The 60948-nt window shown below is 41.0% G+C and overlaps 3 protein-coding genes and 1 long non-coding RNA gene across 4 annotated transcripts; 2 read left to right on the plus strand and 2 right to left on the minus strand.

Moving 5' to 3' along the window:
- The first annotated feature begins 22801 nt into the window (after positions 1-22801).
- Positions 22802-33451, plus strand: LOC144713430 (alpha/beta-Hydrolases superfamily protein). Its single transcript, XM_078587980.1, has 11 exons — positions 22802-23605; positions 24508-25641; positions 29403-30485; positions 30640-30681; positions 30890-30966; positions 31882-31966; positions 32042-32125; positions 32239-32340; positions 32453-32551; positions 32857-32970; positions 33041-33451. The coding sequence occupies exons 1-10, from the start codon at positions 22922-22924 to the stop codon at positions 32965-32967; spliced, it is 3501 nt and encodes a 1166-aa protein (XP_078444106.1). The 5' UTR covers positions 22802-22921; the 3' UTR covers positions 32968-32970; positions 33041-33451.
- A 235-nt stretch (positions 33452-33686) lies between these two features.
- Positions 33687-35647, minus strand: LOC144713431 (putative inactive heme oxygenase 2, chloroplastic). The gene is made up of 5 exons (XM_078587981.1): positions 35155-35647; positions 34861-35084; positions 34330-34437; positions 34058-34237; positions 33687-33908 (listed from the first exon to the last, which is right to left on the minus strand). The coding sequence occupies exons 1-4, from the start codon at positions 35645-35647 to the stop codon at positions 34145-34147; spliced, it is 918 nt and encodes a 305-aa protein (XP_078444107.1). The 3' UTR covers positions 33687-33908; positions 34058-34144.
- On the plus strand, positions 35644-36989 carry LOC144713432 (uncharacterized). Its single transcript, XR_013584053.1, has 2 exons — positions 35644-35698; positions 36735-36989. It is a non-coding gene; the product is annotated as an uncharacterized LOC144713432 (long non-coding RNA).
- A 22307-nt stretch (positions 36990-59296) lies between these two features.
- Positions 59297-59960, minus strand: LOC144713502 (uncharacterized). The gene is made up of 2 exons (XM_078588096.1): positions 59527-59960; positions 59297-59466 (listed from the first exon to the last, which is right to left on the minus strand). The coding sequence occupies exons 1-2, from the start codon at positions 59936-59938 to the stop codon at positions 59297-59299; spliced, it is 582 nt and encodes a 193-aa protein (XP_078444222.1). The 5' UTR covers positions 59939-59960.
- Between the last annotated feature and the right edge of the window lie 988 nt (positions 59961-60948).

Raw genomic sequence — 60948 nt, forward strand, 5'->3', positions numbered from 1 at the left:
TAAGATGTTTATGATTTTTTTGGTATTTTACAGATTTTTCCATCATCATATCCTCAAAATAATATTTTTTTAGACAGATCATTTTCTAATTTTTCTGACATTGGATTCATTGACATATTTTAATATGTTGACTTATATTTTTCCCCTATTATATTTTTAATAGCATTTCCATCTTTTGCCCACTGCCATGTGTCCCCATAGAAGTTACTCTAATGATGACCAATCAGCATTTTTTTGCCAATCTATAGCCAAGAAAATCATTAGGAGAACGTGCCATTAGGACATTGCGTATCAAGAATGTGGTAATAGCCCATACTTTTCTAGCAACTTTTTCCATTCATAATAAACAAGAATAAATTAATTAGGTATATTATATCATATTACATATATTTATAAAATAAAACATTAATATTAATATAATATATATAAATAAATAAGGTAACATATATAAATATATGAAACGAAAACTCTATTTCTGTAGAATATTAGAGGTTTGTATAAAGGAATTGGATTTTATAGTTAAGGAGTAAATCATCAATTAATCCAATCAACCCTTTCATATAAACCAATCAATATTTTTGCAGGTGTTTCCCCAGATTGGAACGGGGGATCAAATTGATAATAAGAACAGGAGTTGAATTAGTGTGTTCATAAGTCAACAAGCAAAGATATTATTTATATGAATAATAAATCATCACAATCTATTTCAATAACAACAGTTAGTTGCTATTGCTATAGAACAAGGTTGTATTTTTATTTTTTTAATCCCTGGCTTTTATGAAAATTTTCCCCACTTGCATCACACGTCATGGGCCCTCACGTCCCATACTTCTTAGTCTCATGAAAATTTGTGACATTTTCTCTCTCTCCTTGTCTCTTTCAGAGTCTCTATCCCTCTTCTCTCTCTCACCCAGTTCTCTCTCTCAGTCTCTCTCTACCTCACTTTCTGCCTCTCTCATCTCTCTTTCTCTCGGTGTTTCTTTATCTCTCTATTGGCCTCTCTTTCTCTTTCTCGCTCCTTCATGTATTTATCTCTCTCAGTCTCTCTTTCTCTCACTCCCTCTTCTGTATCTCTCTCTCTCTTCTCTCTCTGACCCTCTTCTATCTCTATCTAAGTCTCTCTCGCTGCCTCTATGCCTCTCGGTGTCTCTTTCTTCCTCGCTCTTGGTCTCTCTTTCTCTGTTTCTCTCTGTCTCTCCTTCGTGTCTCTCTCTCTCCCTCTTCTCTCTCTCTTGGTCTCTCTATCTCTCCCTCTGCCTCTCTCTTCTCGCTCTTACCCTCTTCTCTCTCTTGGTCTCTCTATCTCTCTCTGCCTCTCTCTTCTCTCTCTTACCCTCTTCTCTCTCTATTGGTCTCTCTATCTCTCTCTGCCTCTTTCTTCTCTCTCTTACCCTCTTCTCTCTCTCCTGGTCTCTCTATCTCTCTCTGCCTCTCTCTTCTCTCTCTTACCCTCTTCTCTCTCTATTGGTCTCTCTATCTCTCTCTGCCTCTTTCTTCTCTCTCTTACCCTCTTCTCTCTCTCCTGGTCTCTCTATCTCTCTCTCTGCCTCTCTTCTCTCTTTCTCTCGGAGTCTCTTCTGTCTCTCTTGGTCTCTCTTCTGCTCTCTCTCTCTTAGTCTCTCTCTCGGTCGTTCTCTCTTTTTTCTCTCCATCTTCTTACTCTCCCTTTCATCAATTAAAATCCATCCCACTATTATCCGTGTGGCCATCCTGTTACATTGCCCATTTGAGACCTTGTGTCCCCCTCACATTATCCGTTACTAGAATTTTATCATGTCATTGGCCATCATCAGACCCTTATAAAATGTAATCCATCACCATCACATCACCCATCACCCATCACCTTGACTAATGACATGACAGATGATTTTTGCCATTCCCTTACTCTGATGGTCCTAAGTGATGATTTACTTTCAGTTGATGCTAGTTTTCAATGAAGCACATGCTTACTAGGGGTGGTGCCAACATGGGGTAGAAAGACCATGTACGTAGTACCACAACTTCTTGATATTTCACATAGGAAGATAGATCTTGAGGGACACATGGAGCACATTTGTACCTAAGAGCAGTAGGTGCATGGTGAGCCATGGCAGGATCAACCATGGTAATGTAGGCACTATGAGCAGAGAGCAGCATAGTTGATTGATTATCTTAAATGATCAATTTTGTGGTGGAATGGACAAATCAGATCAGAAATTAAGTATGATTCAAAGTGAGATCATATCACCTTCTATGGAATATATTATATTGTCAGTTTGTTCCTTCAAAGAGTATCTTTACGCCAATCATGTATCCAACATTTAAATGTATCAATGGGACCACTTGAATGACGGATCTCCATCTGGATCTCTTTAACTATTTTTGAAGATATGGTTGACCTTCTCACCATCCAGTCACTCTAGAAGAAGATATAATTTGGTGAGGTGTAGAACAAAGGGCAATACCTTATCTAGTGTGGGTACCTGAAATGGGTATGCCCTGTTTATACTCCTTTTGAATATTTTAATAAAAGTATTTAACTTTAGTATATCCACCAACATTTATATATCTTATTTGTCTGACCCTCAAGGCCCATGTACCATTCTAGTAATTTTACTGGCTTGATAACAGTTATTAACTAATATTATTTATTAACCATATTGACGTATTGATTAATAAATTAATTAAGGATCAATTTAACCCAATTGATAAGTTTGCTTGCCCATCCATGGGTGGCCAAACTACACCTTGTGCTATGGAAGATAAAATTGAGTTTATTAACTTGATTGTGGAACCTTTACCATCGCTACTCACCAAGTCTTTAAATCATTCTTTTACACAAAACTCCACATAACTTAGGGCATAGATAGTTATGAAACCCAAAAATGTCATTATAGTTAGTACTGATGTGTAACAAAGATCATTGGAGAACCTCTACTCCAATATCTCCACTTCCCTTTATAGGGAATTAAATGCATCTTTGTCCTCTGATACAAAGGGAAAATTATCCCATGGTTACCCCCCCTTTCTGGACTTCCTTTTGTATCCAAGCTGAGACTCATTTGAATCTTCTGATTACGTATTTTTAAGTTATAATCAAAATATAGCCGCCTAAGATGCCTTTTAAGTCTCATGCCTTGACATGCCTTAGGACACCTTACACAACCATGACATGAGCCAACTAGATACTCATACAGATCAATTCTGTCAACGCTTTTCAAAATAGAGGTACTTAGAATTAATGTTTAAAGACTACTGATCTTTATTTGATGATCATCATAATCCACTTAGTCCTTGGATATATTCCAGGAAATCATTATAATCAACACACTAGTAAAAGAATGAACACAAATATGAAACAGAAGAGTGATTGGCTTCATGGCCACATAATATTTATCAATTTGAACCTTTTGAGTTTAGCCATTGATGAAGAAAAGTCAGGTGCATTAATATGTGATTGTTATTAATTTCACTTCAGTCAAATAATATGTATTAATTTTCAATCTTACTCAAAGATATGGAGCAGAGAGCAAAGCCATCTCCTCATGGATTGGCACTTAGACATTGAACTAATTGAGGAGCTGGACGAAAGAAATAAGACATATTAGGGAATTTTACTATTATTTTTCTTTAAATACTAGATAATTAAACTGCAAGAAGATATATCTGATGATCAATAGGTAGAAGATAAAGAGGTAGTTAGTGGGAGAAAGAATAATTGGGAAGTAGAGAAAAGAAAGTGAAATTGAAGGCAATTGAGACGGCGTTCCTGGAAATGCATAAATGAGAGATAAGGCCTTCATTTAAATTTTTTTAATGGAATCTGATTCTTTATATTTTATTATAAGGCAAAAAATTGGTATACCGAGATGATCCCTATACTAGAGAATGTAGGTAATTTTTATAGATATTTTATAGAACCATAAAATATGGGAAAAAATGAAGAACAATAGCTTGTAAAAAAGATGAACAGAACATGTTTGATGAAAAGCATGAACCAGAAGTTTGTAAATTTTGTTGCAAAATTCTTACTTCGATTCTATGTGTTTATCATGTACAACATACATTGACTTACTGGAATTTTTTGTCATTTATTTTCTCTAATGCCATTATCCCATCGTTCTTTCTTCAGGTCAAGGCATGTCACCACACTAGACCAAAAGACTCAAAGAGATGTGAAAATATAGAAGAGGAGCTTCATCCCTTCATTGATTAAAATGGCTTCCAATTACGGTTTGAAAGATGAAGTTCCCGGAAATTAAACTCGGGTTTTATAGGATGAAAGTGCTCTAGTGTCATCCATGGCCAATATGGGACCACTCCTTAGTGTTTTCCTGTACCAACTAAGTGGATATCTGCCTTTACATCGCCATAAACGGCTAGCTGACGATGGAGGTGACGGCTAGGGGAAGCAACAAAAAGTCTAGTCCCTGGTTGTTGGATTTCTTATGAAAGGTTCAACCAATCCAATTAAATCACAATCATTAACCCATCTTAGATCCCATGGGCCTTGTTTGCCTCGTCAGAATAACCCCGACAGCTGCTTTTGCCATATGTTAACTTTTCATTCATCTATGTGGCACTCACCATCGTTGATTAGCCATCTGAAAGAGAATAAATAATATTATAAGAGGTGGTAACAAATCTTCACCATTTGATCTTCTTTAAAAGTATTGACAGTCAAGATTAACTTGTTTAACATTAAAGAAATCCCATTCTCATAGGTTGGGTTATCTCGAAGCCTGAAGTTAGGTTCTCTCTCTGTTTTCTTCATCAGGTCACCCATGGGCCTCGGTTAACCTCTTTTATGCACCTTGGCTCGACACACATTGTAGGTGAAAAATCCATGTCTGTGAATTCCATATTGAAATATTTTAAAACAGTCAACAGTACCTAAATTTCAATATCATGCAAATATCTGAATTTAAATGATAATTTGCCATGTCGACAACCAATCAGATGCCGTAACCTTTTGGTCTTTAGATTTTGTAATTATCCTAAATAAATAAAAGAAGGGGTGTTGATATAAATGAGTCATAGAGACCTTTTTGTATCTATTTGTGCACATGTCATGACACTTTCAAGCCTCTCGTGTAGTATTGGGGTGTGCCTGTTGGTGTTCCCGTAACTCTTGTGGCTGCGGCTGCAGGCTGCGGTCCTACCTTAGCATTTGTTATTGCAACTGCGACATATAGTGCTCCCTGACCACGCCTACAAGGCCTTAAACATTTTTTTACAAATCATATTTTTCACTTATCTTATTTTTGTTACATTTATTGTCTTAACTATACTAAAATCATGAAAAATAGAAAATTATATAATATTTGAACTAATGCTTGGAATGGGATTTATTCATTAATTAGGCGGAAAACATGTGCATCATAATGTATCATTTTATAATACATATCCACATTAAAATCATAAAATGCCTGGCATGAATTTGGATATGTCAGCGATGGGACAATTTGGTATGAGAGGTAAATCCAAAAAAAAACAGATATTTCTGATTACTAGTTGTTTCAAAATTGAGATGGTGGACTTGAGAGAAGACCTATGAAGCAAAGTTTGAATTTTTTTGCAAGAGGGAAAAGATTGAGGTGTTTCACGACAAATATGACTTATATAGTTCACAGTTGGGTGAAATATGAAAAATATGACTTGTTAACTAAAGAGGAAATCCCTAAACATAGATCCATTATTGAAGAACTATACAAGTGGGACACAACACACTAGGAGGAAAATGCATAATTGTGGGAGGTAGTGATGGACCTCCGCATAGAGGTGGAGAGTACTTCAACTGACAATGAATGCTATAGCTGATCCTTTACAATGGTGCATGGAAGGAAGAAAAGGTTAGTAACTTCATTTATGACATCAGAAGGTACATTAAGGTTTGGGATCCCATAAGAGGAGAGGGAAGAAGAGGAAAGCTACCACTTCTCTATTGACAATACGCTTAGGTGTCATGTGCACCAAAAATGAACACCCTCCTATTTATAGTTATAAAAGGATTTTCATAAAAGTCCTTATGAATAAATTACATCCATCAATGTCCTTTTGTCTTATGCATGTGATCTTCTAGCCCCATGTAAAATTTAGTGAGCAACTTTAATGGCCCAATAATATTGATGGACCAATCTTATGATTTAACTATTTGGCACATAGGTCAATTAAGCAATGACCAATTTAACCTAATCAATAGGTTAATTTTCCAGCCATGGAGGTTCCAAGCTACACCTCATGCTCGAGAAGATACGAAGTATTCTTTGAACTCTTTCATTGAACTTTTATCATGATCAATTACCAAACTTAGGGTTTGGTTAGTCATCAAACCCAGATGCGGAACGACAGGTCCAGATCAAACAACTGTTTTGGCATCAATTAGGTAGGAGAAAATGCAGCTGGAATAACGATGCCAATGCACGTGGAAAGTCAACGAGAAGCACAAACAAGACGTTGTATGACACCGATGACTACTGAATCATGTTAAGAGGGACCAGGGAATGCCACAATGCTCCCAATGACCTAGACATTGGCTACTGCCGCTAGTGCGTGCACCCTTGACTAGTCCAACCAAGGACATACCAATTGAAACCCTATCCTTTAGAGCAATAGCCTTATCTACTGTTATCCTAGCCTCGGCAGTGGAGACGTGCACGGAAGGTACTAACGAAAATAAAACAATGCACAAAGAGATAACTACAAGCCCACCAGCGGGCAAAAACCCAGTTTGTCATGACAATAATAACGGGAGTTCCGCATGCACTACGTCGTTGTCAACGGCGTTGGCGGATGGTGGTGTAATGGCAGTGATCGGGGTGTTGGGATCAGTGAATCCCAATTGTTGGGGATGTGAGCCATGCTTGGGAAGCTGTGGTATCGGTCAACATGCGAGATAATCACAGTCAATCCGATGGTGGTGTCCACGCGAGGCATGAGAAAATTAACGGGCCCGAGGGCGGGCATGTGGGGACATGATTCAGGGCGCTTCCTCGGCTTCCATGGGAACGTAGGTCCAGTGATTGATGACGACAGAAGTCAGCGGTGCACAGCTGGTGTCTAATAGTGGTGGCGTGGCAGTGGTCTTCTCTGGGCATCGGTGAGGGCAGTGCAAATGGGGGGGGCATAATCGGCGACGTGGATGGTGTGCAAATGGCAGTGGTGGTAGCACAACGCCTTAAGTAGTGGCATGTGACGGCGGGGGTGGCAATGCGCCACCAGCGTGAATGGCAGCGGTAGTTGTGGCACAAGGGGCCACGGCGGCACAAACAGCAATGGCACACGAATGGCAACGGTGGAGGTCCCGCAATTGGGCATCAATGGCGGGCTTTCTGGAAGGGCAGCCGTCCTCACGACCGCGCGGGCAGCGGTGAGGGTGGCGTAGGACAAGCGGCACCGTGGCGTGCAGCAACGACGGGATGGCATGGACCAAGCGGGCAAGTAGCGTGCAGGTGTCGAGCGAGCGGTGCTCAGCAATGGCCCGGGTGACACGTGACGAGCAGGAGGGGTGGTGCGTGCAAAGCGACGTTCAACGGCGTTGCCGACAGTAGTGGCAACACCGACACCAGCGGCGACAGTACTGGCAGGAACGGCAGTGGCGACAATGACGGCAGCAACAGCGCTAGGGTTTCCAATAAAGGGGAGTAAACAAAGAAAAGGGCAAAATGGGATAAATAGGGGAAAATGCTCCTGCTCATAAATTCGCACCTCGCGCCCGCTTGTAAACTTGCACCTTGAGAATGCTTTATGTGAAAAATAACATAACCTTGAAGAACGTTGTTCTTGCATTCATTCTTCTTTATCTTCGACTTCTTATCCACGCTCTTAAGCGCCATCAAACCTTCATCCCTCCACTCCCGCTCGTAAAAAAAACTGTTAAAATAAAACAAAGAACTCTTATGGTTTTTTTTTCTTTTCAATTCTTCCTTATTTTATAAAAAGAGAGCACCCCTACATAAGGGGTAATATGCCCCCCCAGGAAAATAGGGAGATAGGCCCACATAAAGGGTTCTATGTGCCTCTAAAGGAGAGGCCCACACACAAGGCCATACATAGGCCCAAACACATGTGAACAAACACAAACATTCAAATGGATTGGCCCGCAGAGTGAGGCCTACAATGAAAAGAAATCATAAAAAATTGAACGAAGATAACATCAACCTTCGGGGGGCCATTGACTAGGTCGAATACTTGAAGGCTGGGTCTTTCACCTCTGCCTTGGCTCCTCAAGCTGGTTGAGACCAGATCTTTGGAGCTAGATGGTCCCTGTCAAACCCTAATCTATCATTAAGTGAGTACAAGTGCTACATAGGGATCATTGAAGAATGCCCTCTCTAGTATCCCCACTATTGGAAATATATGTGGCCTACGAGCTAGTTGCACATTCCATGTCTCTTTCCATATTCATAGATATAATATATACTTCTCATAAAGCATGTGTGATGATTATAATTGAAGTACATATTCATGCAATGACCAAGTGAGTTATTATGATATCATATCATAGTAATAACTAAGTTTTAAATATGTATTATGACTATTTGTATTCCAAGGATACCCAAAAAGGAGATCAAAATATCTATAGATAGAATAGTAATGTCTAGTCCCACTCATATGATGAGTGTGACGGATCCATAGCCATTAGTATAGAGACATTAAGGACATAGTGGGTGTTCTTTAGCGGAAAGAGTTCATTGAATTGATTTGTATGAAAACTTGAATGGTGTTATAGCAAACTTTAAATTATGTTGATTTATGCCATGGTTGTGTAAGTAGTCCTTTGATTAGGGACACTAAAGATGTCATGCTGACAAACGATTATACCTTGACTAGGACCTACATGTTTTTATTCGTAGAATTTCAAACCGTCTTAGCTGGGTGCAGTAAGAATTTCAAAAAGATAATTGAGTGATCAAGATGGGACTGTCTTCCCTCATTATAAGAGGCGATAACTCAAGCAAGACAATGATAAAAAGGTTGACCATACCCTAAGTCATCCTAAGAGTATCAAACAAATGAGAACTATACATACATGGTAACTAATGAGAAACTCAATACACTCCTTTGTAACTCCAATATCATGAGGTGTAGCTTGGCACCCCACATGGCTAAAAAATCAACCTATGGATTCAGTTAAATTCATCTGTCATTCAATAATCTATATGATGATATATATACCTATTTGGAAGGGCAATGGACCATTGGAGTCATTAACTAGACTGACACATGGCCCTAGAGTTTCACACCAATGGTTTTTTGGATATAAAAATAGATACTTAAAGTTTGACACATGGCCCTAGAGTTTCACACCAATGGTTTTTTGGATATAAAAATAGATACTTAAAGTTTAGGGGTTTTATTAAAAATTCTAACAAAATAAATAGAGGAAGGCCTTGAACAAAATTCACCCAAGCCAGAATTATTCAAGACCCTACCCTTCTTATCCCTTCTCCCCTTTGCTTCTCTCCATTCTCGATTAAGTTAGGATGGTGTAATGATGATAATGCATCCAGATTCAACGTGATGAGGTCGTATGGATATGTATAGAGGTTGCACACTTGTGTCACTCAACCCTTCTTGCTACAAGAACTGAGAAATCATGGGTTCAATCTATGAAGACGTGATTTCATCATCTTCTTGAAAGTCTTGTTATGATTCTTTTCATAGTCTTCCGTTGAGTGAGTTGATTTAGTTTCATCCAAATTAAGGACATAGAACCCAACACCTGGGGTTTAATGTCACTACCTTCATAGGGGTAACTTTGTGGTCAAGACTAACAATGTCGCCATGGGTTACTTCAAGTCCCAAAAGAGCCCAACTCTAAAACAAGCAAGATGGCAAGATTTCCTACCAAAGTTACCTTTCACTAAATGAAACTTCAATCTCCTACCACACCCTCAGCCACAATGAATCGAAAGTACTTGTGGCAACCCTATAAGCAGGCTAGGGAACCACTCTAGAGGAGATTCGATCTACAATGCAGGATGGTTCGAAGGTCGTATGTATCAGTGTGTGTGCCACAATGGGTGAGACAAGACAATTTTGGGTGGAGGATGGCATCACAGTAGCGGATTATGGTGTAAGATCCTATTTGAGGCACACAACACACCCCATGTTGCGCACCCTAGGCAGTTTCACATCTTGGCACTTTTGTATGGTAGCCACCACTAGCAGGGTATGTATCAGGACATTGAGGTGTAATTTTAATTTCTAATGTGGCATGGTGACAATGCAAAGTGAGCAAAGGTGGAGAGGACGTCGGAGCCACACAAAGGGATGTCTTACGACGCAATCTTGAATGGTAAGTGACCCATCACTGAGATTTGATCAATATAGTGAGAAAACTCGACACCATTCAACAACTCTACCCAAATTTCTTAATGAGCGAGTTATAGTGCCTTAGATACTCCAAGAGCATCCCATTCATTCACTATGTCTGCCCATCTTTTTGGGAATGGAACTTATGGATAACTTGAGCTTCGAGCCCATGTACTTGAATAAGATATTTTCCAATTGGTATGTAAACTTCAGATTGTGTTGTTAAGGGATACCCCAATACTTCACCACATGTGTCATGAAGAATGAAGCTACCCTTCTATCCTAACATCTGAATGCATTGAAATGCAGACTGCAAACTTAAAAAAAAAAGGATCTTCACTTCAACAAAATTTACTCACAGATAAATTTTTGAGGTGACAATCCTTCTTATCACTTCATTTCTTGGATTTCCTTGCCAATTTGATACGTTCGACACATCAAAATGGTGATGGTGGTCAAATGATAGGCATCATTGAGATGAAGGAGGTGATCCAATGTGTCCAGGAACTCTTGGATACTTCTCGAAACTGCATAGTTGAGAAGCTCAACAGGTCTTTGATGGAGTGCACCCAAATGATGTCGACAAAATGTCATCAGAGCCGTCATCGTCGTCATCACCATCACCGCCAGTCCGTGTCCAGCCCGAACGGTATGCCAAAGCAACCATGAAGATGCCCGGGTTTAAATACCCCGGTAGAGCATGATTGTGCACGCCTTTGCATTTTAATTACCTGTTGTATTCATCCAATTTCATGTTCGTGCTTGTCATGACGAGTTCACCGTACTTGTCATGACACGTCCGTATCATCGCATTTCACGCGTCGTTTTATTTTGAGTCATTTTTAATATTTCTCCATGATTTTTTTCATTTTCAATGTTGTAAAAGGGGTCCCTTATTGGGCCCCTTATGCATGTTCAATGTCAGATCTAGAAGTTTTCTTTGTGTAGTTACTCCCCGTATTCAGATCTCACCCAGAGAAGAGAGGAAAGGAGAAAGAGAGGAAGGAGGAAGAAGGTGGAAGAACAAGGAGGAAACAGATAGAAAGGATGCGATGCTCACTTCTGCCAGTGATCTCCATCAGCCGCTTGGTTCACGTCAACATTTCACCAATCATCCTCAACAGTAGAGTGATTTTGCTGCGTCATCAACACGCCCTAGAGGGTCGACTACCGATCCATATCAACAGTGTCCTGGTGCGTTGACTGAGTGTTTGCCTGCGCCATCCATCGTGATACAGCCTTGTCGTTTGACCTGCAACATACCGGTTGCTCTCTCCCCCGCCTCGACTTGGTCCCATCAAACTACATGTCACACACCCTCGCGCTGTATGCTCACCGGACGACGTTAACGAGTGCTGTGATAACCGTCGTATGTTGGCGTCGATCTGCAAATCAGATTGCCTGGCTGTCTGGGTGACCAGCCTCTGCATTCGATGATGCGTTGTCAAGACTCCACGATCGTAAACACACTGTTGGTCACCTCTTTGAACGCCGACATCACATGTGGGAGGTTCACACTCTAGGAACACCTACAATGCCCACTGTTCGGCCAAAGGTGTCTCTCGATTGTTTGACTGCACCACTTGGTTGCTAAGGCCGCTCGACACCATTCACCTGACTCAGCAAGGTCCAGGAGAGAAAGTCGTCGCACTCCGCAACTGGAACGAACCAGTGGAGCTGAGTCAGCCATTCAGACGAGGCCACCATTGATCGTGAATTGTTGCATTGGGTGGGGTTGCTCCATCAATGTTACACCCACGTAGACTACTCCATCACGCCACGTTGACCTGTTGTTGCTGTCTTTTATGGCACCCGCATCGTGAACGGACTCGTCATGTCACCTCCGCCCACTTGTCTTCATTCACCTTCACGATTCAACCAAAGGGTTGATTCTGGGCATTTCTTGGGCAAGAACGATCAAGACTTCTGGTTTCTTGATTCGTAGATCTTCCAAGAAAAGACAGGGTGTGGAAGAGGCGGGTCGACAGTGATGCAATCCACGGAGTGTTCTCGGCGTGGAGTGAGGCAACGACGAAGGCTCACGATCTTCACTCTCTAGAAACCTAACTGCTATCTACTCTCTCTAAGACAATATGAAAGAAACTTTTCAACTTTCAATTTTCAAAATCCTACCTCACTTGGTCATGACATCTCCTTATATAGGGAGGATGAATGCCAGGCGGATGAACCTAGGGGGAGAAACCATGTCAAGACGAAGTCCCCCCTAAGCAAGCAGTACAACGGAAAACAAAGATAAACGGACGAGGCCCAACAACAATGGCCCAATCTGATTGTTCACAAAAGGAAAGAAATACAATCCGATTGTTCACAAAACAATGTAGAAAACTTACGAGCAATTGTTTTACGCCGAATACTTGAAGTTGGGGTCGCGAGCATTGGCGCGAGCGGCTCAGTGAGGCTGGATCCACCCCGTCCCGGTGTTGACTTGTTGGTCCCCATCAGAATTACTTCGAGTGAGCGTTTCCCTAGACACGGACCGAGTTCGTCCGTTACGTGCTAATCCCTATGGATTTATTCTGTTCACCACCGTAGTCGCCGTCGTCGCTCCGACGAGGGTCAGAAGGTCATTGTCATCATCATTGGTTGACCGCCCCGGAGCTCGGAGTTTGACAAAGTCCCCCAAGTAGGACCTGCACGTATACTCATCTAGGGTTTTATCGCATCATGTAGTTACATTCACCTTAGTTAATTACCCGTCGGACGAAGTCGTTGACGAAGTCCGACATCAGTCTTGTTTGAGGACTTGAGAAATTGTGGATCCAATCTTTGCTAATGTGATTTGATCATTGGGTTTTAAGGTCTATTACAATTCTGTTATTATTCTTCTGCTATGTGAATTGACATAGGTTCATGACAGAAAGTTTGAAGTTAAGAAATGCATAGGATGCATAGCCTAATATTTGAACCTCCTCCAAAGACTAGTGGTAGATCAGCCATTTCATGTATTCCTCAATTTTATTGAAGTTTTTGGTATTTTAACTTGTTTTGGAAGAATAGAGGGCTTTTTCATAATTTTTCAGGTGAAATAAGAGTGGAGGGGAATATATCCAAATATTTCTTAGACTGGTGTCCAAATAAAATTTTGCAAAAGCAGAGGGGTTTTTTTGCAAATTTTTCGGAGAGAGAGCGAAGGCCAAAAGGATCAAATGCATTAGATTGCTCTAGATTCAAACCATGATATTAGAAGATCCAACTGTCGTATTGAGCTCAAATTTTGATGGCTAGTTCTTTATTGATCCTCTTTCCATCTGTATAGATGGATCGATGGGAAAAGCCCCAAAACTAAAGAAAATTAAGGAAAATATAGAGGCCAAAGTGGAATTGTCTCACCCCTCAACCCTAGGTAGGATTTCGAAAATTGAAAGTTGAAAAGTTTTCTGTCTCTTTTTCATTCTTGGATGCTTGACCACACTCTGAACTCAGAGGGGAGCTCTCCTTGGATCAACTTTTGTCCTGGTATTTTATTTGATTTTAGTTTCCTTCTTCATTGATCTTTATTTGTGTTCTCCTAAATCGCATTGGCTACGGCAAAATGTACAAGCCCTTGTCTTGATGCAAGAAGCAAGTTAACTAATTATCAAATTCTTTATCAGACAAAAGAATACTCTAAAAATTGTATGGATTATCTATTCCAAGCTTTCCTCTAAATCCCCACATTCTTCACCAATCATTATTGTTTATCAACTTTATATTAAGTACTCTCCTTATCTCATTACACTTCTGATTTTGGATCTTCTTTTGAGGATCAGGTTGAATGAATTGAGGACCTATATTCTATTCATATATTCTCATCTCTCCTACCTCCCTCTTCTCACTTCTTTTCCCTTATGATCTCTAAGGATCAACCGTTTTCTTTTGAAAGGAAATCAATAGAGATCATCCATATTTAATCTTGGAAACCTGATCTTCCCTAAAGATCATATCTAATCAAGATTAAATCTATTAAAACTCCATTGTAATTAGCTTGAATTAAATCCTAGAACTCTACTTCCCTGTGGGTGACCCCTCTACTCATCATTTACATCTTACTCTAGAGGGTTCATTATAAATATTATTGTATAAGTTGATTACAAACAACGATAGTAATTAACCTAGTTAATTACAGTAAAAATGAGCTTATCATAGGCACTGTCCAATGTTAGGGGATAGTTCACTCAAGATGTGGAGCCCATCTTGAACCGAAAGGAATTCAACTGATGCATCAAATACTGCTGAACTTATAGGAAGGATTTTCGTTTTAAAGTGGAAGGACAGCCTAGTTGAAGACACAACATGGGAACATGACACTTATCTGTGATAGTCTGAATACTTGTTATAGTACTACTAGGAGTAATAGGCATTCATGAGGGTGTAAATATAATCCAGTAGATGAAATATCAGATTTATCACTAGTATTTATAGGAGGTTCAAATATTAGGCTATGCATCTAATGCAGTTGACGACTTCAAATTGTCTATCACATCCCTTATACATGCCCCTTCAGCTGCTTACTTGCTATAACATTCTTCAACAACTAAATATAAATGTGCAGCAACACCAGATCGCTAACTTCAAACTCCACATTCGAGTGGTTCTAATAGGTGGTAGCCTTCATGTACCAATATCTGTGAGGGCATGACATCTTGCTACTAGTAGTTGCTCTACATGTGCTTTCATAATTCAGAGCGAATGACATTGCATTGAACATATGGCAAGCCTGCGCCCATGCCCAGACCATGCTAATAATGGCAAAAATACCAAGACTGCCCACAGGAATGCAGCTGCATTGTACGTGACATGTGCACAACAATCCGTCGTCAGCTGCCATTCTGATCCTTGATGATGATTTTTTCAGAGTCGATATCAGCCTCGTGTGGAGCACAAGCTGATGCGAGGGTAGAGAGACCCCATGCTTTGTACTACAACCTCCGAATGCTGCACATAGGGCGCTAGATCCATAGGGGCACCTAGAGAGAGAGAAATCTATATCGAATAGCTGCAGGCACATGATGTGCCATGGCGGGATTGACCATTGGTGCATAGGCAACACACCAACATGAGGCACACACTTCTAGCCAAATCCAAGGCAAGGTGTCAGTCCTTCGCTCCCAACCGTCGATCAACCGCTACTGACACACCAGGAGGACTTATTCAATCTGTGGATCTCCCGAATCAACTGAACGACCCACGACCCGACATGGGGTAGGAACCGATCCACGACCATGTCTCGTCGACAGTTATTCCGTCACCCACGATCCACGTCTAACTCACCTCCTCCTTATATAAAGGGGAGCGAACAGAGTCCGAGGGATCATCTATCTTTCTCTTCTAGTTCTTCTCTTTTCTGATGAATACAAGATTTTCTGTTTATTTCCTTCTTTTATCTCCCGACTTCCAGTCGCAACGTGTCTGGTTGTGACATTTTGGTATCAGAGCGAGGTTACAATCAAGAAGGGAGAAAGATTTCACTAATGGCGGGGACAAAGTCGTCGAAAGCAGAAAAACAGATGCAGGAGGCTTCCTTAGAAACCACGGAGAGGCGTCTTGACGAGCTGGAGAGGAAACTCCAGGAAATGATGTCCAACTCGGATGACATATGGGAAATACTGGCAAAACAGATTCGTGAGGATCACGAACCTGGTTTTAACGGGGATGATCTGGCAGAAGTTCACCACAGGATAGACTTGCTCACGACAGACGTGAGTCTTGTCAAGTTGTCTTTGGCAAGGAGCTCGAAACCATGGGGGGTAGGCCCCAAGGATAGTCGAGCCACGACCTTTAGGGGGTCAGAGAGATCAGCAGATCTTGGATGTTTTCATTTGGGATCTGAATCAGTATTTTGAAACTGCCCGAACGCCGGGAGATGATCAAGCTTGTCTGGCATCTATGTTTCTTAAGGGAGATGCGAAGTTATGGTGGCGACGATTGTTAAGAGACCCAGCAAAGGACCCTATCGGGTCATGGGAGGAGCTCCAAGAGGAACTGACGATGCAATTCTGACCAGAAAACAGCCACTGCTCAGCATGGGAAGGTTTGTACGAACTACGACAAATAGGCTCACCCCGAGACTATGTGAAACTTTCATGTCCATCCTCCTCAACATACAAGATATGAGCGCCTCCAACCAGTTGTTCTTCTTCCTGAAAGGCCTTCAACCATGGGCAAAGCTGGAAATTCAACGTCGTGGCGTCGAGCACCTCTCCTCTGCTATTGCTATAGCTAAATCGCTGACCGACACTCATCGAACTACAAACGACCGTGAATCTCCATACGAAACCAAGGGATGGGTCGGCGGAGGAAGAATACGAAGGCCGACATCAACCCCCCCTCCTACGGTGGGAAGAGGGTCACTCTACTCTTCCATAAGCACTTCTGATCCAAAAGGAGGATGCTTTAACTGTGGACGTCCTCACTGGCGCTCGGATTGTCCAAAAGGAAGCGATAATTTTCCTCGGACCATCGCGATTCAAGCAGAAGAGAACATAGGGCGAGAAGGGGAAGATCTGCCAGCAAGTCTTAACCAATTAAAGCTCTTGAATGTCGTTCAGCTAGCTCCCTGCCTTCCCAGTTAACCACTCCAAGCTTGATTTTCATTCCAGTACAAATGAATATGAAGGATTCTATCGCTATGCTCGATAGTGGAGCAACTAACAACTTTTTCTCCGTGGAGGAAGCAACTCGTCTGGAACTCCGGCAGACTGCAGCTCCCAATCGCGTGAAGGCAGTCAATGGGGAGATTAAACCAGTAATGGGAATCGCTTGACAAGTTCCAGTACGCATAGGAACGTGGATCGGCACCTTGGATCTGTTGGTGATGCCAATAAGAGACTTCATCTTCATCCTTGGAGTTGACTTTATGCAAGTCGCTAAAGCAGAAGCCTATACACATGTTCCCATCACAATGATATATGGCGGCGAGACTCCCTGTTTTCTCCCTGGTGTCAAGAGGCCTTCCTTGGAAATGAAGTTTCTATCTGCCCTATCTGTGAAAACGAGCGTCAAGAAGGGCGAGGATACATATTGGGTCATAGTGAAAAAAGGCGATAACCACACGATTTCATGCGAGGGTTTGGTTCCTCCTTCAGACAAGGTACTCTCAGAATTTCAGTTCCTTCTTCCCTCTGAACTTCCCAAAAATCTTCCGCCCCGACAGAAGGTGGATCACGCAATAGACCTCCTACCCAGCACCCAACCACTGGCCCAGGCCCCTTATCGGATGCCACCACCACATATGGAGGAGATGAAGAAACAACTATCAGATTTACTCGCAAATGGAATGATACGACCATCCAAAGCTCTGTATGGGGCTCTAGTACTATTTCAGAAAAAAAAGACGGGTCTCTCCGACTTTGTGTCGACTACCGGGCTCTGAACAAACTTACTATCTGGAATACAGCTCCTCTTCCGCGAATGGACGATCTATTCAACCGTCTCAGGACAACGACCCTCTTCTCCAAGCTTGATCTCTGAAGCAGCTATTACCAAGTACAGATACAACATGGCGACAAAGAAAAAACAACATGTGTCACGAGATATGGGTCATTTGAATTCACGGTGATGCCCTTTGGACTTACCAACACACCCACCACATTTGCTAGCCTCATGAATGTTCTTTTCCAGGAGATGTTGGATAAGTTCGGCGTTATCTAGCTCGAAGATATCATGGTGTATAGCACCAACATGGAAGATCACAAGGCACATCTGCGGACGGTTTTTGAAATCTTGGCCACAAATTTGCTCTTCCTCAACCCAAAAAAAATGTGTTTTTGGACAACGTCAGGTAGAGTTTTTGGGGCACATTCTCAGTAATGGGAACATCTGCATGGATTCAGCAAAGGTCAGAGCTATCAATTAGTGGCCAACCCCTAAATCGGTAACTGAGGTACGATCCTTCCTCGGTTTGGCCAGTTTCTATCATCGTTTTATTGGAAACTTCTCGTGCACTGCAACTCCTCTCACGTACCTCTTGAAGAAAGACCAGCGGTGGAAGTGGTCACCAGAATGCCCGCTAGCATTCGAGCATTTGAAGATAGCAGTAACAAGGGACCATGTTCTTCGACTACCAGATTTCTCCCTACCATTTGAAGTCTATACTGATGCATCAGACACGGCTCTTGGTGGCGTTCTTATGCAAAGCGGGTCACCGATTGCCTACGAGAGCCAAAAACTCAAAGATGCCGAGCGTAACTGCGTAGTCCACGAGAAAAAGACCACCGCCATCATCCATTGCCCGAAGGTTTGGCATCATTACCTGTTGAATGGCCATATCACAATCATCACCGACAACATAGCCGGTACCTATCTTCAGACACAAAAATCACTCACTGGATGTCAAACTCGGTGGCAAGACTTTCTGGCGGAATTCAATTTCTCCATACTTTATCGAGCTGGGAAAACTAAAATTGTTGCCGATGCATTGAGCCGACGGCCATTCACCACGATGATCAATGCCTTGTCAACACTTACGACGGACAAACCATTCTGGAGGCAACTACGGACAACTTATGAGAATGATACGGGAGTACAACAACTCTTCGTTCAGATCAAAGCAGGGAAATCGAAAAAATATTGGAAGGAAGATGGGTGGATTTATGGTCGAGGAAGACGTTTTTATATTCCTCGTTTAGGCGGACTTTGCCGACAGCTCCTCAAAGAATGCCACGACATGCCTTGGGCTGGTTATGCCAACCAGGAACGCATGCTAGCCTTGATCCAACAACAATTCGTTTGGGACAAGATGAGCGCGGATGTTGAATTATTCGTAAAAACTTGCCATACATGCCAAGTGGGAAAAACAGAATGCCTGAAGATTGGTGGCACTCTGGAACCTCTACAGATCCCGCTTCATCCATGGGACTCTGTCTCTTTGGACTTCATCACCGGGTTGCCAAAAGTTCAAGGATTCGACTCTATATTGGTCATTGTCGACCATTTCTCCAAATATGCCATGTTCATCCCTATTGGACACCCATGCTCAGCAAAGGAGGTGGCTGACACCTTCTTCCAGTACATCGTCAAGCTCTGGGGTTTACCCAAATACATTATCTCGAACCGAGATGTCTGCTTCACCCGGAGTATTCTGGACATCACTCTTCCGCAGGTTTGGAACCCAGCTACATTTCTCGTCAGCTAATCATCCTCAGTCAGATGGTCAGACGGAACAGATCAATGCCATTCTCAAAGACTTCCTACACCATTATGTGAGTACTAGCCGGCGAGAGTGGCCGGACTTACTAGAAATAGCACAGTTTGCTCATAACCTCCGGCAGTCATCCTCCACTGGAATCTCCACATTCGAGTTGGTCATCGGCAGGCAACCAAATTCGCCGATTAATCTGCTGTTCAATTCTACCGATTCAAAATGTCCGGCAGCGGATCGCATTGCAGCAGATAGAGAAGAACTATTGGAAACAACAAGCAACAATCTAGAAAGAGCAAGACAACGAATGAAGATAGCGGCCAAAACTCATTGGCGGGAGGTTTCCTTCCATGTAGGAGAGGAAGTCCTACGGATTTTCCCGGCGCACCACAAAACCATTAGAAAAATTACTTGACATCAAGGAATCATCCCCCCCCACGATGGACCCTTCAAAATTTTGGAAAGGGTAGGACGCGTCGCATATCGTCTTCAACTCCCATCGCGGCTGGCTATCCACCCGGTATTCCATGATTCCCTGTTGAAGTCATATCATTGGGACCCGGAGGAACCCGAGAGGAACAAAGTACTTCGCCCCCCCACCGACAATTACGATGACGTTACCAGAGAAAACCGAGAAGATTCTTGCTCGACGTGATATCCAGGGAGGCAGGAGATATCACAGCCAACACAAGAGAGAGTATTTGATGTAATACGACGTCGGCCGGGGTCGATCGGTTCGTATTACGTCACAGGGATATGATGCGATTCTGTGAAATGCGAGTTGATGAGCGTAAGATAACAAATGAGCAGTGGAGGGTCAACGTGTAACGGCGCAATCCGTGCCGGCCCAAGAGGAGAGAATGATCCTGAGATCAAACTCCCAATGACCCATAAGAACTACTAGACGACTACGACGAGAGGGGTCGGAGACGACCCTGGAGTGTCCGGCGTCTAAGACAGTGGTTAGCCCTTCAACCCCAAGAAATCCTACGCTCAGCGAAGATGGCTATCCTATTCGAGATTCGTAGTGATGAGTAGGCAGAAGACGCGATAGCGGAAGACAGGACTGCAAGTAGTAATAATACTGGTAAGGACGGAGAGGAGACGAGTGGTACCTGAGGAGCGCTAGTCCACGATGCAGGGAAGCTTTCGGCGTTGGCGACGGAACCGATCGAGTTGGAGTGGTAGTAACCATGTCTTGAGCTGCTGGAGTGGGCGGAGGCGAGCACCGGGCAGAACGTCCACAAGCAGGTGGCGCTCACAGGCGGTGAGGAACGAGCAGCGATGCAGGCAGATAAGCACGTAGTATTCACGATAATCTGGCGTACGGTGCGCGCCGGGCTGAGGGGAAGTCTCCAGTGCGCAGCGCACAAGGATTCACTGAGCGGACGGTGCACTCAGGCGAGCGGGCACCACGCGAGCGCAGCCAGCTGCCGTGCGGCTCCCACGGGCAAGAGGGCGCGCGGACGCCTGGCAGTAGGCATGCGAGACGAGCCCGCAGGGAAGGGGGCGACCAAGGGACACGCCGTGGGGCGCGAGACGAGCGGGGCTCGCGGCTGACGACGTCGGCGATCGCGGTGGCCACGAAAGCGTGTGTGGCCGGGGCTCACGCGGAGGCGAGCGAGGAGGGCCGCAAGCGGCAGGTTCCCTCGCGGAAACCAGCAGGTTGGACGTCAACAGCGGGGCGGAACTCCAAGGATGGTGGCGGCGATGAGCAACGCCCCCACGGGCGCGAGATGCCGTCAGAGAGGAGAGGGAGGTCGGGGCTATGGAGGTGGGGATTCTTGGCGGCAGGAGATGGTTTTTGGATTTGAGGGTGGTCTCTTTAGGTGGGGTGGACGAGGTGGAAAGATGTGGGCGGCAGGGTGGAATCAAGAAGAAGGCGGTTGGCGGAAGATGGCTGGGCAGGGGTGCCAAGGATGCTGGAAATGTGGGCGGAAGGAAGGTGATACAGGAGAGGGTAGGCGGGTAGGAAGAAGGGGAAGAGGGGCAACGGGGTCTGGGGTTGATGACAGGGAATTCTTGGCCAAGAAGGGGTTTCCTGGCTATGGAATCACCCAAGAACCTTCCAAGATGGAGGAGTTCCTGATGGGTCTAGGCAGGCTCCCTTGGTGGAGCGGGGTATCCCAGGGCGACGGCGCGTCGACGATGTCTCGAACCTCCAGGCACCTTCGGAGTGATCTCGACGAAGGACGATTCGGCTCCAGACAGCGGCGACTTCTTGAAGATCTTTCCTCGCACCGGAGTGATCTCGACGGCGCGCTTAGACATGTTCTCTCGGAGTGATCTCGACGAAAGAACGTGGGCTCTACGCCACGGAGTGATCTCAACGTGGGTGAGGTTAGCCAGGCCTCCTACGCTATGTCCTATGGTAGGGGAGACACAAGCTTGAAACTTTCAGCAAATGACTCCAAAGGTTCCTTGGGCATGCCATCCCCCTTATATAGTGAGGGTGGGTGCCAAGTGAACGTGGGGGGAGGACGAACCGTCGCGAGACGTGGTTTGGCCTCTCCTTACAAATTTGAAATACAAATGAAAAATAAAAGGAAAGAGACGAGGACGGGGCCCAACGTTGGCCCAATCCACAAGTCCAGAAATATAAACAAACACGAAATAAACGCAAGTAAAAATAGTAGTACTTACGCAGAGTACTTGAACCCCGGATGACGAGTGTCGACTCGAGCTGCCCGGCGTGGTTGACGACGCCCCAGCGTGTTTTCTTTGAGATGGTCCTCCATCAGTATTTAATCCTATGGAGCGGCCAGTCGGAAGAAGATGCAACATGGGAAGAAGAGAAAAATCTGTGGAAATTCAAATGCCAGTTGCGGGAGTTTGAGCTTCTCCGATCGTCAACGAGGATGCAGACTTTATCAGGTGGGGGAGAATGTCAGTCCTCCGCTCCCAACCGTCGCTCAACCGCTATTGACACACCAGGAGGACTTATTCAATCTGCGGATCTCCCGAATCAACTGAACGACCCACGACTTGACATGGGGTAGGAACCAATCCACGACCATGTCTCGTCGACGGTTATTCCGTCACCCGCGATCCACGTCTAACTCACCTCCTCCTCATATAAAGGGGAGAGAACAGAGTCCGAGGGATCATCTATCTTTCTCTTCTAGTTCTTCTCTTTTCTGATGAATACAAGATTTTCTGTTTGTTTCCTTCTTTTCTCTCCCGACTTTCAATCGCAACGTGTCTAGTTTTGACACAAGGTTTAAAGTGCAAACTAAGTTGACATAAGGGATGATGGAACAGACAAATGACACTTGAAAAACTAGTGTAAATCACATCCAAACATGGTAGGCTGTGGCTGAACGGAACGGAAGGTACAACAAAGGCATTCCTTCAGTTGCCCGTTCCGAGGTGAAAGGAGAGATTTTGGCCCCTGCCCACTTCCCCAGGGGCGATTCCAGGAGGTGGGCAAGCAAGCTCGGAAGCTATGGCGATCGCCAGAGCCAGGCGCTCTCCTGGGAAGCCGACATGATCACCATCTTCTTCCGGCGCTCTTCCCCCCGCGCCGGCCCCGCCTTCATCCGCCTCCTCCATCGATTCCCTCCTCGCTGCGCAGCAGAGAAGCCCCCTCTTAACCTACCCCCGCAGCAGCCCATCTCTCCCCTTTCCCCTTCCACCTCCCGCTCTTCCTTCCCCCTCTTCTCCTTCGCCCTTCTCTCCGCCCTTGCCCTCGGCGGCCTCTTCTACTCCACCTCCGTCCGAGATAGCGTAATGGGTCGGGCGGAGAAGATCCACGGCGAGCTGGAGACCGCGCTGGAGAAGTCCCTGGCCAGCGTGAAGCAGACAGCGGCCGCCGCGGGAGTCCTATATAAGTCTCTGGCCTCGCTCTTGTCTTCGGCCAATGAAGAAGTGCAGAAGGAGTTCGAGCTCCGGGTGGCGGCGTTCGTGGCGGACATCGCCGCTGCCAACGAAGGCCGGCGTGCCGCCATTGTCGCCGCGGGCGGTGGTGCCGTGGTGGATTGGCTGTTGGAAACTGTGGCCAGGCCGTCTGGGAGGAAGGGGAGAGAGCATTATGGGACGCAGGCGGAGTCGGCGAGGGCGCTGGCGTGCTTGATTGCTGACCCCAATGTCTGCGAGGCGGTCCTCAGCCGGCCTCGCGCCGTCCCCAATTTACTGCGGTTCATCTTCTCCTTCCAGCCGAAGCGATCGAAGGTAATCGTAGATTCAGAAATCTGATCGGCAATCAAATTTTTTCGTCCTTTTTGATGAAAAATGGAAGAACAATTTGTTTTCTGTAAAATTGAGGATTATTTGCGCAAACAGTGGGCGTGGTGATTGGGAAATCTTTGAAACTTTCTGAATAACAGCACCCAGAATTATCCTGTTTCCATTGTGTTTTTGTATATGAAAGTTTTTCGGCAATCAAATTTTCATCCTCTTTGATGAAGAATGGAGGAACAATTTGTTTTCTGGAGATCTGAGGATTATTTGCTCGAACAGTGGTGTGGTGATTGGGAAATCTTTGAAACCTTCTGAATAACAGCATCCTGAATTATCCTGTTTACGTTGTATATAAGAAATATGCTCGGCCTTCGAATTTTCATCCTCTCTGATGAAGAATGGAATAGCAATTTTTTTTCTGGAAAAATGAGGATTATTTGCTTAAACAGTGGTGTGGTGACTGGGAAATATTTGAAACCTTCTGAATAACAGCACCCAGAATTATCCTGTTTCCATTGTGTTTTGTGTATGAAAGTTTTTCGGCATAATTTTGCATCCTCTTTGATGAAGAATGGAGAGTAACTTGTTTTCTGGAAAATTGAGGATTATTTGCGCAATCAGTGGGTGTGGTGATTGGGAAATCTTTAAAACTTTATGAACATCTCCCAGAATTATCGAGTTTCCATTGTGTTTTGCATATGAAAGTTTTCTGGTGCTTCAATGGTGATTCAATGTCAAGAAATCTAAGTCTGAAACTGGCATCATTTCCAGGATTTCATTCTTGTTCTCAATTATGAATGTGTGGAAGCTTAGCATTATTCTTCTCTTTTGCTTGTGTTTTACCTTTTGAGGGTTATAGAGTGATTTCACCATGTGGGGGGGTATTTATGCAGAAATTCAATCACAGGCCACTGGACGGCCTGGATATCTTCAAGGGAAGGAGCATGCTTGTGGCTTCCATCATGGATATCGTAACCTCGAACTGTGAGAATTTGGGACGAGTGTCCTTTCGGCCATCTTTGCCAGGGAATGCTGATATTCAGGATATTGCCGCTGCTCTCGAGGTCATTGAAGAAGGTGGTATGCATGTCTACGGACATGATCATAGTGGAGATGATGACAATGATGATGATGACGATGATGATGGAGGAACTGGAATTCGCAGTATTGGATTAAAAATCCTTGGTGGGCCCACAGTCCTGGGTTTCTCCAGGAAGGATGATCCTCTTGTTCTTGGGCATTCACTTGTGCTTCAGGAAAAACAGGCCAGTTCCTTGAGATCACAACACTCCGATGTTTTTTCTGTACCAGGACTTTGGGATGATCTGCAGAGAGAACATATTGCTGTACCCTTTGCTATGTGGGCCATAGCCAACTGGGCCATGGCATCCAAGCATAATAGGTCATGCATTCATGAACTTGACAGCGATGGTCGTGCTGTTTTGTCTGCACTCACAGCACGAGAGAGGACTGTCAAGTGGCATGGGAGCATGGCAGCTCTTGTTCTTTTAGAAGATCCCAGTCTACCTCTCACTAGTTCTGTTCCTGAGTGGGGTTTCAGTCTTCTTTCCTCTGTTTGTGAGGCGAGTAAAGCTGATGATCATGAACTTGCGCATGTAGCGCTGTCTGCTTTCCTCGTGTCTATTGAGAGAAGTATCCATGCTAAGTCTATGGTGATGGACCGTGGGCTTCACCTCATGAGGGAAGCAGCAAAGCAGTCAGAGAAGCATCAGCAGTTGCAGGAAGCAATGGCTCGGGCCATGGAATTCCTTTGTACGGGCGATATGCATCTCTCCCTTCAGGAAAGTCATTGGTGGTCTGGTATTCTATTTCGCTGGGTTTTTTCTCAAGTATCTTCAGAGCCTACACGCTCGTCTGCCCAAAATATCCTTTCTTGTGTTCTTGATGATTATGGGCCATCTTCGATACTGATATCTCAGGGCTGGCTCACTTTAATGATACATGAAGTTCTCAATGCTAACAAAGTTACTCGGGCAAGTGTGCCGCAAAAGACTGATAAAGTGAAGGTATTTCCGTTTTATCATCAGTATCCAAAATATCAGCAGAATTTGTCTTGTATCTGGTTATGTTTTGGACTTACAATGCATATGAAATTTATCGGAGACAATACAGTGAAATGATTTCGAAATTAATTCTTGATTGTGAATGTGTATACCATCACCGATGACGATGGCAAGAGGATGATGATGAGTCATCATCGTCCATGACATTTGTCCTTGCCAGGATGACGACAATGATTTTGTCTTGTCGTCGACTCATCACTCTCCCTCTGTTAATCTCAGACGTCAAGAGATGATGATAACTTCATCACTGTTGCTCAAGTTGCGGAGGATGATGACAATTGACGATGATTTTTGTCATCGTCGTCAAAAACTAGTGTATATACATTGGCCCCTGTGGTAGTTCTCCCGTTTTATATTTTATGTTTTTACGTTTTACGAAATTGTGTTCCTATCCCTGAGGCATAATAAAATGACTATCTCCATAATTGGCCCCTGTGGTAGTTCTCCCGTTTTATATTTTATGTTTTTACGTTTTACGAAATTGTGTTCCTATCCCTGAGGCATAATACAATATCTCAATAATTGCAATTGATAAATGGAGAGAGAACTGAGGATGCAGGTGGCTTAAAACAGGAATGACTAACAAGACAAACACAATGTAAGAGGTGCTCCTTCAGAGTTCTTTTGTAGGCATGGCTTCACTTTCTGTAGGGAAGACCTAATGCTCTCAAGAGACTGAGAAAAGATAATAAAGGTGATGCAGTCGTGGTACAGGTCCAGATGTACCACTATTGCATCATGGCGGAGACATTGATGTATATCTCTCTCTAGGAAGGAATTCTTGAAGTATAATGGAAATTGAATAAAATGAAAGATTGAGAAAAGATATAAAGATGATGCAATGGTGGTACAGGTCCAGATTGGGGCCCGTGCAACTTTTAGGCAGTATATCATATACTGACCGGCCCTCTCATTACATCTTCGTGCCTGCCATTTCAGGGTAGTGCTATGTGTATTTAAAGAAAATAATCCTAATGAAAATAATGGAACTGGCCGAAAACGGTTTTGGGATTATGCTTTAGACTTTACCAGTTGGTACCATAATGCCCCCTGTCAGCTGAAGAAGTTCTCTCCCTCTCTCTCTCTCTCCTATATTTCTCTCTCTTATTAAGCTATAGTGGGCCTGTACGAGTGAAGCCCATTAGCTCAATCCCCTCTAATCATCTAGAAAGTTCTAATTCTAGAACTATCCTGTAATTTCGTGATTTCCCAAACCCTATAAAAAGGGTAGGGCCCATTGTTGTAAAATGAGATTTGAAAGTGTTATTTTGTTTCTATCCTGTGACACCCCAGCTTCCAGATCCTTGCGCTCACAACACTTCTTGTTGAAATAGAGAACTGCAGACTGGCCCTCTTATTACAATCTCTTACATGGCTAAACAGTCCACGGGCTTTATTTTATCATTTTAGTTATCATCATTTTATCTTTGGGCTCAATAGATTGAACCTTCCAAAGTTGGTCTTAGATCTCAAATAACGTGGGCCCTTGAAACAATAAAGAGGAATGGAAGAGGAAAGTTCAGGGAGAAAAATTCCTCGGACATGCAGCACTCTAGATTTCTTGCACCTCTGCACTGGTTCTTCATCATACCTCCTTAACTTCCTTCTTGATTTCCCAGTGTATTTTTCATAAATCATAGGTTCTTTAATACTAAAATGCCCCCATGGGTTAAATCTACTCTGATTCTGCCGCAAGGTCGTATGGGCTTTTCTCCACAGAAGGAAGATCTTCTGCAGAGGGCCTCAGGGAGGAAAAGGTCATGGCAAAGGAGATGGAGACAATTTGTAACTTCTCCAAATGATTCTTGGCTGGCCTCTACCGAGGAGGACTACATCTATTTCAACGGAAGACTAACTGAAAAAGAAATTACTAAAATTCTCCTAGTGGCTGAAATGATGAAAATGATTCTAGATACAATTGGGATGGGATCATGTCAAAACACCCCCCTCTCATATCAATTTTTCTTCAAGCTGGTGCCTCTTCCTTGGTCAACGCCTCATCGGAGGAATCCCCTAAAACAAGGGCAATGTGGGGGTCCTTACAGCAGCAATGTCTTGGGGTAAAGTACCTATTGCTCGGATAGCACAGCCCTTGATCCTTGCTGCCTTGAAATTCTCGGTTCGTGAGTCGTCAATGCTCCTGCCAAGCTGAGGTCTACTGCTTGGTGCTTCCCATCTGAGTAGCCATAGACGTCTTATCCATGGCCAAATCTACTGCAGGAAAGAAGACTTGGTATCAGCGTGGGGTAAACAGTTAGTGGAGCAATTAAATGCCCAATAATTCCTCAGGCCTGACAAACTAAAGAGCTGACAGGCTCCAGTGACGGTAGTTGAAATCATTCAAGTGCGGGATAGTCTGAAACCATCTTGTGATCTGTAGATCTCTTGATGTCTGATTAGAACCTGCGAGTTCCTTTCAAGGAGAGAGCAGGAAGGGAGGCAGAACATGCAGGAATTGATCGTCGGCGGAGGGAGCGGAGATCCCCTGGCAGAACGGACGTTGCTCATGGAAGGACTGTCGGGAGGAGCTACACCGCACGTTGGAAACAAAGAAGATCCAACTTGGATATACCTCTTGTCTGGCCTTCTTTCGGGAGGGCTCCCTATTTAAGGGGAAATACAAGCATAGTGGAAAGTGACAAAAAACCCCTGTAGGGCTTAAATGACAAACTAGTTGTCGATATGACAAGGATTGCATCACTATCAGAGGTCATTGTTCTTCCCTTTTATTGACCATTTACTGGTCAATGGTGATCTCAGATGGTGGACCACTGTAGAAAAGCAGCGTGGATAGACTGGAGATGGTGAGTGCAGTGTCCGACTGCATGATGAGAAGACTATGCATCAAGAAAACAACACAGGTGCCTACTGATAGTAGTAAAAGAAGACTTTGCGCAGACAAAGAAGACTGAATGCTTGACTGCTGATTGTTAGCGGACATCACTACTTGTGAGATGAAAGCATAGGTAGATGACTGATATCCGATATCCATAATAATATCATACATTACGTCAGTTAGCGGATGCCAGTATTGGTATTGGTACCCACTACCCATTTTTGTCATACGGATATCCATCAGCTGATAATGATATTGTTAAATGTAAGGCGGAAATATAAGCCTAAAACAATAATTATCTCTCTCTCTATATTCGTGTAGGTAGATCCATTATCGGGTCCGGTTAGACCCATTACCCGAATCCTTATCGGATTCAGGTAAGTTATAACGGCTAGATTTATAGCCGTTATAACACTAGCCGTTACTAACGGCTAGTTAATCCCCCCTATAAAAGGGAGGGATAACTCAATGTATTTTGTGTGGTTTTTTGGTTATACAAAGATTACTTTTCTTCTTCTCTCAGTCTCTCTCGCCTTCCTACTCCTTCACTGAGCAAGAAGCCAAGTCGACAGATATCAGTAATCAGTGGACTTTTACGAGATTCGATACTGTTATCTGTCAATAATGTAGTTAATACCGTTATGGGAATGGTCAATCCCTAGAGGTCAGGTATTTAATTTCTACATTGAAATACTATAGTCCACCGATTACGAAGGAAATTTCAACACTTCTTTTATTTTATTGGATTTAATTGTCATAGAAATGATCTTGAACTTTTAGATTCCAGTTTTACGTTCTTTAATTGTTTCTTGATTAGTATCTTATATTATTCTTTGACGACAGATGCTTTTGCTTCTGATTTTTGCAGACTCAGATGGATCAATCAAATATTGTTTCAGCTGCGCAGATCACAAACCAGTTAGCCGTGACGGTTGCCACTTTAGCCCTGAATAACCGGGAAGCTTATTTGGATTCTTCTTTTCGGTTTCCTTATGACGATTTTCTGTCCCTTGAACCATTTTCTGCGACGGTAAAAAGCATCAAAAAAGAAAAGTTGACCAAAGTTGATGCCGCAGATTCTGCTTTAGCTACTCTCAGGGGCATTAAAGCATTGACTGAGCTGTGTGCTGATGATTTCGACAGCCAAAACAAAATAGCAGACTTTGGAGCTTTTTCCATCCTGCGAAGATTTCTTCTGCAAGATGATTTTGAAAGACTTGCTGCCATCGAGGCTTACGATGCTTCACGCATGGTTGAGTCTCGAGAACAAGATCCAGATACTCCTGGAGAAGCATCTGCCACTGATGCAAAAGATTCATCAAGTGTTCGCGTTCCTCCCACAGGACATATTCGAAAACACTCTGCCCGGCTTCTGATGATTCTATCACTTGTTCCAAAGGTTAGAAAAACAATCGCAGAAGATGAGACTCTTTGCAAGTGGCTTGAGGATTGTGCAAACGGGAAGATTCAGGGGTGCGATGACCTCAAGATTCAAAGTTATGCCAGAGCCATTCTTTTAAACGTCTTTTTTACGGAGAAAGTTCTGGGAGATTCAAAAGATGGCCTGCCTGTAGTTGCTTCTTCCAGGTGCCCCAGATATGATGACATGATCTTTTTCCTTAATCCTGAGTCTCCAAACTGGAAACATCTCAGTAGAAGCAGTGACATTGTACGTAATTCATTTGATGAAAGTAATAGAACTATCGGTGATGAGGTCTCTGATACAAAAGAAAATGTTAGTCCTCCAGTAATGGATGTGGTATTTATTCATGGATTACGAGGTGGCCCTTTCAAATCTTGGCGGATAGCAGATAATAAATCGTCTACAACCAGTAGAGCAGGCCTGATTGAGAAGATTGATCAAGAGGCAGGGAGACAAGGTACATGTTGGCCAAAGGAATGGCTTGCAGCTGATTTGCCTGAAGCTCGTCTATTCTCTGTTAAGTACAAGGTATCAAAAATCAAGTACAAACATAAGTACTTACAAATTACAATGATTATTTCCCTCAAGGCTTCCCAGTCTCATCGAAGCTTCTATTCATTTGGTGCCATTATGTGTTTCATTGTATGATAAACATAAATGTCTAATTAAGTGATCCTTACAGACGAATCTGAGTCAATGGTCTGGAGCCAGTTTGCCTCTTCAGGTTTGTTCTTCCATCTCGTTTTTGGCCTGGAATCAACGGTTCTTTTATGCTTACGTCATAATTATTATTGTACTGTGATTTCTTTGCAATTTTTTTCTGTTATTACTGGATCATTTGTTTACTTGGAACATTAGAAATATTGGATTTATTTGTGGACGTCGAATCCTTGTGCTTTTTACTCGTGTACTGATGGGTCAAGGTTGTGCAGGAAGTCAGCTCTAGGCTCCTTGACAAGTTGGTTGCAGCAGGCATTGGAGATCATCCTGTAGTTTTTGTGACTCACAGGTAATTTTACAAGAGCGTTCCCAGCCAAGAAGTCTTTTTCAATGACAAAAATTCTAATTTAGGCCTCATCTTCCCTACATGAATCTGTGAGATCACCGTCTTGTAGTGTTTATCTGGCTTGATGTGGTCCTCTGTTATGGCTATCTTTGTGCATCTAAATTTCAAAAAAAAAGATCTTTGTGCATCTAGAGCATACTTTTGTCTTGCGGTGGTTTCAGTCGATTAAAGGGCAGCAGTTTATTCCGTTGGAGATAACATGAATCCCTTCCATTTTGATTTCTCCGATTTCTGCAACCCTAAAATAGTGCTTTCATTAAAACTGATCCGGTCTGTCTACTAGTTAAAATTGATGCATGTACAAATGTGAAAGTAAGGTTTGTAGAATGCAAAATCTTACTAATCACAATGGGACGGCCTGTTTTGCTACCAGCTACATCCGAAGAAATAAAAATAAAAAACAAAGATCTGATATGAGCCCAATAGAGGATGGATGGCCCAATATCACGTACATAAGCAACTTAGTAAACGCCTATGTCTAACAATAATTATTACCGAGCAATACAGCTTTCTTGTAGCTGTGTGCTTTTAGTCACCCAAACGCTTTACATAATCTGAATGAAGGGGTAACTTGGAGAGGAGAGTAGAGGAAGGGGTCACAAAGAAGAAAACATAAGGATAACGTCGCCCGTCTGTTGTTAGCCTCGCCCATTGAGATCTGAAAGTGTATGCTAGATGGTGGGCTCTTTTGGCAGGAAAGGGTAAAAATTTGGCTCTAGTTACTAACACTTAATGTCAGAATGGCAAAAAAATGGTTAAGTTTTGAAAATGGTAAATTGGTTCAAATTTTATTAATTTGTGAAATGACAAGTTCTAAAAGCTGTTAAATTACTGTCTTCTTCTTCGTACAACTTGCAGCATGGGTGGTCTCGTCGTCAAGCAGATGCTTCACCATGCCAAAGTGAACAATCTCGACCATTTTGTCGACAATACTATCGGAATTGTATGTTTTCCTTCCATAGAGTTTGGAAGTGCTTTACATGTTTAGTTCTAATTAAATTTTTTTAATATATGATAGGTATTTTACAGCTGTCCACATTTTGGCAGCAAGCTTGCAGATGTGCCTTGGCGTATGGGTTATGTGTTTCGTCCAGCCCCAACTGTATGAGCACAAAAAATTCACTTAATGCTTTCAAAAAAAAATTCACTAAATAAATAGAGTTGCTGATTTATGTGTCATTAACTTACATTTTTTTTATTTGGGTTTCCTTTCAGATTGGAGAGCTCAGAAGTGGCTCTCCAAAACTAGTTGAACTAAATGAGTTTGTCCGCCAACGGTTCAACAAAGGATTTCTTGATGTGCTTAGTTTTAGTGAGGTGATGATAGATGTATATATTGGTTTATTTTATGCTCTTTGGAATTCAATATAAAAATCTTCTTCATTCAAATTTATTATTTTTGCTAATTAGAACAAATGATTCGTCGCAGACTCTAGTCACACCCATTGTAGAAGGATATGGCGGTTGGGCTGTAAGGATGGAGGTTGTGCCCATTGAATCTGCATACCCAGGTTTTGGGGATATTATTGTAAGTTTTCAGGCCCCCCATTTGCTATTTTCGTTGAAGAAAGATAGGGGAAAGCACACAAAATTGGTGACCCTCTTGATATGATAAATAAGTATGAATAAGTACGCATAAGGTCTTTAGGGCCGACCCTTTATTTTCTATTTATTTATTCCTGCTTTTAATGCCCTCCCATCTCAGATTCACCAAAATTTGCAAGAAACTATCAAGAGAATTTTGTTATGAATTTGAAAAATATGAAAAACTTCATCTTGAAAAAGGAAAGAGAGATGTACCAGTACTTGAATTTTCCCAATTTTTTGAAACAGGTTCTCGATGCCACTGATCACATCAACTCCTGCAAACCAGTGAGCCGTGCCGATCCCTCTTATGAAAAGACATTGGCATTCTTGCAGAAGCTCAGGAAGACTGTTAAATGACAGGTATTCCCTCACATTCATAATGATCTCTAGGTCATGGTCGATTACAGAGTAAGTTGATTTTCATTTGCAGAGTAAGTTGATGATTTTGGCAGTGAGAGGAAATCACAGAATTGGGATTGCAAAGCATTTCACAAGACAGTGCTTCACATATTTGGGGTACTTGATGGCACTTTTGAGGCGATTTGTTCTCCATCACGCCCATTTATTTGCACAGGCCAGATCATTGATTTCTATATTATAGATCTTCAAGGATTCCAACAAAGCATTACTTAATAATCTAGATGATTATTAAGAAAAAGTACATCTAGATGATCAAGAATCAGGCAACCAGTCTGTGTTTAGTGTTGCTCACGATCTTGTTCATATATTTGTAAGTAAACACATAACACGCACAGTGCCCAAAGTCAATTTTTTACCAGTACATGGGTACAGGTTCAATCATGTATTCTTCCTGTCGCCTATAAGTTCTATTTCTTCATCATTTACTTTGTGGTAGCCCTATAATTTATAGTTTAATTACATCAGTCATGTTTTTAAGAGATTCGTTTAGTTCAGTCATGTTCGTAAGGATAATAAGGCTCTACTTGTATGGGGTCATGTCTACAATGATGAAGCCAAATACAAGTACTTAGTGATTGATATATATTTGTGAAACCCCACAATTTAACAATTTAAAACAGAAAAATGCAGGTATTGGCTTTCTAATAGTTAGGATGAACCCGATAACTCACTTTTTTTGAAAATTACATTTAGGAAAGACCATAGACACAAGTTTTTTCTCATCACAAAGAACAGTTTATCCAGCAGACTACATGGTCAGTTTACTTGAACCAAAAGAGAAAAGAGGCCAAGGAACTTGACATGGACATGTAATTACCGAATAAAATAGGTCAATACTATAAAAGGTGAACCTGCGAGGCAACCAAGTCTTCCTTCACCTGCAGGCCAGAATAAGATATCTTGATGAGGACTGAAATACCACCCCATTGAAAGAAAACGCCTAGATTAAAGATGGTAGATTAAACAGCTAGATTAAAGAAAATTGCTTGATTCAAATAACTAGGAAATAGCTAGATTCCTGACTTACAGAAAAATCCTATTTCTTGAATTTCTTAGCTGGCTGAATCCAGCCCAAGGCGATGCATCAAGTTCCATAGAACCTGAAGCTAATTGGCTACAGAATTATTAGCCGGACAATTTGGCCTAGATATCGGAAGCACTTGGCCACTTCTCTCAGACAAGTGTTCTTATCGTCTCTGGACCAGTGCTGTAGAAGGTCAACAAGAGTCACAATAATCATACTAAATAAACCAAGTAAATCAAGCAAATGATGATGTAGAAATCATGGTATGTTCTTACATCTCCCAATTTGTTAAGCTTCTCGCGTGTTCTTTGCAATAGCCAGAAGACATCATCATCCCATTTGTACAGCTCAAATTCTCGGCTTAGATGGAGCTTTTCAGAGACCTGAATCCGAAAGGTGACAGAAGAGAAGATTTACAAATCAGTTTCTTTTTTACTATTTGATCAAATTATTTGTTTTATAAGAACTTAATTTTAAGTTCTCTCTCTATCTATCTCTGATACAAGAAAATTTTGATGGCAAATTTTGACAATTCATCGTCAACGGATAGATGATGATGATTATGACAATGACAAGTTGAAGCAAAACCCTAATCTCAACATGTCAATTGAGTTTAACCATGACAACGATTTATCACGAGTAAATGCTATTTAGTTCTCCCCACAATGAAGAAAAAAATTCAGATAGATCGTCGGGCCAAGCAAGAAGATTGGCAAGTTTTCAAAATCAGACAATTTACGATCATTTGAACAATATGAGGAGCAGAAATTTTTAAGTAAATCAATCAGCAGATTATTGAGTATCACCTGCTTTCCGATCTCCAGACCACCAGTTGCATGAGCGAAATAAACGTTGTAGAAGTGGCACAAGAAGGAGGACTGACTGGTTTCCGCCAATTCATTCAAGTAAGAAGCGTATGCCATCCCAGGGGAACTAGGGTTTGGGATTGCAAACCCCTGATCACGAAACCAATCTAAATCATTCGCCACGCCATTCGCCCTCTCCAAGCCCGTGTTCCTGAAATAAGCATCTGCACCAAAAATACATCCCCCATTCAAGAAAATCCCCAAGAATTTGCAGTGATTCAAGGCCACACTCACAGGCGACGTCCTCGGACTGGTCGACTGTGCGTTCTAGGGTTTCAAAAACGAGCTTGCTGTCGACCAAGTACTTCAAGAACCCATCAGAGCTCGGTTTCCAAGATTCCTCCTTGTCAGCTCCATCCTGCGCTCTTCCCTCGTCGTTCTGCAAGCGCATGGCGACGAACCTCATCTCCTCTGCAATGCCCTTGTTCTCGCCTGGGTAGGCCTTTCTGTACCGCTTTCGCTTCCTGATGATGGGGCTGGTCGACCCTGCGGGTGCGGAAATTGCGGTAGTGTTGGTGACGACGGTGGCACCGGATGGCGTGATGGGAGTGGTGGTGGTGGTGGAAAATTGCGAGGAAGAATGGGAATTTGGGGAAGAAGATTGCGACGAAGAAGGGTAAGAACAGAAGCAAACGAGGCGAGAACGGATTGAAGGGCTGGAATACTTGGAAATACGGAGAAATCCATCGCCGGAGGGCACGAAGCTTCGGGCAGGAGAGCAAAGCATCGTTCTTGCCGAGCGAAGATTTCGATCAAGTCTGAAAATTTCTGAAATGGGGTAGTCTGTCTATGTACTTATAGGGATTTGGCTTGAGATTTTTAGCCCATGAAGGTTTTTTTTTAACTTTTAAGAGCATGGGTTTTAGTCATTTGCTCAACTTGTGGTATAAATCTTGTTGGGTGGCACCAAGTTTTAAATCATTTTTGGGCTGGGTTGGTTTAAATCTCTATACTCTGCAAAGGATTGTCAGTCTTATAATGCATGGGTTTTAATCATTTGCTCAACTTGGGGTATAAATCTTGTTGGGTTGCACTAAGTTTTAAATCATCTTTGGGCTGGGTTGGTATGAATCTCTATACTCGGTAAATGGTTGTCAGTCTTAAAATGCATGGGTTTTAATCATTTGCTCAACTTGGGGTATAAATCTTGTTGGGTTGCACTAAGTTTTAAATCATCTTTGGGCTGGGTTGGTATGAATCTCTATACTCTGTAAATGGTTGTCAGTCTTAAAATGCATGGGTTTTAATCATTTGCTCAACTTGGTGTATAAATCTTGTTGGGTTGCACTAAGTTTTAATTCTTCTTTGGGCTAGGTTGGTTTAAATTTCTATACTCTGCAAAGGGTTGCCAGTCTTATAATCCATGGTTTTTTTGTCATTTGCTCAACTTGGGGTTTGTTGGGTTGCACTAAGTTGTAAAAACTTCTTTGGGCTGAGTTGGTATAAATCTCTATACGCTGCAAAGGATTGTCAGTCTTATACTGCATGGTTTTAGACACTTGTTGAACTTTTGCTATGTTGGGTTGCATTATGTTGTAAAATCTTCTTTGGGCTAAGTTGGTATATATCTTTATACACTCTAAAGGGTTGTCAGTCTAATAATACATGGTTTTAGTCATTTTTTGAACTTGTGATATGTTGCACTATGTTATAAATCTTCTTTGGGCTGAGTAGGTATAAATCTTTATACTCTCTAAATGGTTGTCAGTCTTATAATGCATGGTTTTAGTCCTTTGTTATCATTTTATTGTGGCATCATTTTTTTAACTTGCGCTATTTTGGGTTGCACTAAGTTGTTGATCTTTTTTGGGCAGAGTAAATATAATTCTTCATAGCAAGTTAAAGGTTTGTCAGCCTCATGATGCATGGGTGTCAAGCATTTGCCCGATTTGTGAGTTATTGGGTAGCCCTAAGTTGTAACTATTTTTTGGGCTGAGTTGATATGAATCCCCATACTCTGTAAAGGGTGATCCGTGTCATGATGCACTGGTTTCAATCTTTTGCTTAACTTGTGGTATGTTGGGTTGCAGTGACATGTAAACTTTTTATGGGTTGAGTTTCTAAACATCTTCATCCCTGTCAATGATGGTCAGCATCATGATGCATATGGTTTAGTAATTTGATATGTTGAGTTGCACTAAGCTGGTACAACCAATCATTGGACAATTAATAATTATGGCATCACGATTTGTGATATTGTGGTTACCTAAATGATTGGATCAGGTAAGTCATAAAGACATTTTTCAGCATTAAAGCATGAAGCCACATGGAACAATGAAAAAGTATTGCTCTTATTTTGTAATGAATGCATCATTTCTTTTGAGGGAAATGGAAATTGAAAGGTGATGTGCTGTGTTTTTATTGGTCTGAACAAGGCATCTTCACATTGTGAAAAGCCAAGCTATAATCCTTCACTGTTTGAATCATACTGTTTTACTTTTCTTCGCGCAGTCTACGTCGCATCATTATATTGGGTTCAAATAGTGCCCTAGAGACACTGAAACCAGCAGCTTAAAGGGTGCTTTTATCTTTTGTGCAGCTAGGATACATGGTTCCACACTCCCAACACATGGCGAAAACAAGAAAAACATCAACTGCCAATCAGATAATTGATCTTGATCCTGATGGTGATGTTTGACGTTAACAAAAATCATCCAACAGATGAATTTAAGACAATTTTGAATCATGATAGCTGGCGATCCAACTACCTGCTCGAGTCTAAATTTTGAGTGTTGGATTTTCTTTTAGCCCTCTATCACTCCATACAGTTAAGCAATTATATAATTCATAGGTCTAAATTCAATTCTAAAACTAACACCTCTCCCTAAAATTTTAAAACGTAAATCATTCAGATACCCCTAGAATTGTCACTTCATATTTTTCTTCTTTCCATATTTTGAATGGACCCGTTCAAATTTCATAGTGTTCTGTTACATTTTGCAAGTTATCTTTGAATTCAGCGTAATCTTTAGGCATAATTTCAGTTCTTATTTCTCTACGTGAAAGTGAAAATATATTAAATTCCTACTATATTCTAAAAATCCTTGAAAATTGATATAGGTATTTATTTATTTCCTTTAACATATCTTACCAAAATATAAATTCATATTTAGTGGATAATAGCCTCCCTATGGATTGATCAGTTTCTCATTATGTACTTTCTATATTTGAAAATTGGGAAATTATGATTACTATTTCAAAGGTCTAAATTATCATTAATTCATGTTCATCACAACAAAACCATACGATTATCATGTAGTAGAGTAAGTGGTTTGGAAATTCGAGGGAAGTTTGGAATTTTTCACTCTAGTAAGCCTTGGATTGTCATCAATTGGGTAATTATTTATTAAGGAGACAAAAACCAATTTCATCCATTTGTAGTCTAAAAGAATTACGCATCAGCCATTTTTTTTTGTTGTTTATCTTATCACTCAGCTCTTCCCTGCTCTTTGATGATCATCGACACATTCCTCCTATTATCCCACCAGTATCCACCCTACCGTGTGCTTCTTTTTCCCTAACAATGGTGCCTTATGGCTGATTGCATCAGCCACATGTCAACCACAAACCAGCCACACAAAAAGGTGCCCCCAATGGGCATAAATCATGTGTAATTGTTTATTGCGTATCCTCTACCACTCTTTCTTTTTTGTGTGGTTTCTTGATTGATATTGTATGGGCCTAAAGCTAATCTTAGTTCCATAATTTATTTAAATTTATTAAAATAAATATTTATTTATTATTATTTTCTTTTAATGTTTATACCGAAGTCCATGAATACTTGCAATGACTTAGTGAATTATGATGAGAACATAATACAATGATTACTAGTTTTTATGCATGTATTTTTAATATTATTTTTCATTAGATACTTGAGACAAACATCAACTTAGCTAGATAGAATAACACTATATGCTCATACTTAATCGATAAGTATGGCTGATCATGTAACCATTAGTGTGTAGACACAATGGACCAATGGTGGGTGATCTTTAAAGAAACTGATGGAGGACCATCGAGAAGCTTCTTGGGTTCTAGAGGCCTTGACTTGGATGAACCAATCAAAACGATGCGCAACGGAAGTCTTTTGCGAATCGAACGGCATCAACGAAAACATTAAACAAAGTACCTTTTCACAGATTGCATCCGTGATATCTTCGATCTCGAAGCGAGACGAGTCGAGCTGCTCAAGTGTGCAGCCTCTAGACATATCCATGCGGTCCTCGGCGCGTCGGATCTCCTCCTTCTCGTTGACGAGCCCCGTTCTTTCTCCGTCGACGTCCTTACGTCATCCTGATCACATCAGGGATGGAGAGGGGGTGTGGGGAGAGTGGAGAAGAAGGGGAAAGGCCCCTGAACAATTCTGGCCTAGGTGAATTTCGTTCAGGGCCTTCCCCTATTTATACTAAGTGGGTATTTCTCATAAAAACCCCCAAAACTTAAGTATATCTTCCAACGTCCAAAAGACCATTTGCGTGTGACCCTCTAGGCTCCTGTATCAGTCTAGTTAACGATTCCAGTGGCCCAATAACCTTTATTGGCCTTCCAAATTAATTAACTATATCATCATATAGATTAATTAACGTCGGATCGATTTAACCCAATCGATAGGTTGAGACTCCGACACGTGGGGTGCCAAGCTACACCTCATGTCGTAGAAGATACAAAGGAGTGTGTATCGATTCACTCATGGAACCTGTTCGTCATCGGTTACCGTGTATGTATAATCCCTCATCCACTTGACGCTCCTTGGACGACTTAGGGTATGGTCAACTGTCAAACCCTAATCGATCATCCGAGTTAGTACTGATGCATTCGGAAATCATCAGAGAACTCTTCTCCGATATTTCACTGCCTTGGCCAAGGACTTCATTGCATCGTCTTCCTTGAGCTTCCACATCTTATACCGAGGGTGGACGATCCCATCTTGACCACTCAATCGCCTTCGTGTACTTCCTGATGCACCCGAACTAAGACCGTTTAGAATCGCATGATTAGAGACTCGTTGGCCATAGCCAAAGTACAACCGTCCGTCCACAAGACGTCTTTGGTGTCTCAGGTCTAAGGACCACTTACACGATCGTGACGTGAATCAACCTGATTGACAGTTCGGTATAATAACATTCAGGGATTCATACGGATCAATTCAGTGAACTCCTTCCACTAAAGAGCACCCGCTATCTATCCTTAGTGTTGCCACACTAATGGCTACGGGACCGACCATACTCATCATATGAGTGAGGCTATATAGTGCTATTCTATCCGGATACTTTGATGTCCTTCTCGCGTATCCTTTGAATAGGAATGTTTAGAACACATGCTTAAAGACTAGTGATCTTCGTATTACGATCTCATCATAATTCACTAAGTCCGATCATGTATTCGTGGACTTCATTATACGCATCACACGTGCACTATAATGAATATGTTCTCTTAATGAATATGGAATGAGATGCGGAATGTGTGATTGGCTTGCCGGCCACATATATATCCATCAAAGCTCCTAGTCAAGCCCGCCATCAACATCAACGTGACGCCTGAGCCGACGCGAAGAACCCTACCTTCAAGTACACGGCCAGACAATCGATCGGGTAAATTACGCATCTTATTTCAAGTATTTATTTTTGTGTAATGACTCTCAAAGGGGCCACCTGTTTAGGCTTTTTTTTTATTTTGATGTAATTTTCTTAATTGGACCATTAGGGGAAGGCCTCTCACTTGGACCTTTCCTCTAATGGCCCATTAAGTCATCCACCTATATAAAGGGGGGGATGCCTTAATGGAGAACTAGGTTGGCATTTGGAAAGATCTAAGTGTTGTTTTTGTGCTGTTTTTTTTTCTTTTTCTTTCTAATTGGTGGGTCCCACCACAGATCTGTCAGATGGTTACTATTGAAAGTCCGTAGGCAAAGTACACATGCTTAAAGACTAGTGATCTCCATATTACAATTTCATCATAATTCACTAAGTTAGATCATGTATTCATGGACTTCATTGTAATCATCACAGATGAACTATAATGAATATATAGTATTAATGAACATGGAGCAAGATATGGAATGTGTAGTTGGCTTGTTGGCCACATATATTTCCATCATCCCTAACCATGTAACTCAAACATCTCTTAGCTCAGATATAGGAATAAATATAAAGTCGTCAAGACAAGATATAGGAAGGTTATTGAGTGGTCAAGACAAGATTTCCTACCCTTGATATATGAGGAGATTGATTTCAGTAAGAAGATGCATCAGATCCTTGGCCAAGATAGTAGGAATATTTGTAATGCTCTCCATTGATCCCTTTGTGGATCATTACTAATTAAATGATTGATTAGGCTTTGATTGCTTAGCATTCTCCAAGTCATTAGAGATTCTTGCACATGTAATGAATGATAGATATTTTCTATTAGAGACTTAAATACTACTCTATATCTAAAAGATCACTAAAGGTAGTATCCTCATGATCGTGGTAAAACATAAGGGCAATCCTTCTAGATGATGAATTCCACGATAGCAAGAAAATGAGATCAATCATTCGATACCTTCTCATTCTCCCCTTCCCAACAACATCATTTGCATAAATAAATTTTAATGTCTTATCCCACCATCGCTTCACATCCATATACTCACTAATCACATTGTATCATTTTCTTGTCATCATATTATCGTTATCTTACTCCTTCGTTTCTCTATTTACATCACTCTTGTGCGTTTCTCTTGATTATTGTCATTACATCATTGCTCTAATTTGATTTTCTAAGTAATAATTGTCATTATCTACTATTTACACTTATCATATTAATTATAGTACGAGTCATCACTATCTCGAATCACATTTTCCCATTACTTGTCTCTTTATTTTTATATGTGATGGATATTATGTGCATGTCAAGCCAATCATGCCACCATGTTTATTTAAGTTCATTGAATAAAATTTTACGTTTATTATTATTCTTGTGTGATGTTTATAATGAAGTCCATGAATACATGCAATGACATAGAGAATTATGATGAGATCATAATACAGAGATCACTAATCTTTAAACATGTATTTGAAATATTCATATTGAATGGATAGTTGAGATTGAAATATTCATATTCAATGGATAGTTGAGATAGACATCGAATTATCCAGATAAAATGACACTAACTTATCCTACTTATACAATAAGTATAGCTGATCCTGTGGCTATTAGTGTTGCAACAGTAAGGACAGACAGTGGGTGCTCTTTGGAAAAAGAGTTCACTGAATTGATTCCTATGAAGCCATGAATGGTATTATACTTAAATGTCAATCAGATTGATTCATGTCACGGTTGTATAAGTGATCCATTGACCTGAGACACCAAGGACATCTCGTGGATGGAGGACTACATTTTGACTACAACTTATGATCCACTAATCATGGGATTCAAACAAGTCATAGCTTGGATTTAGTAAGAAGTTCACGTAGATGATTGACTGGTTGAGACGGGATCATCCACCCTCATTAGAAGAGGAGATTGACTCGAGGAAGACGATGCAGCAAATCCCTTGCCCCTTGTATAGTTTTGCACCCCATGAGATGGAAACATAACCTAATGATTGGGTTAAATGGATCATTGAATGATTATCAATATGTTGATATCGTTAATTAATAAGTGTTAGTTTAGGTGGATAAGGAGTAACCTAGGGGGGGGGGTGAATTAGGTTCTCTATTTATATTTATTTTTATTTTTAATGAGCTGAGGATTTTTCTACTTAAGAAAAGAGGTAGAAGAAATGGGAGACACAATTATTATTTTTTAGACAGCTTAGGCCAATCCTTTATGATTTTTGGGGTATCTGTCTTGAGGTGACGATGTGCCCTAAATGAGTTTATGTGAATACCCCCCAAGCAAATCACTTGAAAATAGGGCTAACAAGGATACCAAGAAAAAGAAAAGTTCGATGAAGCTTTGTCATCCTGAACCTTCAAAGGCTTCCACATAATGATGTTGCTTGATCTACTTTAACTTGGCCCCCAAAGTCTTCTTCTTATGGCCCCCAAAGCCTTAACTTGAGTGATCACAAAGATCTAGCAATCACAGTATATTTCTGAATAATGTCTTCTCTCCTCAACAACAATTAGTATAATAGCTACTTATAAAAAGTATTCAAGACAAGGATCAATTTTATGTATTTCAACGATAATACTTGTATGTCAAAATTTTATTGGTTCAGAGATAAAGATTCACAAATATAACTATGACTTCCCTTCATTAATACCTCCTTATTTGTGGTCGTTCTTTCTTCGGTCCTTTTCTCCTCCACGTTTTTCTTTGGATAAAATTCTTGATTCACATTTGTCCTTGATGCTTAAAACTCAAATATCTTTTTCAATTCTTCACCAAATGTGATGATTTTATGTGGATCGGTTTTCTAATACAACTTTGCACAACTATTATCTCACACAAAATTCAAAATCAAATCCGATAAATCTCTAGAGATCAATCTTTCCACGTCCTTAGTTTACTGCCCGATTCCTTTGTGTCCAACTTTAAACCCCTATTAATCTTTCCAAACTCAACTAAATGATGTGATTCCAAGTTCTTTATTTTTTTATGGATTTGAGAAACAATTCATATGTGTAACAGAAGCTCAAAATCAGTATAAAAATTATGCTAATGATTGTAAGCTTATCATAAGGTTCAGGATGTGTGAAGTTCGGATCTCAGCCTACTTTTCTTCAAATCTTGAAATACCCTGCACCAAAAACCATGATTCCAAGTTATGTGGACTTGGATTGATGTTAGAAACAAATGATATCTTCAACTAATGCTAAAAAACTGTGTGAAAATTGCTCCAAGAATTGAGAGATCTCTCTAGCTTGCGGACTGCTATTTTCAAAGGGCAAGGAGAAGGGAGTTTAAAATTAGGGCTCAAAATTTTATATATGGACTTAGAAATCCAAAGGGTCATAATGGTAATCTGTCAAAAGTCCAGCAGTCAGATGCATTGATTATGATTAAGAAATATAAAATAATAATCATTTTAACTTTAATTTTTTAGATTTATAGTTTTGCTATCAGTTAAAAATACCTTGTAAGAGATAAGAGCATAAACTCGCCATTATGTCAATGAATTGAGTTTTAAAATAATTTTCAATTTTTAGGTATGTTTACTGCATCATTTAAATAAATATATCACCATTGGATAATAATATATTCATGCAATTCATTTTTAAATTATTAGTAAATTCAAATTTAAATACTCGGAGGTAGTAAATAGACTTTTGAATAAGTTATTCTACAAATCAAATGAAGAAAAACTCGCATAATACTTAACCAGTGTTAAAACTATGTTTACCTTCATGTCATAAAAAATACAAGTCCAAAATACATGATTTGACTCGTTCATCATAACGTCAAACTAAGTAACCTTTTAATATATCTAAGGCTCCTATTTATCTTCACATACAATCAGTCAATTACTTGAGTAAGAACCTATTGTGTTTTGGTCACAACCCTTATTGAGGCATGTATCACATTGAACATTTATCAAAATACAAATTAAAACATTGTGCTAAAAATGCCCTTAAATCTTAAACTTCAATAAGATTTATCAATGTTTGTTATTGGGCCACTCAAGTTATTAACTAGAATGATACATGTACCTAGAGGGTCACACGCATAAGATCATTGGGGCATTGGTGAATATATTTTACTTGTGAGGTTTTTGAGAAAAAAACTTAGTAAAATATAAATAGGGATGGGGCACTCATTCCAAGCACCCAGACCAGCCATAATTGAGAGCCCCCTTTTCTCTAATATACTCTCTTCTCCACTCAACCAAGGAGATTTTCTTCATGGTGAGAAGATCTTCAAGATTGTCAAGGAGAGTTGAAGAAGAAGATGTGGATATCCAAGCGCCAAGTGATTGTGTGGATACTTCTAGAGGTAGGACACGTGAACAGCTTCAGAACAATCTGAACGAGATCAGGTCAAGGGTGGAACAAATTCTCCACAAGGTACATTTAATATATTGTTTTATATATCGATTAATAATCGATTTCACACTTCTCTATCATGGGAATCATGTTTTCCATGGATGAACCAAGGCATAGAACCCAAAAATATGTACAACTCATCTCATTACATTAATTATTATTTTAAGAATATTAAATCATTAATCATCATGCCCTGAGTAGGTGATATGTACTCGTCACTATCTAAATCTACTTAAATGAGGTTCTAATTCATTAGAATCAGAATTTTGAACCACCGGGGGTATATTTTGATGTTAATCAATGGTTGCTTCCCCGGAGGCACATCCGGCGGTTGCTCAGGGGTATATTTTTATTGATTAATCTCAAAATTGCAAATGATAAATTAAAAGACCATTTTTTTATAAATCATCATATAGTGAGCATGATTGAATGCATAATTGCAAAAGGATTTGAGTTAGATTATAGAATGCAAAGGATCATTAGAAAAAATCACTAACTAATATACTTTTGATGGGGAAGTGTCCAGAGATATATAGACTCACAAGCCAATTGATTTTTTGTTTTCATATTCTTAGATGTCTAGTTGATGTATTAATATTTGGTCATGGGAGATCAAAGCTCAAGCTAAAGTCAAAGATATGCATTATTTTGGGCAATGGAGGCTATGTTAAGGCTTATACTAATGGAATCTTAAAGCAAATAATATTATGGTCTGTAGAGACATGGCATTTGATGAAGGCCATTTGTTGAAGGCCTCTCTTGAAAAGCCACACGCTCAGAATTTTTAAGACACATGTTGATGAGACAACTTAGGTGGATGTTGAAGTGTAGAACTCATTCAACTTATTTTTTGCAGGTTGCAATTCACCCGATGTGGAGATTGTTGAAAGGAATTTTAACTAAATAAAGCAGGTAAGTAATGAGGCCCTTTCTGATATAGATGTCTGCATAACATTTGTTTTGTTCATAACACATGGAAAGTTAACATCCTTCAAAGAGGAAATATATTGCCCTAAGAAGAAGTGCCCGAAGGCAATGTCTAGGCAAGGAGCATTCTTGGACAAGAATCATACATGGGACTTTGAGGAACTTTCTAAGGGACGTGTGCCGTTAGATGCAAGTGGAGCTTCAAGAAGTGTCAGTGTTGAATGTAGATCATGCACAGTATGAAAAGGCTTATTGCAAAAGGTTTTTCACAAAAGAAGTTGATTATAAAGAAACATTCTTACCAATGTCGAATCATATTCAATTTGTTTGGTGTCAAACACGGTTGCATGTGATGATTATCATCAAGAGTTGTCGGATGTGAAGACCCGCCACTAAAGCATTAACCGTGCCATATAGATCAACATTCTTCTTAAGACAGCTACTTTGAATCAACCGCAAGCCACCTCTCTTAGTCATTGTGCATCTCCATACCAATGATCTTCTTCATACTCCAATATTCTTCATGTCAAAGTCCTTTCCAATATTACCTTCAACCATGCAATACCATATAATTGCTTAGAAGCAATGACCACGTCATCCACATGGATCATCAAAATAACACGGGATCCATCCATCATCACACTTCTTCGAATAAACACCAACGAAACTCAAATCTGGTGTAGTGGATTCACATCATATAAGAGTCAAACTTTTTATATGATTCAACAAAGTGCCTTTATTAACTTGTAGAAAGGATGTTCCGATCACGGTGCAATGAATCGTTCGCGACTGTTTCATTGAATTTGTTTCCTCCGAATTTAAATGGTTAACTGATATCAACTCTCTCTCTCTCTCTGTGTATCTATCTATCTATCTATCCCTCTCTCTCTCTCTATCTCTCTCTCAAGCTATAGATACCTCACGCTATCTACTCGTCTAAGACATTATTTCTATCTATATCTTACTCGAGCTTCATTGCCCTCCCTCCCTCGTTCTGTCCCTCAAAATTACACACAGAATATATATGTGAGGGAGGAACGAGATAGAAGGGAATATGATATAGGTAGAGAGATTAATCGACCGAATGAGAGTTAGAGAGAGGAGGAGAGAGCGGGAAGTTGGTATTGAGGGGCAGCTTGGGGTGAAAAGATAGAGAAATCGTAGGGGGAGTTAGACAAATATCTAGAGGCAGGACGAAAATAAACGGAGAAAAAAGCAAAATTTAGAAATAAGAATCAAATATAAAAGAGAATGAGAAGGAGCGCGAGAGAGGGAGCCAGTACAGAGGAAACGATAATAAGGTAAACGACTCAAACGAGAGAAAGTGAGACAGGCACTTAAATTAAACGGGTTCCAAAGTCTAACAAAAATGGAAATAGAAAGCAACAGAAAAATAGAAAGTGGGACTGAGAACAACTGAGGAACGAGAGAGAGAGAGAGAGAGCTGAAGGTGGAGCGAGTAGAGAGATGTTTCCAAAAACCAACCGCAAAAGACTCGGAATTTCCGTAAATACAGAGTCAAATGAAGCAACAAACAAATATCAAGGACAAGAGCTCTCCTTATCATCATCTCATTATTATTGTTATTCCTACTCGTCTCTTCTTTCTCTTCTTCTGATTCGTCACCTTGTTCTTCTTATTGTTATTCTTCTTTGCAACGTGGAAGGAAGATGGCGGAGAAATCTCAGAGGAGGACAAAGAAGGAATATGCACCGGTGTGGGTTGGGTTGGAGGAGGACGGAGAGATACAGAAGAAATTCATGGTTACAAGAGCTCTCTTTATTTTATCATCATCTTATTATCATTGTTTATTCCTACTCGTCTCTTCTTTTTCTTCTTCTTATTCGTCACCTTGTTCTTCTTATTATTCTTCTTTCTCTGCAACGTGGAAGGAAGATGGCGGAGAAATCTCAGAGGAGGACAAAGAAGGGATATGTACCGGTGTGGGTTGGGTTGGAAGAGGAAGACGGAGAGATGCAAAAGAAATTCATGGTTCCAATTCAGTACCTGCGGCATCCCAAATTCAAGAGTCTGCTCATGGCCGCCGAGAAAGAGTACAACTACTCCTCCGGCGCTCTCACTCTTCCATGCTCGGTCGAGGACTTCGTCTGGGTTATCTGGACCATCGAAAGAGAGTCGGGTGCGTGCGGAGTCTTTCGTGAACTGTTTCTGATGGGCAACGGCTGGGGAAACTGTTTCCATTTTTTATAATTTTATCCCAAAAGTAGCGTTGGAAAGGCTATAAAATGCCCCTCCCCTTGATGTGGACAACAGTGAATTTTGAATAGATATGCTCTTCATTTATGTCATTGTACTTGTGGCTCTTCACTTAAGCCAGCCACCCACATGTTGCCTGCATGAAGCTGCAGGTTTCAAAAAAAAAAAATCTTACTTGAAGAAGTGAAGTCGGTGAGCTATATTATCTATAACTACAATGAGTTCTTATAAGTTTATAATTATAACTACACTACTTATATATACAGATATATGGCTGGTGCGTGTCCTGCTTGTGGATCATCTATAGTGAGTACGTCTCTCCACCTCCGCTTGCATGCTGCTCGTCTGTAGCAAGCAGACGAGTCCTACCCTCTTATTCTATCCCTACCTATGACTGCCATCACGTCACTGCAGGCCATTCCTTGGAAGATTTTATGTGGAATATTTATCATGGTGCAGAAATCTGATGTGATGTGATCTGGTTTTGTGCTCATGGTATTAAACAAAAATATGTACTTGTGGAAGGCTTCCATCATGCTTTGGCTCATTCATTGTTTTCATGTCTAATGTTCAATATCCCTTCCAAAAAGCTAATTTTAACCCATAATACACCAATCATTGCTACGTACGCAAAATTTTATAAACATAGTTTTATGCCCAGATCGGTAAGAATGAAATTTCCTGTTTCTACCATTTATCCATATGTAGTAGATGACTTTTTATTATTACTACTTAAGGACATTATAGTCATGTACACATTTATATTTTTACACTGTCTATTCATCCATCTAAAGTTAGTTATCCACTTTAGTTTTTTCATTTTCCCATTCATTACCCCACTTTACCTCATATTTTTTCATTTTTCATTATGGATACCCTTTATCTTTTGAGTTTCTTTGGTCTGACGTTTACAGCTTGTCAGTGCAATTTTTACTGCGAAGAGTATAACATATGTTGACATGTGCTCTTAGTTATTAAAGGTGTTTTGAATTTCATTTTAGGAATAGAATGGTACAGTGGATTGGATAAAATAGATGAATGTGAGGTATCAACTATGGATTGCTGATATATTGGCTTATAAGAAAAAACTTAGGAGGTTCTTTCTAGGTCCCTAATGACTATGGGCTAATCAGGGCACAGTACATAGTTATAACCCCTTTTCTATATTTTAATTGGGTAAAAGTGAACACATTAATTTTTTATTCGACAATTGAACATTGGAAATTCACCATTATTGCACAATTGCACACACAGTACATTTATGTACTAAATCAGAAATTTGAAATTCAATCCCAAACATTGAAACATTGCAGTATTAACCAATAACAAAAGCAAACCAGTATAATATAAGATGAGTGTAATGATCATATCTGGAGATACGATAAAACCGTAAAGCCTTGTTATTTTGAGTCGGTGATGGGAACTGAGCATCCATACAGCAGAGAGGCTATTTAAAGTTGCACAAAATCTATAAAAAATGAGTATAACACCAGAGAAATGTAGCTATTTTTTACGTCCATTTGGATGTAGCTAAACCTACACAATTTTAGTTTCAACGAATGCCTTCTTAAATAATGATATATAAAGTTATATTGATTTCAGAGGCTTGCAGCTAGGGTTTAACATTTAGGAATGAGGACCGGTTTGACCGGACCGAACCAGGACCATAGGTCCTCCATTTGAGGGCGGACCGGTCTGCCAAAAAGCTTTAGGTCTAAGGGTCAAACCTGACCGGAATCGGAAGTATATTATTAGATAATTATTGAATATTTTTATAAAATTCTAAAAATATCAAATCCAACCTGACGTAGCGGTTTCTATTGAGCAGTGTACATGCCATATATTTCACACTAGGGTTTAACATTTAGGAATGAGGACGGGTTTGCCCGGATCGAACCAGGACCATAGGTCCTCCATTTGAGGGCGGACTGGTCTGCCAAACAGGTTTAGGTCTAAGGGTCAAATCTGACTGGAATCGGAAGTATATTATTTGATATTTATTGAATATTTTTTATAAAATTATAAAAATATCAAATCCAACCTAACGTAGAGGTTTAAATTGAGCAGTGTACACGCCATATATTTCACAATCTGTGGGCACTCACTTGATCCAGATGATATTAACTTTACTATGAACATTAATTTTCTACTTTTACTTTGACATTGTCTAGTCAACCTGACCAGACCAGGAACGGTCCAGACTAGAACAGGACCGAACAAGGACAGAACATAACCGGACCGGAGTTTAGGTAAGGTTTAGGTGTTTACTAAAAACCCAGACCGGACCGGGACCCTCAAACCCTACTTGCAGCTTTAAAATGTAAAAATCTATATAAAAAGGATATAAACATCTCAATCATACATGAACAACATAGATAATCCCTCCAAAGATCATCCAACACACGTTCAAAAGAAAACTTGTTGTCATATTCACTTATTATTTGACTTTACTGTGTAATTTCAATATATGAATCTGTATTTATCAATTTTTAAATTTATACATCATTATTTTTCACAGTATTTAATTTTCGATTTTTGTGTCATGATTTGTAACTTTCATTTTAAACAGTCTTTAATCAAATTTTATTTTCATTTGTATCTATGATGATAAAAAAAAAATTTTGATTTTATTTTATTTCCACCTTTATTTGATGATTTATTTCATGTCATACTTATTTTCTATAAAAGTTATGAAAAAATCCTATCGGAAATATAAAATTTATGAAATTTATCAAAATAAATTAGAGTGTGAAGAAATGACATAACAAGTCCAAATGGAATGAAAATAAAAATTTATTTATCGTAAAAATAAAATGTTAAAATTGAAATTTACAAATAAGTGGTTAATTTAAGTAAAAACTTAAAATTAAATTAAATTTATTATTTATATAAAATATATGTACATAAAGAGCTATCTTTTAATGATAGAAGATAACAAAAGAACACATATTAAGTAAATAAATTATTGCAGGTCAACTTTATAAGCAGAAAACATAGTTCTTATAGGTCAACGTTATTTCATATCAAGGGACATTTTAATTTCAAGCGGCTTTGTTTACACATAAACTTGGGCATAAGACATATATATTATCGATCATGTTTTCCCAATGACATGAACAAGTTTGATATCATAATATATGAACTCGCCCAAAAATATGGGCAAAAACCTAAGAATAACACTCATGTATTTATTCATACTTGTGTTTTTTTTAATTATCTACCATCTAATCTCCATATTGTATCATGAACATTTCCATTTCTATTCCCAACTCCTATTACAGGTGTTTTAGAACTGAGATTCCTGAGCCTAGCTTTCCATCGTAACATCTCCTAAAATTTCTAAGTGTGGTCTGAAATTGCAAAGTTTGGCTTAAAATTTTCATCTTTTCAATAGTACATGACCTAAATATACATAACCAGAAAAGTCATTAATTCCGTAATGGGAATGCTATCATCTACCAGCATAAGGTAACCCTCACAAGGAGAATCCAAGAGAAGAAATCATTCAAAATGAAGAAATATATTACACATGCCTTTATATGGGCTACATAAGAATAAATCAAAATAAGAAATGGGACTATAAAATAATGTCCCTTTCATACAAATGACTAAATGAGATGTATGGTAATACGAAATTATGAGAAAATATATGACAAATTGATTCAATGTCTGTGATAGGCCTCAAATCAATCAAAATATTTTGTTATTATGATACAATTTTCAGAGTTATACAACTCTAAAGAAAGCTTTATGCTGATTTTAAAGAGCGTCTAATAATTATAAAGATATTTCAAAAAGTGTTTCAGGCTGATATGATGCCTGGGACAAAGTATATGTTGGAGTGGGATGACATATGTCACAATTTTTCTGCAAGAACATCCATCTACGAACTGTACAGGATCTGACATAAATAATGATACATAACCAAGTGACCCATTTATGATTAGGCCAAATGAGTTTAAGAACCCTCTTTCCAAAAATCATGTGCCAGATCTTCAACCCTGCTTAAGGTTATTAAAGTTCATATTATCAAGGCCTAAAGGCATTCAAAAATTAAAATTTAATATATGTGCATTAAATGTAATTCATCAGTTTTAAATAAAACATCATCTCCCTGTTGGGGGGTTTCATCTTGTCCAAGTATGCGAGTGGGCTCGTAGAGTTGGATATTTGGGGTCACAAAATGTGGCGGACTTGGCAGAGACATTGGCTAGCGATATCTACTGTCACATGTTGGCATGTAGGCAAAGGCCCGATCACCGGGTGGTATGATACATGGCTCATCGATGTGGCCCTAGCCCGCCATGCCCACTTCGTATCACATAGATCACGGTTGATTGTGGCACAACTGCTCACGGGCAACACATGCCACTTATGGGAAGAGCAAGGCCTCCCACTCTGTAAGCTGCCACATGCTCTAAATGAACATTTAGCGATCGCCCCATTTTGATACTAACACTCGACGGGTCATTCTCGTGTCAGTCCTCTTGGGATAATGATCAACTAGACAAAACTGGGGTCGTTGCATCTGTCATCAAGTCATTCTAACTCTCGTCTCCTTCTTCTTGTGGAGACTCATGCATCGTGGCCTCCCGACTGATGATCGATTGACCCATATCAATCACTCACTGAGCTCACGTGGCCATTGTTGCCCCACTTCTTCCCAGGTTGAGACTATGGAACACCTTTTCTTCTGAGTGAGATCACTCTGGACTATTGGCACCAATTTACACATCATTGGCGCCCACTACTCAGCAAATGCACTTCCCTTTCACCATTAGTGTGGTTTGGCAAGCTGTTTATCTCACCCATATGCTCTAAGCGGAACCCCAACCCACACATCACCATATCTTACTTACTATGGGAGATATGGAACAGGCAAAATTCTTCTCATTTTGTAGGGACCCTCATGAGAGCGTTGGATATCAAGCAATGGATACAACGTACACATCCTCTCCTACTGCCCCTTGCACAAAGTTCAGGCCTTATATGTGATCTTCTTTGCACTTGGGGCATTCTGGTGACTCTGAGCCCCATCACCACTTGGCTATACAGGTTGTCTATTGGCATCCGTCACCAATTGGCAATCTTAAGTTGAATGCGTTTGATGTAGGATGAGTGGGGAATGGATGCAGGATGACGAGGGGTAACTGGATATTAGAACAACCTAGAGTAGGAATAGGATAAATAAACCACAAATCATGCGTTCGAATTCGAGGATTAAATCCGGCACAAAATATTGATGGTGCAGCCCCTTTTCCTCATCGAGGGCGGGAGTACTGTCTTCAACCACCGCGGTGATGCCAAGCACGAAATCAATAAATTCAAACGGTCGATCGATGAAGATTCAAAGACCTACTCAGTCTACTCTCTAGAAGATTCAAAATCCAAAATAAATCTGATAGCAGTAGACGAACGCTCGAAGAATACTTGATGACGAAAACCGGACACCACAGAGTATAGAAGTACCTCTGCACTAGGTAGTGCATGATGAGGCTGGGGGGAGTTCTCAAAGCGTCAATGATGAGCACGAAGACGAGCAGTCGGGCGAGCACGAGGATGCGGGGGAACGACGTGAACCCGAGAGTGGACGGTCGTGATGATGGGTGCGGTGGCAGTAAAGGCAGTGTGCGCATGGTCGGTAGGCAAGAGGGCGGCCTGTGCGGGTAGGCGGCCTACGCGGGCCTGGGAGACGGGCAGCCTGTGCGGGCAACTTGCGCGGGCAGGTGGCCTGCGAGAGCGGCGGCCTGCACGGGCGGGCGGCCTGCGCGGGTGACATGCGCAGGCAGGTGGCCTACGCAGGCGACGGCTTGCGTGGGCAGGCGGCCTGTGTGGGCGGCCTGCGTGGGCAACCTGCGTGAGCAGGTGACCTACGCGGGCATGTGGCTTGCGTAGGTGGGCGGCCTGCGCAGCGGCCGACCTGCGCGGGCGACGGCCTGTGAGGGTGGGCGGCCTGCGCAGCGGGCGGCATGTGTGGGCGATGACCGATCTACGAGGGCGGGGAGCAACGGCAGAGACAACAGCGGCGGCAACGGCTTGGAAGGAAGGAGGGTTTGGGCAAATCTTTCAAGAAGAAAACTTTAATTCTTGAAATAAAATTCACCAAGTGCTTTTTGTAACATTGGCCTATGTATAGCCTTGGAGAAAAGAGAAAATAAGAATGAAGATAACCGTCAGGTCGACGAAGGCGATGTGTTAGCCTATCACATCAAAGGGTGGTCCTATAGTTGGCGTTGACGACGTGTCATGACGCGCGGGACATCTCATGTGTAAGTGGAGGCGCGTCCGATGTTGGTGCGTTGACGTGGTTGTTATCCGGGCGGTCCTGCAATTGGTGTTGATGGCGAGTAATGATGCGGGATATCTTGGATGACGGTGGAGGTGTGTCCGATGCCGGTGCGTTGACGTGGTCGCCATCCGGGCGGTCCTGCAGTTGGCATTGATGACGCATCATGATGCGGGATGTCTCGGATGACGATGGAGGCGCATCCGAAGATGGTGTGTTGATGTTGTCGCCACCAGCGGATGTGATGGAGCATACCCAAACGACCCTCAGGGGACGTCTTTGAAGCTACCATCATTGTCATTAGTATCACTGCTGGTCCGTGTTGATGTAACACGACGCACGCCGGGATCGAACTGCTCATGTTATACCATAGGGAGGGCGAAGGCAATCATGTAATGTAGTGGAGACGACTAAGGTGGATGTAATTCAAGTGAAGATGTAACGAGGAAATCAGTGAGAAGTATAAGTTCTGAAAGAATTCTGATATCTAACTTGGTCAAAAACTTGACTTAAGCGGAAGCGTTCTATGATTCTCTTATGAGTTCTAGGGGTTTGAAACTTTTTCTTGAACCTCAAACTCAACTGGATTACAATCATATATTCATAGTATGATTGTATGAAACACATTTCTATCATAAAGCAAATAAATAACATACCATTGCCATTGGTAATGATGAAATGGTTGAAGTTGATCCAAGAAGCTTTCCTCTTGAAGAAGATGATGGACTTTTGAGCCTCCCTTGTGTTTGGCCTCTACCGGTATCCACACGATCTTCCCTTGGAGGTGAGTTCACTGGTGCTCTCACAGATCCTTCTCTTTGACCCCTCCTTGTTCTCCTTTGCATGCTCTTTGGAATTCTTCCAATTCCAAGTGAGTAGGAGAGGAAGGGGATGAGAAAAGATGAGAGAGAGAACCAAATTCCACCTGGAGTTGGTTGCTTGTGCCCAGGGCCCACATTTCCTTAAATAGGGCTCTCCACATGTCCTTTGGCATTAATTTCCATTATGCCATCAATTAATTATAACTTCACCTCATAAGATCTTATGTGTGTGACCCTATAGGTTCACTTATCATTCTAGTTTAATGACTCTAATAGTTGATAATCATCCAATCAACTTTACCAGTCAATTAAATTCATAACTCACTTATAATTTAATTGACCTTGACCAATTTAACCTAATTGGTTAGTTGAGTCTCCTGCCATGCCATAAGGACAAGCTTCACTTGCATTGGCCTAGAAGACAAATGAATTTCATCCATGCATTTTGCTTCATGAAAACCTTTCTGTTATCAATACCATATCAATATAGTCCTTCATTCATTAATGATCTCATGATTCATATCTGGGATATGGTGGTTCAGTCAAATCCCAATCATATGAATCAATTTTAATATGATTGCATAAGAGATCTCCAATGAATCACATCATTGGAATCTCCTTTATTACTCTGGCCAGAGATTCACTGCAATCTATTAGTGAGACCATGACTTCTATTCATCGGTTGAATGATTCCTAATCGGCTATTCAATTACCTCCATGATACTCTAGAAGTGCCCAATCATATTTATACCGGGCCTCTAAATAGAAGCCTTTGTCAACATGATCAAAGCACAACTTTATAGCACAAGATATCTTTGATACCTTAGGTCAAAGGACCATTGATACTATGACAACATGAATCTTCCTGGTTGACTTAGATGTTTAACCATCCAGGTGATTCATACGGATCAATACAGTGAACTTCTTCTTACCAAGAAGCACCTGACATCCATCATTAGTGTCATCACACAAATGGCTATTGGGAACGGCCATTATCATCATCCAAGTGATCATGAAAGATGTCACCACTCTTTCCGGAATATCTAGTGTCCCTTACTAGACTTCCTTCGAATGGGGTTGTTTAGGTTAATGTCCTTTGAGTCTAGTGATCCCTAAATTATGAACTCTTCATAATTCACTCAAACATATGGACATTACCTGGGACTTCATTAATCATATATGTACAATATAGAAATAATGAAAACAAGAGTCTCGATAGAATTAACTATAAACTCAAGAATGTACTTTGATTGGTTCTTTAGGCCACCAATTCTTACAATCTCCCACTTGGACTAAAGCCAATCAGGTTTGCATTTGAGACCCATAGATCTTCTATGCTCGTCTAGCACGTTCTTCGTCATTGGCTTGGTAAGTGGATCTGCCACATTGTCAGATGTGTCAACCTTTTGTATGACTATGTCCTTTCTCTCTATGATCTCACGAATGAGATGGAAGCGTCTCAAGACATGTCTTGATCTTGGTCCAGACCTTGGATCCTTTGATTGTGCAATCGCCCCATTGTTGTCACACAATAAAGGAATGGGTTCTTCTATTGAAGGAACCACACCTAGGTCAGAAACAAATTTCTTTCACCATACCGCTTCCTTAGCCGCCTCAACAGCCGCTATATACTCCGCTTCCGTAGTTGAATCAGCGACTGTTGGTTGTTTGGAACTCTTCCAACAAACAACTCCTCCATTCAACATGAAAATGAATCCAGATGTTGACTTAGAGTCATCTGGATCAGACTGGAAGCTAGAGTCAGTGAATCCTTGAACTTTGAGTTCACCTCCTCCATAAACAAGAAAATCATTCTTTGTATTTCTCAAATACTTAAGAATATTCTTGACTGTAATCCAATGTTTGAAACCTGGATTAGATTGAAACCTGCTCGTAACACTTAGAGCATATGCTACATCTGGTCGTGTACATAACATGGCATACATAATCGATCCTATAGCCGAAGCATAAGGAATCGATTCAGATGCTTTTATCTCTTCAGGATTGTTTGGACAATCCCTTTTGGATAATTTAACTCCATGGCGTATTGGTAGATACCGCCTTTGGAATTCGACAAGCCAAACCTTTTGACTATCGTGTCTATGTACATGGATTGTGTTAATCCAAGCAACTTCCTTGATCTATCTCTATAGATCCGTATTCCCAATACATAAGTTGCTTCTCCCAGATCTTTCATGGAGAAGTTCTTAGACAACCATGATTTTACTGAATTCAACATCACTTTATCATTCCCAATGATAAGAATATCATCTACATATAATACCAAGAAAGTAATGGAGCTCCCACTAGTCTTCTTGTACACACAAGGTTCATCTCCATTCTGAATGAAGTCGAAGGTCTTGATCGCATGATCAAACTTCTTGTTCCAGCTTCTTGAAGCTTGTTTGAGTCCATAAATGGACTTACGCAAATGACATACTTTGTTTGGATGGGACTTGGATGTGTAACCTTCAGGTTGTGTCATATACACTTCCTCTTCTAGGTCTCCATTAAGGAAAGCTGTTTTGACATCCATTTGCCATACCTCATAATCATAGTATGCAGCTATTGCAAGAAGTATCCGTATCGACTTAATCATTGCCACGGGAGAGAAGGTTTCGTCATAGTCAATTCCTTGCCTTTGACGATACCCTTTCGCAACTAGCCGGGCCTTATAAGTCTCAACGGATCCATCTACACCAATCTTCTTCTTGAAGATCCATTTACATCCAATGGGTGTCTTACCTTTTGGAATGTCGACCAAGTTCCAAACTTGGTTGGTGTACATGGATTGGATTTCAGAATCCATAGCTTCTTTCCATTTCATGGAATCAGAACAATTTATAGCTTCTTTAAAGCTCAAGGGATCTCCACTCATAGTGGTGATTGACTCCTCATCCTCTACATCAATACGTCCAATGTATCGATCAGGGATTCTAGTCACCCTTGTAGACCTTCGTGGTTCTTGCGTATCGGGATCAACATATTCTGTCAATTGAGAATCTTCTGAAGATCTCAATTCCGTTTGTTGGTCTTGAGCTTCTTCAAGCTCAAATTTACTTCCAACTTTCTTATTCAAGATGAAATCTTGTTCTAAGAAAATTGCCCTTCTCGAGACAAAAACATTTTGCTCTTGAGAACGATAGAAATAATATCCATAAGAATTCTTAGGATAACCAACAAACATGCACCTTTCGGTGCGAGACTCTAGCTTATTCGGATCATGTTTCTTAACATGAGCCAAGCATCCCCAAATTTTAATATGATTATAACTTGGTTTCTTCTCCCACCAAATCTCATAAGGTGAAGAAGATACGGATTTGCTAGGCAATATGTTGATATAATATGCTGCTGTTTCCAGCGCATATCCCCATAGAAAACGTGGTGCCTCGGCAGCGCTCATCATGGATCGAACCATGTCTAACAAAGTTCGATTCCGACGCTCCGAAACTCCATTCAATTGTGGGGTATAGGGAGGCGTAAGTTGCGCAAGGATCCCATTATCCTTTAGGAAGTTGGTGAACTCGGTACTTAAGTATTCTCCTCCCCGATCGGATCGAAGAGTCTTTATACTTTTCCCGGTTTGCTTCTCTACTTCAAGCTTATATTCCTTAAACTTTTCAAGGGATTCGGATTTATGTCTCATCAAGTAGACATATCCGTATCTTGACACATCATCCGTGAATGTGATGAAGTAGGAATATCCACCCTTGCTTGTGTGGACATTGGACCACATACATCAGTATGTACTAGTTCCAATATGTCATTAGCACGAGTTCCCTTTCCTTTGAAAGGTTGCTTTGGCAACTTGCCCATAAGACAAGGTTCGCAGGTGTCAAATGATTCATAATCAAACTCACCCAACCTTTTGTCTTGATGCAACTTTTGAACTCTTTTTGTGCTAATGTGACCCAATCTACAATGCCATAGATAAGTGGGGTTCACCTCATGTTCACTTCTCTTAGAAGTCACATTTAGATTTATTTCGTTTTTTCGACGTGTCTAGAAGATACAACCCTTTCACTAAAGGAGCTGTAGCAACCAATTTACTTTGAAAGTAAATCAAACAACATTTGTTTCCAAAGGTTAAACAGAAACCAGCAAGGTCTAGACATGAAACTGAAATGATGTTCGATACGATATCGGGAGCATAATAACAGTCATCTATGAAAAACGAAATAAGGAGATAATGATAGCTTGGCTCTTCCCACATGCATAGCAGCAACTTTTGCCCCATTGCCAAGCCTCATCACCATCTCCCCGTGCGCTAACTTGCGTTTACTTGTCATCACCTGCATGTCATTACATATGTGAGTTGTGCATCCGGTATCTATTACCCACAATGAACAATCACAAGAAGACAAGTAACAATCAATCATATTGATTTTACCTCCCAAGCATTGGCATGCTTCTTCTTGGACTATCTCTTCAAGATACTTCTTGCAATTTCGTTTCCAATGGCCTTTGATGCCACAATGGAAACATTCTCCCTTGTCCTTTGAGACATTAGCATTCTTCCTCTTTTTGAGGTTCTCCTTCTTTGCTTTCTTCCCTTTGTACTTTACAAAGTTCGAATTGGGCTTTCTTTTCTTCTTGCTAGTCTCACCAACAAGAAGAACCTGGGATTTATCCGATAGGATGTTTCCCTCAGCCTCCTTTAGCATATTGAGGAGTTCCGAGCGAGTATTTTCATACTTGCCCATGTTATACTGCATAACAAAAGAGGAGAAAGTCTTAGGGAGTGATTGCAAGATGAGATCGATATCAAGTCCCGGAGTGAATGTGAAACCCAAAGAAGCCATTCTTTCAATGAGTCCGATCATTTTAAGAACATGAGCTTCTACCGAAGACCCTCGGGCATCCTTGCTCGGAACAAATTCTTTGCAAGTTCATAGCGTTCTGTTCGGCTATTCTTGGCATATAATTCACGTAAGTGAGCCAACATTGTCCGAGGGTGCATGTCCTCATGTTGCCTTTGCAACTCATTTGACATGGTTCCAAGCATGTAACATTGAACTATGTCAACATCTAGCTTGTATCTTTCGAACTTCATAAGTTCTTCATCAGGGGCACCGGCTGGCGGCATTTCGGGTTCATCTTCATCAAGGACATAGAGACGGCGTTCGTTCTTCAGAATGATTCTGAGATTACGAAGCCAGTCAGCGAAATTTGGACCCGTCAACTTTTGCGATTCCATAATCCCTCGTAGAGGACTAGGGCCCATCATGGTATCCTATCAAACATAGAGAAAACCATACAAATTTATATTAGGCAGAAAAATAGTCAATTCAATCATTAATTCTCCCACTAAGAAACATAACCCTCAATAGTATGTTTTCTACCAAGACTCTGATTATCTTCTCGTGGGGATCGGAATCCTCCTTCTCATAATGTAATCTGGGGTAACTCCAAACAATTACATTATGTTCCAGAGGAACTTATCTTATAAGATTCATACACCTATGACATCCAATCATATTCGGTCCCTTACTTTCGAATGGCCTGGGGTAGCTCCAAACAACCATCGATTTCAGTCAAGACATACCCATGTTACTTGCTTTCCGATGAGTTCACAAGAACCCTGGGGTAACTCCAATCAGATTCATGCTACCTCATCGTTAAGCCTTGTATCACATACTTAATCATAATTACCATCAAGCACTTAGGAAGAGAATTTGGGGTAACTCCAATCATTCCCTCAATGCACACGATGCAATATTGATTATAACATAGAGGACCATGCAAGATTTGTTAATCATGCATTTAAGTCATTGATTTTTAAAATTGAGGATTTATTTTAAAACAATACATT

Source organism: Wolffia australiana, chromosome 16 (assembly GCF_029677425.1).
Source record: "Wolffia australiana isolate 7733 chromosome 16, ASM2967742v1".
Lineage (NCBI taxonomy): Eukaryota > Viridiplantae > Streptophyta > Magnoliopsida > Alismatales > Araceae > Wolffia > Wolffia australiana.

Bases quoted from the DNA above. Each gene is read 5' to 3' on its own strand.
- LOC144713430 (XM_078587980.1), top strand. From the start codon at position 22,922: ATGATCACCATCTTCTTCCGGCGCTCTTCCCCCCGCGCCGGCCCCGCC. The intron at 30,486-30,639 runs GTATCAAAAATC...TGATCCTTACAG, and splicing joins TATTCTCTGTTAAGTACAAG to ACGAATCTGAGTCAATGGTC. The intron at 32,552-32,856 runs GTAAGTTTTCAG...TTTTTGAAACAG, and splicing joins CAGGTTTTGGGGATATTATT to GTTCTCGATGCCACTGATCA.
- LOC144713431 (XM_078587981.1), bottom strand. From the start codon at position 35,647: ATGCTTTGCTCTCCTGCCCGAAGCTTCGTGCCCTCCGGCGATGGATTT. The intron at 35,085-35,154 runs GTGAGTGTGGCC...TTTTTGGTGCAG, and splicing joins CCAGTCCGAGGACGTCGCCT to ATGCTTATTTCAGGAACACG. The intron at 34,438-34,860 runs GTGATACTCAAT...TTTCGGATTCAG, and splicing joins GTCTGGAGATCGGAAAGCAG to GTCTCTGAAAAGCTCCATCT.
- LOC144713502 (XM_078588096.1), bottom strand. From the start codon at position 59,938: ATGGCTTCTTTGGGTTTCACATTCACTCCGGGACTTGATATCGATCTC. The intron at 59,467-59,526 runs GTAAAATCAATA...TGTGGGTAATAG, and splicing joins AGCATGCCAATGCTTGGGAG to ATACCGGATGCACAACTCAC.